At 45.7% G+C, this 71,326-nt stretch overlaps 3 protein-coding genes across 3 annotated transcripts; 1 reads left to right on the plus strand and 2 right to left on the minus strand.

Moving 5' to 3' along the window:
* The first annotated feature begins 24,636 nt into the window (after positions 1–24,636).
* On the plus strand, positions 24,637–25,911 carry SSTR4 (somatostatin receptor 4). Its single transcript, XM_010226441.2, has one exon. The coding sequence runs from the start codon at positions 24,688–24,690 to the stop codon at positions 25,909–25,911; it is 1,224 nt and encodes a 407-aa protein (XP_010224743.2). The 5' UTR covers positions 24,637–24,687.
* A 4,645-nt stretch (positions 25,912–30,556) lies between these two features.
* On the minus strand, positions 30,557–32,379 carry THBD (thrombomodulin). Its single transcript, XM_088535391.1, has one exon. It carries the CDS (start codon positions 32,377–32,379, stop codon positions 30,730–30,732), a length of 1,650 nt encoding a protein of 549 aa, XP_088391517.1. The 3' UTR covers positions 30,557–30,729.
* Positions 32,380–44,984: 12,605 nt separating this feature from the next.
* On the minus strand, positions 44,985–46,735 carry CD93 (CD93 molecule). Its single transcript, XM_088535404.1, has 2 exons — positions 45,542–46,735; positions 44,985–45,484 (listed from the first exon to the last, which is right to left on the minus strand). Exons 1-2 carry the CDS (start codon positions 46,730–46,732, stop codon positions 45,107–45,109), a joined length of 1,569 nt encoding a protein of 522 aa, XP_088391530.1. The 5' UTR covers positions 46,733–46,735; the 3' UTR covers positions 44,985–45,106.
* Between the last annotated feature and the right edge of the window lie 24,591 nt (positions 46,736–71,326).

The raw sequence follows: 71,326 nt of genomic DNA on the forward strand, positions 1-71,326 counted from the left end.
TAGCTGCTGCCCAGGCAAAATCAGGAGAGCACGCTGTGAAATGTAAGCAAACAGTCAGACCTGCTCTTGAAGGAAACCTTAAATTACCGGCAGAAGCTGCCCTTTGCAAGATCAAATTTCCCTCCTTTGTGGCTGGATTTTAGCATGGATTATATATATATATACACCCAGATACCACCGCTCTCCCTAGGAAACCTTTAGCATTGAAAATAAAAGCTGCCTTTGTTGTTTCAGGAAAGGGGTAGAGTGAAATAACAATTCCCTCCCAAGCTCACGCAGCCCTGGAAAGTGCAGATGAGAGGGGCTTGGCAATAGGAATATACTGAGCACCCTTGTTTTTTCCTTTAGTCTTTGGTCATACTAGCAGTCTCCAAAAGGTAAAAATGGTGAATTTAGTCATGGACAGCTGATTTGTTTTTCATTTCCCTACCATCACCTTTGGTCGTCCTTCATCTGACATGTGCTTATTCTTTTTTATACTCCTGTGCATATGAATAGCTTGGAGCATTTGCTAAAGAACCAAAACTCCTGTTTCACAGCAATTTGTGTGAACACCTAACTTTCTTCTCACCTATATAATCTCTGTGCAACTGAAAAGGTCTGCACAGGAGTAGTTAAGCATGAATCTATGTTAAGCATGGAACTAAGAAGTTCAGTATGGGTGAGCTTTGGCCACCAAGGTAACAGGCCAGCATTTTGGCATGTCCCTACCTTTACCCGTGGCTTATGCCATGCTGTCAGTCTTTCTAGAAGAAAGGCATCCCACCTATTGGACCACTGAAAAGGTGAAGGCACTGATAGATACCCTCAAAATTTCCAAAGCCACTTTCAAGTAGGTGATGTTGCAGAAACCTGGTTTCCTTCTAGGAAAAAACAAGCTGACTGGCTGGGGCCAGCCCATCTCTGCCTTTCTACCAGCCTTACTGAGCCCATTTCATTGTTTCACTTAAGCTTCCCAGTCCTGGAATTTCCTTTAAAGGTGCAGAACAATATCAGGAAAATCAGTTTTTCTTTTCTTTTTTTTTTTTTTTTTCCTAAAAAGCGAATGGGCCCCCACTTCTAATATGTGGAATAACATCCTCTGTGAAACAAGCCACATGTCCCTTTCTGTTTGCTCATGTTACAGTGTCAAATTACTCATTATAAAAATGACATTGGTTTCCTTTCTGCTCCCCATGCCAGGTATTCAACCTTTTTTACTGCCTGTCCTCACAAAAATCCACCCTCTGAGCTGAGTTGAGTTTCCTCATGGAGGGCAGTGGCAGGTAGACATAGAGCAGGGGACGTCACTGGCAGGTCACTTGATGGACTGTTTGGTCACATTGAATAATCAGGGTCACATCTTTGAACCCCTTCCTCCCACTTTACCGTCCTTCTCTCCATAGACAGACCCCATCTGCATCAACTGGCTTCTTTGCTGCTGCACGGAGTAGATGTGATGGTCCAAAACCAGCCATCACGGTGTCCTGTCTGTCATTCCCTTGCTCCTGTCCAAAACTGGATAGTATCTGGTGGTGAAGCTGAAAAGTCATCATTTCAATTAAAGTGCCCCTGAAACTTCCATGTTTCTCCTCCACAAACTGAACAGCAGCTTTTCCAGAGTTTCCTAGCTCCTCAGTGCCAGCACATTCCCATCTGTGAACAACTGCACAATTCCCAAGCTTGCATTTGCTTTGTGAGGACCTCTTTGAGTAGACACCTTTATCCCCACTCTTCCCAAGGTGGATTTTCCCTTCAGGTCCTCGCACAGCTCTGATTTCTCTCCACAAAGTCAAACCATGTTGGCTTTCCTGGAGAAGGCCAGAGCCTTCACCTTCACTGCAAAAAACACGTTGCAAGCAGGAGGCTTCAGTGTGACCCTTGAAGTCTACAGTGCAAATCTCCATTCTTAACCATACTACTCACGGAGCTCCTCACCGTTCTCCTCCCCAGTCAGGCAACTAATCAGCACGACACGAATAAAAGACGTTTTGCTTCTCAGATCATCCCCAGATTAAAGCCTAGATTTCCTCTCGCAAGGAAAAAGGCAGGCTTGTTAGGGAGAATATGAGGTCTGTGGTAGAACTTAGATTTCAGCTGAACTGTATCTGCTCCATCATATTTCAAGAGTCTTGGGTTTCTCCTAAGCAGCCAGCCTTGGGGCTTTTAGTACTGATGTTTGGGCACTGATATACCCGACAGACCAAAAGATGGAGTAACACTGAAGAAACTTCATCCTTTGTCTCTCAAACCAGGATCTAATTAAAACTGATGTTTTAATGGGTCAAAAGCATGTTAAGAGAAGCTTTATTGTTGCATCTGAGCTCACGCAGAAGCTCCTCGTGCTGTGTGAAGTCCAGAGCACTAGGGTGGTGGGAGAGGGGTCCCAGGTAGACACCATGGTGCCTCTTGCACCTCCTGTGAGATATCAGCCTCAGGAAGGGAGAGGAAGAGTCATTTTCCCTTCCCCTCACCGGGAAATAAAGCAAAGGGAGGTCTCCAGTGAGGCTGTGGTGGAGCCCATGGGCCTTCACATTCACTCTCACATCACACTGAGGGTCCCATCCTCACCCAAACATAACCCCACAAAACCAGTAAAGAGATTTAATATTCACAGTTTAAATGACACAGCAGGGCACTGCCATAAGAGAATGTCACAGATTCCTTTCACTCTTCTTCCTGGCCCAATTTTTTCCTGAGCTAAGAGAAAGCTGCTGATACCACAGAAGACCTCAGTTCGGGATCTCAGCCATGTTGCAAATGGTCATTGCATGAAGTCTGTGCAACCATGGAGGAGAATGGTTACAAAATACTTTGCTTAGTATATATAAATATATATTTTTTTCTTTTGGGGGGTCTGAATAAATAGTTGGTCTAAAATCTAAAATTCTAGAATAAATTCTAAAATATAAATACAGACAATTTATGTTAGATTTTGTTATGGTGGGTTTAGTATTTCTAAACCAAGGTGCTCAAAATTCTCATTTCATAACAATATAGGAATATTGCTTTCTCCTTCCGACTTGAGAAGAAAACAAGTTTTGGAATGTAGACATTTCCCAAAAGACTTAAACTTCACATCTGACCATCTTTGCAAAATACTCTAATCAGTGCCACCTCCATCCATTTACGCTAAAGTAAATATATATAAAAGGAAGTCATAAATGCTGACAAGGATGTAGGGGAATGGGGATTTTCTTTGAGATAGCATAGGAAAGTTTGACAGTAATGATGTTTTGAAATCCAAAATCCCCATAAGCATTGCAAGTTTTGTTGTGCATTAGCACATCGATTTCTTGGTACTCTTGGTACGTTTAGTTCTTAGCAACCTGGTCCAGGGTAGCCTGTCTGGGCAAAAGGGATGGCTCAGGCACAGATGGCCAGTCAGTGGACATATCTTCTCTTTGTTATATTTCTTGATTTCATTTACTGACTTATCCCTGTTTTTTTTTTACTTTATTTTGAGTAACTTTCATCCTGGCTACCCACAACGACATTTCGTTCTTCCAGGGCTGGCACTGCTGCATCAATGTAAGCCCAGAATTTCAGGAAATAGTATTGCTGCAAAAACTGATAGCAGTGGCAAAGAAAATAGGAGATGAAGAAAAAACAGAAAAATTTCCTCCAGATATACCATTCTGAGTAAACCTCACAAAGCAATTATCCTTCTAGACCCTTCCAAAACTGAAGTGTCAATTTATAAATGAAAAATATTTTGAAGTGGTGCATTAAAAAACCCTCTGATGCTTTAGTTAAACTCAAGAATGACTCTAATGCGTAGCTAGACTAAAGTATCTAGGAGTTCCAGGGCTGTAATAGGCAAAAGTGTTTTCAGAGAGTTTTATTTCCACTTGCTAAAACATTCCCTGACAGGAGGTCAGGGTCTTACTGTCCTGTGGGACGCAGTCTCTTGCATGTGGCTCTCTTTCCAGAGCAGCAGGAACTAAACTGATAGCATTCATCATTATAAAGCCCTAGATTCCCTTTTCATCCCTACTTCATCAAAGTAATTCTTCAAATTAATAGCAGCACTGAAACAAGATTCGACCTATCCAATCAACAAAATCCAATGTGTTATCAAAGACAACATCTTGGCAATGTTTTCGATAATGATGTTCAGGTAGTAAAACTCATGCAGGCAAAATTGTACTGGGGAAGAAAACAAGAGAAATGTGTGCAGCACAGCCAAAGTGAACATAACATTATTTTTTGCTAAGGCAAATTCTTTCAGTAAGTGGGCAGTTAATTGTTTCCAAACTTATGCACTCCTTCTATTCATTGCCACCATGGGCCTAAGGTAAAGCTGAAGAGAAGCCAGGCTTCACTTTCAGAAACCACCTTTAGCGTCAGCAAGAATAACCAAAAATAACTAAATAAGTCCTTCCTGTGGCATATTTTCTCTAGGACCCTTCTGGAGTTCCTTCTGTGCTTTTCAATGAGACTGTGAAGGCTCTTGGACAAACTGCCCATATTTACACTTATTTGAGCACAGCTGCTTTCGTGACTGTGTCTTTGGAGACAGGGCCTGGTTTCTATTTCCACCTTCACACAGACTCCCACCATGTCCTGAGATGGTCATTCATTCCCTGGCTACGTCAAATCCTCCTCCATGAAATTAGGAAAATTCTTTTCTTTGATGAACTATGTCCATGCCAGAAGAAGATGGTCCTGATTTCCGTGAAGCCTTCACATGCTCCTGCCAAATGGCGTGACATAGAACTGGCAGTGGTTGGAGCAGCCCTTATGTGGCTTAATAATTTGGCCTCTTACAGTCTAAATTATGACCACATGGCGAAGGAGTTTAATGTGAAATGGGGCAACGAGGCAGTGTGTGTATAGTGACACTGACAAAATAAACTTTTGCTCAAATGATGGTTACCTAATACTAGGAAAAATGATAAAACCTTTGTGCTAACCTTACACGCTGCTAGGAATACCTGGGTCATGTTTTATTCTGATGACATTTAGGATAAGAGTAATCACTCCTGACTTCATGCATGACCCAGTCACGAACGTTAGGGAATGTTTGTCCAGCAAGTGTGCTGAAAGGGGCATCCTCATGCATCCAGGTCCTGGGAGAATGTGGGTCTCCCATTCTCTAGGTCCTGAGCCCAGACCATGAAGACCTCTCCCTCTCCTGCGAACCTGATCCAACCAAGGATGACATTTGCCTTTTGTAAAGCACATTTCATCAGGGCCTTATGGTCAACCTGTTTATGACCTTGTAATATCCTCACATCTTCTGCCTCAGTTTTTCCCTAGCCTCTGACTTCCCACTCAGATCACAAATTAATCTCTTTGGGGCAAGATTTCACAGCTTGTGCTATTGAATTTCAGTCCATTTCTATTATCTCGGGCCCTAGGATTATTTGGCTTGTATATTGCAATGCTCCAGACTTTCTCTGCTCGATTGGGCCCCCAGTTTCGTGTCTTTGCTTTATACATGCTCATACAGAGTTTGATTTTTGATGTGCATATCTGAGTCATGTTCATTCTGCTATATGCTGCATGCCCCTAGGACTTCCCTATGGCCTTCCCTGCCCTTGCCTGACAACTCATGTTCCTGCTTGCTACGCTGAGTGTCCTGGTTGTATTTGGTTGAATTTTGAATTTGTTGAATTTTGAATTTGTCCTCACAGGCTTGTGCTATGCATCCAGATACGTGCATTTTCTGAAAGCTCACTCCCTTTTCCTAAGGAAACACTCCCTAAAACACACCAGCTTCCCTGCCTAGACAAAACCTCAGAGCTACACTGGCTGCATATGAAAATGGTTGAGGAGAGATTCTTCATCGCATTCTTCATCGGTTTCTTCATTGCATGAGAAATGGGAGCTGGGGAGCTGGCAGATGAAGCACAGCTCCTGCTGCTGCTTGCAATTTGAACCCTGAAAGATGCAAATCCCGAGGTAGCCCCCACTATGGACACAGCCCCTCCGACCTGCCTGCAGAGAGGCCTTTGCAGGCTTGCAGCAGGAGTAGAAAGTGCCAGAGGTGGCACTTGGGGACAGGAGAAGCCAGCACAGTTCCTGCTGCCAGAGGGGCCACCACACTCCTCAAACCCCTTCTCTGTAAGAAGGGGTGTAAAACCCCTCTGGATTTATTCATGCTGCAAGTGCAATAGCTTTCTCTGTTTTAAACCCAGCATGTTTTTTGGAAAAGAAATCCACCTACTTTTAGTTATAAAGGCATCAAAAAAAAAAAGAAAGAAAAAAGCCAGGAAAATCGCTGGTATATTCTCGTATTGGTCAACTGCCATTCCAGCTGGAAAAACACGCTGTGCTTTTAAGCAAACTTTGTCCAAATTCGGGTTTGAGCCCATCCAAACTGTGAGATTTCTGCTTGAAAAGAGCTGGGGTCCTGGCTGTTATCAGATATTTTCTCTGAGTTTTGAGATGTATGCACTCTGCACACCTGGGTTTTCTCTTGGATAAGCTGTAATGGAGATGCTCTTGCCCATCTTGTCCTTGCCACCTGGGAAGGGTGACACAGGGGCAAAGCAGAGAAGCCCTTGTGTCTTTAAGATGAAGAGCAAGTGCTGTTTTGCAGACTGTGACATGCAGGAGGAGAGATGTTGCTGAGCAGCTGAATATGCTGCTCCTTCCCCCTTCTCTGCAGGGATGCTGCTGTTCCGCACAAGCCAATGCAAACATTCAGGCACCCAACAGGTCCCTGGGAGGACTCCTGCCCACTCTGAACCTTCTGGCACCTGGGGCAACCCCCAGGTCGGGGAGTCCCCAGCATCACCCCACGGTCACATCCCGCAGTGCAGAGGGTCACCAGGCACCTGACAGTGCAGGAATGGAGACTGGGACTTCGCTCTCAGCTATCTGACAGAACAAAATGCTTTCTTTAAAGCTTTGGTGCTCAAGATAACGCCCAGGCACGTGTCCGCAGACTTATTTCCTGAGATGACCCAGAAAAAAATTCTTGCTGTGGAGAGGCAGTCTCTTAAAAAATATCAAAAGAGCTCAGCACGATGGTATCACAGCATCCCCCAGCCCTCCACCCACCAGAAACAAAGGCAGGATATGCCGTCTGTCATCTCAACTACTTCCAGATTGGGGAGTCCTATCGGGGGGAAACTGTCAGTATAGGTCCTGCGTGTTTATGAACAACTCTTCTGCATTTCTCTTGACTGTCCTGGCTCCAAGCATGCAATGCCCTGCAGCTCACATGTCCTCTCCCAGCCATGGATTCCTACGGAGCTCTGCACGGTGATCCGTTTGCAGCAAGCAGCCATCAGGAAGGGGAAAGCTTTATTGTATTAAAAGGATGAAAGCCACTTGAACAACTAGACATGGGCTGGTTGGGGCTTTCAGACACCAAGAAATTGCACCACGGCCTCCTGAGGATGCTGTGTCTCCAGGAGACACCCTGGAGCTCAGCTTCTCCACAGTTATCTCCCTCTCCCATCTTTCCTCATCTCCATTCCTTTGGTCCACAGGTTTGAGCCAGCCAGCTTTCTAGGAAGGGTAAAGCTAAACCACTGTCTGTTTTCATGCATCTGTCTCTTGTCTCAACCCTCCTCTCTATCCCTCTGGCCAGTCTTCTGCCCTATAGAGCAAAGACTCTGGGGTCCATCCATAAAGGCACGAGGCAGATGTCTTACATTGGCTCCTAAGCTCTTCCTGAAGCCATCTTCTCTTGGATATCTTGTAGCACCTAAGTCACTTCTGGAGTACCTACGTTATTTCTGGAAATGTCTAAATGATGAGGTTGGAAAGGCAGAGCAGAGCTGTGTTGAAATGACCTCTCATCTTGCTGTGCAGGTCACTTCTTGTCAGGCCAGCTTCTGCTGCAGCCAGTACAGCATCACATTTGGGTTTTCTTGAGGAAGGACACAGCAGCTGGAAAATCAGGGTCAGCAAAAGGGAACCTCTGCATGACACCAGCAGCAGCGTGAAGGGTAACTGCGTGAGGACACCGCAACAGGTAGTTTCATTTGATTCCTCAGAACGAGAAGTGCAAGGGTCACCCGTACCGTGTGGAAAGCACATCCCTGTGGCGACTAAAATAGTTCAGCGAACGGCAGAGCAGACACTCCCAGTGCCTTGGGCAGGAAGCGCACGGAGTGCTCAGAAATGGCACGCTGGAGCCTTGGTCGGGAGGAGCATCATTTCCTGACACGGCTCAATGCTAGAAGGAAAAGGGTGTGGGTGACATCCTCTCGAAAGGGTGGGAAGAGCCATAACTCACGCTGTGCACACCACGCGGTGACAGCTTCTCTCAGCCGCCAAAAGTCATCTCAAGTGGAAGAGAGGACTTGCACGTGTGTACACTCTTTGCAGGGCTAGTGCCTCCTGTTAAGAACATCAAAGCTACAGTAAGCTTGGCTTTTCCACCAGCCATGAGTGTCCGTTTTGCTTGTGGCATTTGTTGTCCTTCCCCAGCCATAGCTTCGCTTCTCATACACCCATCGTGCCACCTCTGTGACTCACAAGGACATCAAAAAGCCCTGGTTTATTTTTGCACCGCATTGCTCACACTTTCCCCTCAGCCTTGTGCCTGATGCGGTCATGTTGTCTCGTGGCCCTGCAGCAAGTCCATGGCAGGGAGAAGGAGTGGGAACCCGGTGTCCCTGGGAGGTGGTGCCAAGACCCACAATGTGGCAAAACAGGAGGAGAAAGCCAAGATGTGCACGTGGTCAGGCTTTCCTTACAGACATGAAATCAGTGGCAGAGATCCTCAATATATCTTTAATCTGACATGCACTATTTATGATATACATACCCAGAGACAGGTGAACCCATTACCGAGTCCTCCCTTCTTCACAGGTCTGGTGTGAACGCCACGTCTGTGTCAGGAGCAGCAACTGTAACATCACTGGCAGGACCAGAGAAGGGCGAACAGAGGTGATGGGATATGAGAGGACAGACTTTGTCCTCCTAGCAGAGCTGCCCATATTTCTAGAATAACAATATGCCTGCAGGGCCCCATTTTGAAACGGGGACACTTTGTCTCTTTGAAGGCATCTATCACAGCACAAGAGCGATGAATTAGCTCATGAAACCTCATTAAGCATTCACTAATAGTTCCCTTTTACACTGTCTACACTATGGACGAGGCCATCTGAAATCTAATTGCTGTGGTGGGGAGCTCAGGCAGACGCCAGGCCACAGGCCAAACCCACATACTCCTGGCTGCAAAACCCCACAGTGCTGGTACATTGGCTGAGGTGAGTCCTTCTGGAGAGCATCTACTTTTGGGGGCCTCTTCCTGACACGATGAACAACACGCATTGACTAACACATCTGGAGATACTTATTTAGACTGCGTGCTAGTATTTGGAGTCACTGCATGCTAATTGCTCATTGTTAAACATCAGTCCATATCTTGATCTATATATACCTTAGTGTATATATATTTGGCTGGGATGAATTACCATCTACCAGTCTCTTTCAGCTCCAACGCCCTGGGATGGCTGAAGCCGGCTTGATATAGCAGCTCCTGCATTTGTGCCGTCCAGATAGGACCAGCTCCAAAGGTACTTATGGTGGTGGCGTGTCACAAGGCAGCCCCCGCGGGGGACATGGCACTGCTGGGAATCACCTTGGCCTGTGGCTTCCTGCCCTCAATCAGATTGCAGCTGTGCTATGGTCGGCCTTGCTCTGGACATCTGCCCTTTCCTGGTGGGAGTGCAGACATCCCTAGCGCTACCTCCGCAATGAAGTGCTCTGCTGGATGGGAGCCCTGGCAAGGTCCTCTTTGCAGTAAATTTTGACATTAATTGTCCGGATAGTTCTGCTTTGTTTCATTTATTCTCTCTTTGGACAGCAAAGGGGAGTCAACCTCATTTAGACACCAATCTGCTAGGCTTCTGTGAACACATATGTCCACAGGACTCTTGACTATTATAATAATCTTCAAGAGGTCTGATCTTCCTATACTTGAGGGGCCTGGATGTTGCCCAAGGTCCTGAGACTGGGTGGAAAGGGTGGAGAAGGAATCACTGTGCTTTGCCTAAGGCACTCAAGTAGGCAAGTCTCCAGCACTACGGAAGACATAATGTCAAGAGACAGTTTTACTCCCCACACTTGGGAAATTAAACACACTTTTCAGGACTGGCTTTGACCTGAGCCGTGCTTCCTCGGCCATTTCTTACTTAAGGCATGAATGTTTTTGCTCACTTTGAAAAATCTGATCACTTTGATGAAGGCACAAAAACCGAACTGCTCTGAACATGCAAAATGATAGCTTTTCTTAGAGTTCTTAAGAAGTAGGCAGTAGATAGGCACTATCCAGACAACCTTCTATCTGCTCAGATTTGTCCTCAGTGGAAATGTAACTCCTTAATTTTATTATCTCTTCTTCCTATTGTTTAAGTTCATTGAACCATAGTGAAGGTGTGGTGTTCTCTGCCAAGATTTGTTTTCAATAACAAAACATATGGGAGCTCTGCCAGGAACTCCTAAGCCTCAGAGAGATAGCTTATATCTCCATGAACTCTATTGTCATTTATTTCAAACACATTTTTTATAAAGGCAGTTTGTAGAAACAGAGTTGTACTGCAGAAGAATATAAAGACCCTCGACACCAAAACATGAAATTCCTCTCTTAAAAGAGTGCAATGTGCCAAACAGCACTTTTTTTTTTCATTAAAGCAGCTTGAGTAAACAGCATTTTCGAAAGCAGAGACTGTTCATGTATTTTAACTCTTCATTGCATTCCTAAATGATTTGCCCCTGTTTCCAAAAGAAAGTTTTAGGAACATCCATTCAAAAGCAACCATGGTTTTTTCTGCATTTGAGAAGGAAGAGAGAGATCAGTATGAGCTTTTTGTAGTCTGTGATCTTCCTGCTCACTCCTGTGACCCTTAAACCAGGCAGCAAAGCCACGTTCTTCAGTTTATTCATGGATCTCACCTAGCACATTCTGTTGTAGGTTGGTCCTATGCTCACACACTGCTCCCTTCAAGCTAAGGGCTAGTGTGTTAAGGGACCTCAGATGCTTAGGAGAGATATTTGGGCCTCATTTTTCCCCTTTCTTACCTGTTGAGATGCAGACACCATATATAAGCAATATATGCATATATAATCAGATTAGAATCCTGGCTCTTGCCTCAAGCCTTGTATGGAATAGGTGCCTCAATCAAATCCTGCACTTGATGATGTTTTCCACACAGAAAATCATAGGGAAGCTCCTATCTCACTGCTCTGAAATCATATCATGGGCAAAGATAACAGTGAAATGGAATTCCTTTTTGTTTGTTTGTTTGGAAAAGTCTTTTTTTTCCATCAAAAAAAGTAAGATTTAGGGTTCCTGGTGTGTTTCAACTGTTCAGAATTTGAAATATGAAAATCTGTTTATTGCTCCACTGAGTGCTTCTCTTCTATTACCTTCAATAAATTTTCTGATGTCCTGTCTTCTGTCAATGATACCTGAGACTGGGAAGAATTTCTTAGTGAAAAGTTTTTGTGTGCAAAAAAAAATGATGGGGCCTTCAGAACAGAGTCTGTGATACAAATCCCCAGTCTTTTCATCATTTTTTTTTTTTACTTAGAGAAAAGCATGAACAAAAAAAATCCCCCCAAAATAATGTGTCATTGTGAAATTTCCATAAAAAAATATTTTGGTATATGTATTTTCAAGACCCTTTGGTTCAGAAATCCTGCAGCTGGAATCCGAATGCCTATTATTCCTCTGAAATTGCCTGTTTTTTGATTAAAATGTAAGAAATAATAACATGCTTCAGTTGCAGTGTGCACTGCACGGTGTTCAAACCCACATGAGCTCCCATCACTTCTCTGCTGCAACCTGACATGTTCAAGGAGCTGCTTATGGCCGTGTCATGTTTTTCTCTGCAACGGGTCATAGGCAACATCTGGAATTGACTCATCTAATGATCACAGCCATCACCTCTCCCCTTCTTCTCTTTCTTCAGGCACCAGGGAGGGCAGGAAAGCTGCAGTCATGAGCTGGCTCCCATTTGCTATTCCCTGCCACTGTGCTGTTCCTCTTCTGTCCCCATGCCAGCACTGCAAAGATGATGTCACTCATTGAATTTATTCATTTATTCCCACTTAAAAACACCCATGATGATCCCTCGCTGGGGCTCTGCATGCTGTCCCACATTTCAACAGCACAATTCAGAGCCCAGCAGCACTAAAGCCATTGGTCCTGCAAGGCATGAGATCTAATTTCACATGAAAAGAGCAGTTTTCCTATGGGAGACTCACCTTTTCGTACTCTTCTCCTCCAAGGAGGTTGCCCTGGGAGAGAAGTGGTGAAAACCCTCTTCACTGCAGTTCTGCGTGGCAGAAATGGCCTTTGTGGTCATCATTGTCCATGACTGGTGGTCAGCAATTCTGCAAGAGAGCCCCATCTTTCCAGGTGCCTCTACAGGCCAATATCCACCAGTCTAGAAAGTTTACTCAAGGGATTTTTCCAGGAAAGTTCCTGACTGCATGAGCAACCGCTTTGCCAATTCAAAACAAGGCCTGTGATAGCTTTGTTTGCTTGTTTGTTTTCACATGAGAAAGTAAATAATGTTCTCGAATCCTGCCTCCTGTCCTGCCTGCGGTATTTGTTCTTTAAGACCACCTACCCTTAATTCTAGAAAATGTCATGTGGCTTATGAAGGGTTTTGGTTCAGACCTCAACTACATCAAATCTCTCTTCACTGCTGCTGTCATCACTTAAAGCAAACTGCCCCAGAACCTGGAGACCAAGAGACACTCAAAGAGGAGGAGTCATAAAGACATAGCTCATTTTCTGGAGTGCTTCTGCCCCAAATTACCACTTACTTTTCATTTAGGAAGTTGGGAAAGAGAACTTTCAGAGGCAAATGTAAAAAATAATACCATGATAATGCCAAATTTCCAAAGGTGATGAAGTCTTTCCCTTGACTTCAAAGAGCTAAGGATGGTTCTCCTAATATCCATACTTGAAGTGAAGAACAACTTATTTTTCTTACCTATTTCTCCTCTATGCTTTGATCTGAGATGCTGATCTTAATATCTTAATATGTCCACAAAGAATCTCAAATCTTTTCTGTAATAATCATCAAACATTAATGAAAATTTTCAGTAGTAGTCATGGACTGCACTATACCATTTTGCAGCCAGAATCCCAGAATATATTTTAATTTTATTGGCTTCAAGCTCCTTTAAAAATGATAATTGAAGAAAATGTGTATTTGGCAGGGGGAGGTGAGGGGAAAAGGGGGAAAGTAGTCAAAATAGTGGCTGCTTCTGCATCAATGAGTCTGTAGTGGAAAATTTATTCATAATACTGTAGGAATATACTCCGGTTTTGGCCTGACCCATAGTCTACCATAATCTACCCATGACTTCAGGCACTTTTGATCAAAGTCCTGATGAATAAACCTGAAGAATGAGGATGTTCATGTCACCATGTGACAGTAGGAAATAAGTGAAACAGTCACATCTATACAAGAACTGATCTACCACCGCTGACCTTCATTCCTGGGGCACCTCTGTTTTAATAAAGCGATGTGCTTAAACAGAGGAGCATTTTAGGCACATTTTTCTTTCTCATCAGAAAGTGGCACAAGCCAAAGTTTGACAATGTCTGTGTAACACTCCTTGTCCAAGCTTTCTTGGACCTTATTCAGCAGCAGGTGCAGGTTCTCAAACCTGATCTGAAGTTATCCCATTGTGCCACAGCACTGTTATTCCATTATAATGTAACAGGCCCTATAATGTAGGAGGCCCAGGCTCTTTGCTTAAAAATAATTGCTGCTCTTGAAGACGGCATTTGCCTTCTGCTAAGCAATGATTTTAGAAGATCGCTCTTGCTTAATGAAGCAATGCAGCTGTTACTTTTATAACATTAAAATTAAATTTGGGCAGACAATTTCAGACAATTGGCCTGGAATTTAATCTAATTTTCTTTTCATTTTGGACAGAAGGGAGATGTAAAAAAATCCAGGCAGCTTTTGGCATGCCTATGTAGACAGATCTCTTCTAGGTCTCATGGCTCTGTAGATGGAATATTGGTACACTATGGTCCCAGACAGCTTAGACATGAGTATGGGACTGTGTTCATGCTGGGAAGCACTGGTACAGAGTTCCTCCAAAAGCACAAATTCAAACTGGTCTACTCATGTGGACAATTCTAGGAATGAAGATCCACAACCCACCAAGGGCACAGAAAGCATTTTCACTGGCTTTTGAGGGTTTTAGATAAAATTCCCAGCTTCAGAGATCTGCCTCTTCCAAGCTCCATATTCCTGTGCAAAATTTGAGACTCACCTCCCTCACTTCTGTGACTGTAGTCCACATTTTTCACTTTATAAATACTTGGTGATGAGACCAAGGAGGCCCTTGGCTGGTGCTCAATCCCCTTGACTTTGACAGACTCACACTAATTTGTCCCAGTGCTAAATGTCCCTGTAGCATCCAAGAGGAGACAGTGATTGACATTTCTTGGCATTTTCATTCTCGTGTCAAGCTAAAAGAAAGCTGGGTGTGTTAATCATCTAATGTGAGGAAGGTGAAAACAAGAAAGTGATACAAGGAAAAAAAGCACTTGAACTTTGAGACAGTGATGTATGAACCAATTATTTGAAAAGGAGCCCCAGTGAGGACCTTGCAAAGACAACATCAAATGGAAGGGAGCCCGGGCTAATGGAGGCTCTTCCCTGTGGAGTCATATAGAGTTCAGATGCTGTTGAGATCAAAAGGCAAGTCAATCACATGCCATTCCAGTCCCGAGGGATCTGAACGTGAGCACTGGGCTGCAAAGGATCACGGTGGGTCACTGAGTCCCTACGTAACACAACCCCATTCACCAACGAAGCAAGCAACAAATCAGGATTTTGCTCCTTTCCTCCTGCTGTGCAGCTCTTCCAACCTGGCTGCTCTGGCAGGGAAACGAATTCCAGCCAAACCTTAGTCAGGGCCAATTGCAACATCTCATACCCAAATTCACCTCTCCAGCCTGACCAGATGTTTTCTCTTCTTAAAGTTTTCCCTAGATTTATGGTGAGCAACTGTTAGCCTTTGTTTTGCTTGAGTAAGCCAACTCTTCTGCTTCTGGAAGATCAATCCCACCACATCCCTGCAGCCCCTTCCTCCAGCTCCAACTGGAACTTTTCTTTCCTGACTACGTAGGATCAGAGCTGCACAGTATTACAGTGGTATGAAAAAAATTTGGCTTCTGTATAGCTAAAACTAGAGGGGAAAGTATTCAAAGGTTACAAAGCCAAGAAGTTCAGATGTTATATTCAAGCTTGAAAGTCTAAGAATGGAGAAAATATGTATTTGGCAGTCTCATTTCTATATTAATTCGATCTTATTTCAGGGATTATCCTATTTTTAGCTTAAGAAGCAGCTACTGGCAAAAAAAAAAAAAAAAAAAAAAAGATTAGTTGCTGACAAAGTGATTGTGTTTCACCATAGCAAAACAGCATGAGAGATCTTAAAAGTGAAGTCCTTAAGGCACAACAGCCCTGAGGTTTTTGCATTAGTAGGGAAGAACAGAACTTTTGCTTCTGGTGATTTATCGTCACAAAGCTTTCAAAGTGAAATGATCTTGAAGAATTTCATGCGGCTCCAAAGCACTTGGAGGACAGTTCTACAGCATCTTCAATCACAGCAAGCCAGCTCACTTTGAACACTTAAATATTTACAAATATAACCAGTCACAACCACATCTGTCCACAGGCTTCACAGATTCTCATTCATTATTCTCCTTTACATGATTGTCAAGATGGAATGGTTGTGTTTGAATAAATTGATATTTTTCCACTTGTATTTGGGAAATAATGGCACAAATTGGAAACTGGTGGCAAACCTTTATCATCTTCAGCTGTGCATTATTTTGATTGTAACTTCATCAACATACATATATATCTACACTTAACTCCACTGCAATTGTCCTGAGAGGTCAGTTATGTGTCCCACACTATATTCCTATGGATCTGAGTAACTGTGAACACTGGTGCCCACCAAAGCCTCACGGCAGCATGAGATGAGCAGAACTCTGAAGCTGTGATCGTGTTTGGCTGCAACATGCTAGCAGGGGCAGAAGAGGAAAGGCAAAAGCCAACGAATAATTCAGATAGCCAGCAAACTTTTTCACGGCAACTTCTCCTCTGCAGTCTCCTGAAAACAGGGATCAGAACACCACAAATCATTTGCCTCCTGTGAATAATCAGTGGCAAGTAAAGTAATGGCAACTAAAGTAGTGACAACTGCACTTCAAAGATCAGAGATTCATTCAAAGCTGAGCGAGGTAACATGAGCGACAGGTAAAGCCTCAGCCTGCAAAAGGGTTGACACACGGAGCTGCCACCAACTGAGCATCAGATTCATCTTCCTAACAGAGCAGGAAAGTGGCCTAGCAAATGAATTAAGGAGACTGGAATAAAATGCAAACTAAATGAACCAATTGGTCAAATCCAAGTCTGCCAGACTACATAAATGTGGTCTGGATGCCTTTGCTTCTGTGGAAGGAAAAGGCTCTGCTTGTTCAAGCAGCCAATTCTTCATCCACGCTGCATTAAGATGAAGGGGATTTTGTTTTTAATCTATGCTGAAGTTATACATTCCCTCAAGGAGCAGTGCATTTCTGGAATGTTTGCAGTACTATATTTTACTTCAGAAACTGGAGCCTGCTATCAATTACTAATAGCTTCTTGTTCCAGTTCAAACATCTTGACTGGAAAGTTTGCCTTAGAAAAAGAGACGTAAGAAGACTGGTAGCGATGAGAAGAGGGATCATGAATGTCTTTCATAAGTGTCTACATGCAAAAAAAAAAAGGATGTCTGCTTCTAGAGGTAGCTTTAGGTCTTCAGACTAAAACATAACATTACCCAAAGGCTGGAAATGAAGCTGGAAAAAAAGTCAGATTAGAAACGAGATGAAATGTATTAATAATGAGGTAATCAACCATGGGAACAGTTTATGAAAGGAAATGATACATTTCTCATCACGAGGAGTATTTACATCAACCCTGAGGCATGAAAATCACACTAATTCTGATACAATTGAATGTGATTGCCCATGCCTCTGTTCAGTCTGGGTAAGGTTTAGACGTAAACAAGGAGAATCACGAGAGAGAAAGTTTCTATCCAAAAATGTGCCCTGGTATTCAACATGAGCAGAAACCCTAAGATATTTCTGAGGTATTGCTGTAAACATCAGCATTGATTGGATCAAAGAAAATTTAAAATATCTTCTCCCCTTTCCCAGTAAGTGGTATCTTCTAGTCTCCAAAACATCAGAAAGCTTTGCTTCACGATGCCAGGAACAGAAGTCACCACCTTGGGGTTGATAGGCTTAAGCATTTCTACTCCTGCTGAAAATCCAGCATCCTGGTACCACACTGGACTCCAGGACTCAGGCATGGTTGTTGTCTAAAAGCCCAAAGCCTCTGAGAAGACATCTTGGAGATTCTCCATGTCAAATATCCTCATAACTTCAAGTCATTTGTGTCCATCAGGTCTTTTCTTAGCTGTTGCCCTTTGAAATGGCTAAATGAAACCTGCTCAAATCACCAATGGCAAATGCCTTGTCTTGGTCTTCCACTGAGGCTAGATAAAGACCAAGCCTTGAGATGTGCAAATGCACACTGTTCCTCCACAAAGCTATATGGAATAAAAGAGTCATAAACTCATTCTTTACAACAGATCAACAATGCTGACTCAGAATTTGAGATCAGCAGTTTTTCACACATATTATTCACACATGACTTTGAATAGAAAACAAAAAGTGAGATTTTTCTATGTGTATATGTGTGCAAAGCATTTTAAAATATATCATTAAGGCATTTTCAAATTGAAATATGTCCCCTGGTCCACTTTGAAACCACATTTACCATTTTTAGGGAAAAGTTAAAAACAAACACCCCGAAAGAAAATGACATGATCTGTTTGCCTAGAGCTATATTTCTTTGTATTTCCATTTTGATCAGAGGAGGACAAGACATTTTCATTTTGGCTCAGCCCAAAAGGATTTTTTTATTTTGTTTTATTTGTTTGGCTTGGCTGCTCATCCAATAGATTAGCAGCCAAATTCACGTAGGCAGCCAAAAACTTGAATTATTAGTTGCAATTTTTGTGGTGACTTTGGAGAACAGAGATACGCTTGAATTATGGAATGGTTTCCTGTGAATAATACGGAAGACTAAAGCTCATGCTCATTTAATGCACAGACAGAAGAGGTCAGACAGAGGAATCTCTTCTCTTAAGATATTTAGCGAGGGGTAATTGCAGGTTGAGGTTGCATACCATCCACATTGCACTGCTACACTGAACTCATGGCGTCATGTGCATCTGGAGAACTGGATGCTGCAATACCTGAGTTTGCAAGGCTGGAAGTTAATAGATGGGTGGACATTCAGTGTTCAGTGCTACTGAGGAAGGATTTTAAGCCTGGTGGCCTGAAAGCCACTGCACGGTGCACCGACAGGTCCCCATGGTGGATAACCAAGGGACCAGAGCAACACTGGAGCATGCACCCCTTCTCTGGTGAGAAAAATCAAGGATATACCGGTTATACAGCTGCTGCATAGGTTGTGTTTTGAAAACATTTCACATTTCCAGTAAAGTCTATCCATCCATAAACTGGAAAATGTGGGGCACTGCAGCTCTAAGTCAGGGCAATACCTACAGTAAGTGAGAAGACATGTAGAGCCTGTGGAGAGAGGGATCATACCCAAAAGGGGCTAAACAAAAACTTGTCTGTCAGCTCCATGTGGTGACAGGGGGTTTTTTTGTGTATAAGTTCCAATTTGTTTTTACGTTTTTTGAGCACAGATGAATTACAGTCATGAAAGACTGAAATAACACAATTGTGCCTTAGGGCTGTAAAGAGAAAAAGAACCATCTACTATATTAGACCTGGGATCCATAAATCTATGGATTTATACTCCCAGCTTGGAAAGCTTCAGGCAAATCCCTTTATGTCTGGTGGAGCTGTGCCTCATTTTGTGCTTTCACCCCACCCTGTCCTACACCTGCTGCCACAACAGCAGTAAGGGAGGTCTGCTGCCTTGGAAAGGTTTCAGGGGAAAGGAACTGGGATGCTTTTCCTTGTAGTAACTTCCCAAATGCTCCCAGCTGGTTCTTATGCCCTGCTGAGGCAATTGGAGCCGTTTACAACATGTTTTTTCCATGGAGCTCAGCCAGCGGAGACTGGCCTGCTGCATGCTTACTTGGATGACCATGATGATACCAACCTACCCAAAAGCACCACGAAAATTCACACAGGTGAATGCAGCTTCCTCAACAGAAGCAATAAATGAGGTCTTGCCCTTCTGTAGAACACATCTAAAATCATCTTCTGTACCCCTCTTCTTGCTGAGCATCCATTGCATCACCTAGGAAAGCAGGAAAACTGATCCAAACCTTCTCACAAATCACTACAAAACTGTCAAGCCATCTGACTTTTCAATTGACATTTCATAAAAAATGACTTTGTGCTTAAACAGATTTTTGTGAAATTGCAATGTCTATTATCTATAATATCTCTGTCCAATGTCACTTAAGGATGCCAGTGGAAGAAGATTTTCTGTTTATGTTTTATAGCAAAATTGCACATTTTTTCTTTCAAATGTTGATGTTGAATCAAGGTTCTCCTGCTAGCTACCCACTCCCTCCCCTCCTCAGGGGTGGGTGGATTTGTTCAAAATGAACAATACTTGAGAGAGGAATATTTTAAAATGTTGCTCTTAAGTTCCTCATCTCATGCAAGGTGTTTCTTTTATAAGCTGAAGAAATGCGGCTGCTCAGATACCTCTCCATTGTCATATGCTTCAAATAACCCCAAAACGGAAGGATTCATATTTCAGCTAGTAAAGTCAATTTTTATTTTTATTATTGCAGGCTATGGGTTTGGGGGTTTTGAAACCTGTTTTTTTCTTCTTCTTCCTTTTTTTTTTTTGACATATTAAATACCACTTGATTCTATATCTCAGGGGAAATGGCCTGCATTTTATTTTAAAATTAACCATCTGGAGAGCTTTCCTTGAGGGAACGGGGATTGATTTTTTTCTTATTAGGAGTTTCAGTTAAAATAACACAGCAAGGGTCTCTTGTCTCAAATCTCTCCGCTCTGTGAGTTTTGGAAGAAAGGAGGGAGGCTGAATGTTGGTCTAACGCTGCTCCCACTGAGGCCTGTTAGCACCAATATAGTATTTAAGGTCATTATGGCTTATCATTATGGTTTGTGATATTTCATGTCCATATGAGCACTTTGGCTTGGTAAGACTCATCTCCTGCAGCTGCTGGAGGGCAGAGGGAGGTCGGATCCCCCATAAAGGGAAACAAAGTGGGAGCCTAGCTTAGCTTGAGAAACCTTTCCAACAGCCAGAGAGGGGACACAGGGACATTTGTTTCACTGAGTACAAGTTGCACATCTTGAATGTATCTCTATGTAGATGTAAGTATATAGAGACACCATGACTAGCCTGTTTGTGGCCAAAATTCATGCAGTCAAAAGGCATAAAAGAGGGGAATCTTTCCAAGCAGATCTGTTTGCCACGATTTCTGAAGTTTTTGGAGTATAGAAAAAAATAATGCAAGTTACTCATGGAAGACTCGTAGAAGAGGTATAAGGTGAAAAATGCTTCAAGGGCTTCCAGTCACCTCCTCACAGTGCTCATCCCCATCAGGCCATCAGAAGAAGGAGGGTAATGAAATGAAAAGGTTACATGATTGTGCCAGTTATACTGGGAGAAAAATAAGTTCCTATTTAGGCAGTGAATCGGTGCTTGAGGAGATGGAGTTCCTCCATGCTCTGCAACAAGTCACATCATCCAGGTTTCCCTTTCATCCTACATCTTTTGCCACAGTTCTCTGCCTCAAGAAATAAAAATAATAGAGGAGGGACTTTTTGTCAGTCTTTTGTCCCGTGTCCGTCAAGGCTGTCAGCTCTTTTCAGAACCATTCGTGTTGGTTGTACCCGTGCACCTTGCAGAGAGTAGAAGAAAACTGAAGCAGGCGATCTGCAGCACTAATATTTTACCTAATCTGAAGTGATGTTAATGAGTTCCTGAAGAGAGCAGAAGAGTTAATAACTAGACAGACAATGAATGCAGAAAGCAAGATTCACGAAACAACAAAAAAAGAACCTTGTGTTTGAAGATAAAATGCCAGCATGATTGTGCGAGGCGAGGCTGGAGATGAAGGCATATTTTTATTAGCCAGCTGTCAAAATAGTCAAAATATACAAAGTGTCGGGCGTTGATTTCTTAGCAGATAAACAACTGCTGTGCAGCGAATGGCCTTCCCAAATCCAAGTGGAGCAAACACAGCCTTTTATCCGTGGATCAGGACACATGCTGGGATGGAGTCAGCAGAAGATAAGGACGTTTTCTTCACTGGGGAAGGGGAAGGCCCTGACTCCCACCTCTACAGGTCACGAAGGAAGGCGAGTCTCACGCTGGGAGGGTATTGGAGGAGAAGGGGATGCCAAATATCCCATGCAGAAAGCACCCGGTGTACCCACCTCTCAACTGACACTTTGCAACGGCACAGAGCCCATCCTGAGCAGCTTGCACCCCTACCAGAGAGTGCGAGCCATGAGGTCCCCTTCTCTGTGACCTCTCCTGCCAAGCTTCAGGACAGACAGCTCCAAAAGGCCAAGCTTGTAGTTGCTCTTCTTGGCCTTGAAGGAGGATCTCCTCCTCTCCCTTCCCCTCATGGGACTTCTCTGCAATCCCCTGGTTGCTATGAGATGGATTTTCTCCTCACGGGAGGAAAGCAGGAGATATAAACCTGTCGCATCTCTTTTTAGGGCACATGGCTCTGCCTCTCCAATGTCTAGCACGGCACAGGTTACATCCAGAGTTGGGAGAGGGCATTTGGGGGAGGTAGAGCATTTCACAGAGGTAGGAAAGATGGAGGGAAGGATAGGAGATGCGTCTAGACTTCAGTCTTTGTATTGATGAGAGTTGCCCTCATAGCTTCTTGAATCTATGCTTTTCCCAAAGACTCTTGGCACTTTGGGGCAGAGATAATGCATTTGTAGGGCACCTGGTCCAACAGGATGCTGGTGTGCAATTCCCACACCTCAGCATGAAACTTGGGGCTCTAGGGGACACTCCAAGACCACCAGTCCATCTCTAGGTGACAGGCACAGAAAGTCACCCTGTAAGAAAGTAGGATAGGATATGAAGCAGCAATCAAACTACTGTAGTGGAATGGCATTGGGATTGGTCTACTGTTTATGTGTGAAGATGCACACTTCTCACATTTTGATTTTGCAATGAAAACTAGTGAACAGTGTTCAAATTGCAGGTGGCAAGTGTCACTGGGTGAATCTTGCTGGGATGCTCAAAGGCATTCCTGCCTTAAGGTACCCACCTCATCCCTGTTATACCCTTCACCAGAAGGAGTGCATCTCATTTTGTCCACCCCAATCACAGTTCTTCATTGCATGATGCTTAAATATGAGCTTAGGCCATAAGTGAAGGCAGGTTTCTCCTAAGACAGCGGTGTCTGAAACGGGCAGCTGAAATGTCAGCTTCTATTTTCTGCCAGTTCTTACTCCAGGGCTAGTAGAGTGATAGTTCTAATAATAGTTAAATAAGTAAATAAAAATAAAAGAGCAATAAATGGCTCAGTGTTGGGGACGCCTCACATTGCCCCAGTTTGTTGCTCAGGGAGAGCATTTGCATTTCCACATTTTTGGCCCCAAAATAGCCAGGTGACTGCCGTGGATCCAGAAATCCTGTCACCAAAGCCACAGCAAAATGCTCTTCTGTAGCAAAAGCAGCTCCACCTGACACATGATCCCTTGCTTTAGCCCGATTGTGCTATTTCTGCTACCCAAGAGAATGTTGTGGGAGTGGGAAGGCAGGTTGCTTTGGGAAAATCCTAATGGAAAGAATGAAAGGTTTTTTGAAGGAATGACCATGAAGGACAAACATCAAAGCCAAGAAAAGAGTGAAGTGATGCTAGGACCTCGTAGGCTTGGGGAATGGCTACCAGCTGTGCAGAGCAGGTCTCCTGGAAGAGCCTGGAAGTGACTGCTGAATGTCGTGACCTACGAATGTGACACCCTGATGGCTCAGCTCCTTTGCTCCATAATTCAATAGCCTGGACCAGAAAGGATCCGCTGGGTATAGGACTTGGTTGCTAATTGTTCTCTAGTCCATAATTTACCTCCATCCTGGCTGCATCATCCGGACAACAGAAACCAAATCCTTTCCCTGAATGCTGCTGATTTATTGCCAGATCCTGCTGGGAAAACCTCACGTTGGGAAAACCACCCCCCTCCAGCCCGGCTGCAAGCTTGGGATACTCCGGGATCTACACAGCCTTTTTGGCCCTTTCCCTGCTTCCCTCCTCGCCTCTGCTCCGATGCAGATGGGAAAGGCACGTGCTGCGGTGGGAAGGCAGCTCAAGGCAGGTCGGAGCCGCGTTGCCGGCTCGGAGGGCGGGCTGTCGTCAGTTGTCAGGGCAACCTTCCTCCATCTCCATCCCGGTCCATGCGGTGACACCTCGCGCCGCGGGTACCGCGCCAGCGCCGGCTCCGGAGGTGGCTGCTGCATCACCGTACGTACGGATTGCCCTGTCCCCGGGAGCAGCGGAGCCGGAGGGGCGTAAGCACCGCGCGGGGCCGGGATATGCACCGGGAGCCCCCTCTCCTGCACCAGGATGCCGGCATTGCAGCGCGGGAGCCGCCGCAGTGCCGGCACCCGCTGCGTTCCGCGGGGATGCCGGGAACGGCTGCTCCATCGGTGACCGCCAGCCCTGCTCCTGGCTCCAGCAGCCTCCAGGACTGATGGTGTCCGTGCCTGCAGGAAAACACGGAGAGAGCCCCCTGCTCCGGCCAGGGCAAGGAGACTGCCAGACGCCTACAGCAGGAGGGGGAAGGGTTGGGTACGTCTAGTGCTTTGTTTTGAATTGCAAAGTGGAGAGCGGAAATCAGAAACTCTTTTTTATTATTATTATTTTCTTTTTTCTTTTCTTTTTAACGTAGAAGGAGATTTCCCTGGTCCATCCGTAGGTGATGTAGGTGAATTGGAATAGCCGCTGTTCGCATTGAAAAAGCCTGTCTTTCACTTTAAAAGGATCAGATCCGTCTGGTCATCTGACCCTGGTCAGGTTGGACTTTACGTTGCAAACAGCCCGTGCCTCTGGTTGCACAGAGTGTGGAGTGCGGTGCTGCCTGCCGGAGCGAAGCCGACAGACCTTGTGGTCCTTGGAAGACTGGGAGGCAAAATATCTCCAGCCTGACCTTGTCTCTTTTCTTCTCTGGGGCTTAAGGAGACTGTTAGGACTTGTGAAGGTGCAAGGAGGTGAGGAGCGGTGTCCATTGATGGGCGATGCTGCCGGGCGCCAAGGTGCCCTGGGGACCTCTTGGCTGATGCACACCCCAAGTCCTGTCTCTCTCATGGGCCACAAGACCCCAGAAAGGGCTCCGGTCCAGGCAGCAAGGCTGCTGCTATGAGAGTGGGTCGCAGGTGCCCATCTGGGAAGGGGGCTGCTGTGACCAGGGCCATCGAAAGGCTGTGACAGCGATTCGGCAGATTCACCCGGAGCACGTCCTGCTGCTGCTCCGGGCGCTGCAGATCCCCGGGTGCCCCTCTGTGCCCGGTCTGCAGGCTGAGGAGCACTGCTGGGCACAGCAGCTCGCCCCACCAGGCGCCCCACGGCTGCTGTTTGCCCCTGGCCCAAACCGCCTCCTGGGAGAGCTCCTTGGACCACCACCACTTGCCCCTGGCAGTGCCCAGCCCTTCTACCCCAGCTGCTCCCCGCTCCAGCATCACCCTCCTATGGGTTGTGCTTGCCAACATGAGCGCAGATGCTGAGCACCTCCCTGCAGGCGCCCTGGCAGTGAGCGTCCCCATATGGACGGCGTCCGAGGTGCCCCCCAACACCAGCGCCTCGCTGGTGGACGTGGGCTGGCAAGGGGAGGCGGAGTGGGGCGGCAAGGCGGGAGAGATTGCGGGCATGGTGGTCATACAGTGCATCTATGCCCTGGTGTGCCTGCTGGGGCTGCTGGGCAACTCCCTGGTGATCTTTGTCATCCTGCGCTACGCAAAGATGAAGACGGCCACCAACATCTACTTGCTCAACTTGGCCATTGCTGATGAACTCTTCATGCTCAGCATCCCCTTCGTGGCCACATCAGCTGCCCTGCACCACTGGCCCTTTGGCCGGGCCCTGTGCCGTACCGTGCTGGGTGTAGATGGCCTCAACATGTTCACCAGCGTCTTCTGCTTGACCGTGCTCAGCCTGGACCGCTACATTGCCGTGGTGCACCCGCTCCGAGCAGCCACCTACCGCCGTCCTCGGGTGGCCAAGATGGTCAACGGGGGCGTGTGGCTGCTCTCCTTGCTGGTAGCCTCACCGATCCCCATCTTTGCTGGCACCGCCACCACCCACGACGGCCAGGCAGTGGCCTGCAACCTGTTGTGGCCAAGCCCCGCCTGGTCAGCTGCTTTCGTGGTCTACACCACCCTGCTGGGCTTCCTGCTGCCGGTGCTAGCCATGGGCCTGTGCTACCTGCTCATCGTGGGCAAGATGCGGGCGGTGGCGCAGCGGGTGGGCTGGCAGCAGCGCCGGCGCTCGGAGGGCAAGCTCACGCGGCTGGTGCTCATGGTGGTGGCCATGTTCGTGGTGTGCTGGATGCCCTTCTACGTGGTGCAGCTGGTGAACCTCCTGCTGCCGGGCCGCCTGGACGCCACCGTGAACAACGCCTCGCTCATCCTCAGCTACTCCAACAGCTGCGCCAATCCCATCCTCTACGGCTTCCTCTCGGAGAACTTCCGGCACTCCTTCCACGGCGTGCTGCGGCGCTGCGTCGACGCCAGCCTCTGCTGCTGCCACGCCGACTCGGACACGGCGGAGGAGGAGGAGGAGGAAGAGGAGCCTCTCGACTACTGCGCCGTCCCGCGGGGTGATGACAAGAGCAAGGGCTGCATGTGCCCGGCGCTGCCCTGCCAGCAGGAGCCTGTGCACCCCGAGCCCTGCTGCAAGCCCGGCACCCTCCTCACTAAGACCACCACCTTCTGAGGACCTCTATGTGGGCATCCGCATCAGGCACCCTGCCTCATCATGGCCAAGGGAAGGACGAGCAAGCGCCTTGAGAAATCCCCGTGCCTGCTGCAAGGAGCGACTCCAGCCTGCACGGTACCCCCAGCACAAAAGGACCTTGCTGCTCCCTTCCTTCCTTGCCTCCTGCTTTGCACCCATGGTGGCATTGCTGGACTCCAGGAATTACTTCTCCTGCAAGGACCTGTGGGAAGTCCCCCTGGAGATGTCTGCTTTCCCTTTGTCCCTTCTGCTGTGCTGGACTCTCTGTGGGGTTCCCTCTGTCCTCACGTTTCTTGGGAATCTACCAGGCCAGAGCAGCTGGACACACTGGGTCCAAACCCTGCAACAGGTAATCTCATCGTGACTTTTCCAGCTGCTTTCTCTGGGAATAAGACCCAACTCCAGGCTGGGGTGTCAAATACGAAGGACAGAGCCTCTCAGCACCTCCTGGCCCTTGAGGAAGGCAGTCAGAGGGGACAGCTGCAGGGACAGCATGGGGACAGCCATCTGCAGAGCGCACGGGGGCTGCATTGACCCAGCTGCGCTGGGTTATGTCCCCCTGGCTCAGGGTGACACGATGGGAGCTCTGCCCTGGACACGGGGTCGAGAGGTGCCGGGTTTGGGTGGGCGGCCGCGCGCGTGCGAGTGAGGAGAACTGAGCAGAGCAGAGTCACACAGAACTGATCTGCCACCGGGCAGGGAGCACTGGAGCTCTTCGGGTGTGCTGTGCAGCTCAGCTAAATAAAAAGCCATAACCCTGGCCCCCAAGGTGGTTCATAGCATCTACCGGGTAGTTATCGCCGTCGCCCTCACTGCCTGGGGAGGCGGCCAAGCTCCTGCACCCGTGTGAAGGACCCATTGCTCTGCATGGCCCAGGCGTGCCAGGGAAAGGAGCCCCGGGGGCCTCCCAGGGTCCTGGTTTTTAGAGCGTGAGCATGGAGCAAGCTCGGGCAGCGTCCCTGCAGAGCGCTGGCATGGGACACGTGGCTCACTAGTGCCTAAGGCTCGGGAGTTTCTTAAAAATATATATATATATGTGCATATAGACATATACACACACAAACATATATCTATATATATGTGGAATGCACAGGGTGGTGCTTAATAAAGCTGCAAATATCATCCCTGGAGTGGGGGCCAGGGCTCCTCCATCCAGGCTCTGTGGTCCGTGGGGACCCCCGTGCTGGGCCCTCGGCTTTGCAAACGTGGCAGTGCACCCAGAACCACCGAAACAAGCGCACGCCGTGGGGCTGGGTCCCTCTGCAGGCTGCATTTGGAGGGGGGAAAAAGAAGGGAAAAGAGGAGCATCCTCTGGGTAAACTCTGCTCCTTGCCACTGTGTTAGAGGTGGGTTGAGAAGTGGTTGTTAATCCCTTTAACTCACTGCCCCTTCCACCAAGTCCAAGTGCTGACCTGGGGGTTTGTTGTGACCTCCCTCCGGTTAGTGTCCCCCTCAGCAACTTACTGGCATTTTCACCTTTTTCTGCTTTGCAAGTAAGACTTTGCTCCAGGGCAAAAGAGTGAAAATCAGTGTTTTAAGGGGCACCCCGTGGACCGCACTGCTGCTGACACCAGCACGGACCAGGACCCAGTGGCCTCTGGGCTATGGCCATGGTGGGGGTGACTGCTGATAGGGGACAGGAGGGTCCCCAGGAGGGTCCCCACTCTCATATTAAACCAAGAGCTGGTGCTGCAGGAACACCAGGAGGGAGCTCCTGCAAACTGAGGGAAAGGGTGACTTCAAAGTGGACTAGTGAGTCTGAGCAACATCATGGGGCTGACACTCATCAGAATTAAAAAATGAAGTAAAATAAAATGAAGTAAAATAAAATGAAGTAAAATAAAATAAAATAAAATAAAATAAAATAAAATAAAATAAAATAAAATAAAATAAAATAAAATAAAATAAAAGCATGCTCGTGCTCCTCAGAGCAGTGGAGGCCCTAACGTTACGACAGCCAAATGTTCTCTGCCCTCAAGGAGATGAAAAACAAGACATGGGGGAGAGCAAATGAGATTAAGGCCACTTGAGTTCTGAGAGTTGTGCATTGGGGTTTATTGCTTTTTAGCTACTCCAGAACCTGCCTGCTGTTCCCATATACCTCCTAACAGACAGACAGAAAGACAGACCTTTCCCTGTAAGAAATGCTGTCCCTTGCCCTGAAAACCGTGCAGCTCCAGAGGAATTCCAGCTCCTTTTGTGTTTTGTTCGCCCTACTGCACCCTTCATTACTAATATGCTAGAGTCGATTAAATTATTGATGCTGACTCTGCTGCGTGCATGTAGGGCTGTATCCCACACTCCATATTCCCAAATATACTTTCAAATAACTGAGTGATCAGAGTTGGAGGCTACGTAAGAGACGTAGCCCCAAATCTCTGCATGGAGCCTATTTATTTATTTATTTATTTGGTGGTTTAAACCCAGACTGGCAGGTCCTTAGGCTGCTTTGCAGGTAACCACTGGTTCAAGAGCCTTGCTTTGAAGGAGGGCAAGAACGTTCTTCACTTCGCAGGCAGAAAATACTGAAGCATGGAGCATTTGGAGGGATGTGACAAAATCCCACAGCCAAAACAACAAGGGGGTCCTCAGGGCTACAAGGCCTGAGCCCACTGGTGCTGCCTGGAGCTTACAGGGCGGAACAGTGCTCCTTGTATCGCACTAAGGAACCCTGAAAAATTCTGCTGTTTTCCACTGGAAAAAAAAAAAAAAAAGCAGACTCATCTCTAGATCAGAAACAGGCCTGAGAAAAGCAGGTCAGAGGAAAAAAAAAAAAAGCTGAATGCCAAAATTCGAAGCAGTTGGAGAAGAGGAATTTCAGCAGAGTTGTGTTTCAGTGCAGCTTCAGTAAGGGCTGAGGAGCCCAGCACCTCTCTCTGTCTTCCAGGAAAAAACTTTCAATTGCCACAAATAAAATCCATCCTCCTCTCTCCTCCTCCCCCCAAAAAATCCATCTCCTGGACCTCCTCGGCAAAGCAGGCATCAGACCAAGCCTGCATTTTCTATGAGAAAACTGAAGGGCACCAAGTCTTGTTTGCTCCATTTCCCACAGCTCCTTTTCTATTTCCAATGGGTTTGTGATTTCCGACATTAGGGGGGAAAAAAAGGAACATTTCATTACCAGATTTTTATAAACCAGATAGCAAAAGCTTTATTGGTCTACACACAAAATCACAGGGTGTTTGTGCATCGCGTAGGGTATACTTCCAATAAATAAATAAGTATTTACAAATGTGCTGGGTGTACGAAAACAGTGGATTGAGCCTTTTCCATCAACAAAACTACAGCTTGCAAAAACATTATTTATTTTCCTTGCCCGGTCATTCTGGCACATCAGAGGGAAAAAGGAAGAGGAAGAAACACAGAATCCTCGGAGCGCGGCGTTCCGGACGCACAACCCGCCGGCGCCGCGCGTGCCCCGTTCTCAGCTGCTTTGCAAGCAGCAGTCCCGTCGAACAGACTTTTCCCAAACTCCAAACCCAGCTTTCTGCCGGGAAACCCAGCAAGGACTGCGTGCAGCTCCCTCGTGGCCATAAACCTGCTGGTAAAAGCCGGGTGGCTGCCTGTGGGGGCTGGCACGCAAGCAGGCATCGCCTGCACCCGAGATAAGGCCGAGCGTGTTTTCTTGCACGATGCGTTTGCTGGCACCGCGCTGCGTTTGCGGCACTTCCCAAGCCCATTGCCTCGTGGTTTTATAAAAGACCCGGAAAAATATACAGAGCAGCTTCCCAGGTTTTCCCTCCGTCTGTGGCTGGAAGGACAACACGGGGCTGGGTCCGGCTCCTGCTGGAGCCACTGGAAGTCCTGCCACCGGCTCCAGTTTCGCCTCAGCCCTGATCCTGGCAGGACTGGAGGAAAAATGGGAAAAAAAACCCTTTGCCAGCAGGAGCAGGCTGGTCAGCAGGCTCAACAGCCACATTTTAATGCAGCAGCGGGAGAAAGTCCCAGCAGAAAATTGCATGGAGGCACAAGGCACAGTCGGCTCTGGAAAGCCCTTTCCTGAAAACTGACTCCTGCTATCCCCCTTTAACCCTTGCGCCCCCACCCAAAGCTGTAAGAAGGAATAAAAAATCAGATGTATTAGCCCTCAAACAGCAGGGTCCCTGCTCCTGCTTTTGGCTTTATGCAAAAAGCGCCCAGCTGCTAGAGGTGACACAGATGGAAAGGAAAGCACAGGGAATTTCTGCCAGAGATGCAGACTGGCACAGGCAAGCCAGGAGAAGTGCTGGGCCAAAGGATCTTTGCTACTGCTTTCACAATTAACCAGTTTAAAAAAATTAAACTGAACCTAAACAAACGCAGGAGCATCCCCCGCTCCTCGCTGTCCCTGGAAACCCTTTACCTCTGGGCAGGTGGCTCATTTCAGCTGAGGAGAAGCTCAGGTCCATCGCCACGGATTAAATAAGTCTATATCGCGTGTGTGCTCTTGCCTCCCCATCAATGCCAACTCGAAGGACAGGTCCCAGCGGAAACATTCCTTCCCAAACACACGCACATGTGGAGGGTCCTTCCTCGAAGCTCCGCGCTGGCCGCTGAGCCGGGCAAAGGGAAAAGCCGAGGAAAGTCTGGCACTTCATGCCGAGGGAACGGGGACAGAGCAGCTCCGCACAGCACCATGTGCTTCTCATCCTCCCCAGCCTTCGCAGCAGGTATTGCCGATGCTAGCAGAAACACGGCCATTTTGGAAGGGTGGGGGCCATCACAGCTTTTCCTAAAAACCCTTTTTCTTCATTAAAAAGGTCAAAAAGATTTAAACCAGTCCCCTTCACCTCCCTCTCTCCGCTCTGCCCAGCTCCACTACAGTTTCCGGCTGGAAGAGGCACACGCTGGCGTCACCTGATGAAGTCCCATCTCCTTTTCCGTGCTGCCGCTGCACTTGTAATCCATGCTGGAAGGGGACCCGCAGCGCTTCTTCACCAGGTGGCACACCAGGGCCAGCAGGACCAAAACCATGGAGAGGATGCCCACCGTGATGCCCACCAGCACGCCGGGGTGCAGGTGACCTGCCTTCGGTGGTGTCCTGGTGGGGACGGGCGCCTCGGTGCCGGGCTCCATGTCGCCCGAGTACGTGTCCCCCTCGTCATCCACCTTTTTGCACCAGTGCTGGTTGAAGAGCACGTAGCCGGCACGGCAGTGGCAGGTGTAGCCGCCGGGGTGGTTCGTACAGTTCTGCTCGCAGTGGTTCATGTCACACTCGTCGATGTCCACGCAGAATTTGAGGCCGTCCTCGCGGTTGTCTAAGATGAAGCCTTCGGGGCACTCGCAGGACTCCTCGGTAAGCGGGTCGCACTGCGCCAGGCACTCGCTGCGGTTGCAGTGCAGCACGCACTGCGTGGCGTGCTGCGGGTGGACGGTGTAGCCGCTATAGCAGTGGCAGCGGTAGCCGCCGGGCACGTCCTCGCACACGTGCACGCAGCGAGCCTTGCGGCAGTGCGGCACCGCGCGGCAGTGCCCCTCCACCATCTCGTAGCCGCTGTGGCAGCGGCACTCGAAGCCCCCCTCCGTGTTGACGCACTCCTGGTCGCAGATGCCCGGCTTGGTGGCGCAGTCGTCCACGTCCTGGCAGCTGCTGCCGTCGGCGGCCAGCTCGTAGCCCGCGTCGCACATGCAGTGGAAGCCGGTGCCGTCGGGCACGCAGTGGTGCTGGCAGGGCGCCCCGGCGCAGGACGACACGCAGGAGCGCCCGTCGGCGCCCAGCCGCGTGCCGGCCGGGCAGGAGCAGCGCGGCTGCCCGTCCTTGTCCCGGCACTCCTCATCGCAGCCGCCGTTGCCCAGCTCGCAGGCCCAGGCGCCGGGGGCGTCGCGGCCCCAGCGCAGCCCCACGTCGCTGCCCGTCTCGGTGCAGCGCAGCTCCAGCCCCAGCGCCTCAACACGCGCCACGCTGCCCGGGGGCAGCGCCAAGAAGTCGCTCCCGTGGGCACCGAAGGGGGTAGCGTAGGCGACGTCGAGCGCGGCCGGCGCGCGCAGTTTGGGGCAGCTGTCGCCGTAGTTGAACTCGCAGAGGAAGCCGTCGGCGGGCACCTCGCAGCGCCGCTCCTCCCAGCGCAGGTCCTGCGCCACGGCCACGCAGCGCGGCCCGCAGCGGCCTGGCGCCCGCCGCCAGTTGACGTAGCTGGTGCGGCGGTCGCCCGTGACCCACTGGAAGCCGCGCAGCCGCTGCGCCGGCTCCGGGCAGCCGTGCGGCAGCCGCAGGCCGAGCCACAGGGAGCCGCTGCGGTTCTGCAGCAGCAGCGCCAGCGCGTCCTCGGCCACGGTGGAGCGCACGGTCATGAGGTGCCCGCCGCGCCGCTCGCACGCCGCGCTCGCCGCCCCGAAGGCGGCCGGCTGCCAGAAGACGCTGAAGCAGTCGTGCTCCAGGCACTGCGTGCCCGACGGCTCCCCCGGCGGCTCCGACGGCAGCCCGAGCCCGGCGGCGGCGGCCAGAAGCAGCAGCGGGAGCCGCCGCATGTCGGGGGGCGGCGGCGGCGGCGGCGCCGGGAAATCTCTGTCATGCCTGGGCGCCGGGGCCGCGTCTTTATAAGAGCCGCGGCCCTCCCTGCCGCCGCAGGAAGGAAGCGCCGCCGGGGCGGGCTGGAGCTGCTCGGAGTGATTGCGGCGGCGGGGCGGCCCCTCGGGCGGCGCAGGGCGAGGCCCCGGGACGGCGGCGGCACCGGGATCCCGGTACCACCCCCCGCCTTTCCGCCGCCCCCGCGTCTGCCCGAGCAGCCGCCGCCCCCGCGGGGCTTTCGGCCCCAGGCGCCTTCGTCTGCGCGGGGCCGCCCTCGGGGTTCCCCCCCGGCCCGGCTCCCACCGCCCCCCGAGGGGTCCTGGGCAGCACACGGAGAAGCCAGAGGTGATGGGGGCTTCCCTGTGTTCCCCCCTGCCATCAGTGATGGAGCAGGGAATGCCCCGGGCAGGAGTGATGCCCCCCAAACACAGAGTGGACCCCCCAGGCATGTGTGTGTTGGGGCGGGGGGGACACTTGGAGCTTCTGGTGGTCCTTCCGTGTAGGGTGTGCTTGGAGCAGCAGCACCCGAAGGAGCCGGGAAAGAGCAGGGACCCCAGGCTCAGGGTGAGGGCTCTGCCCGCTCACCAGCTGCCTCTGCCTCTGTACCCTCACTGGGTATAAGATGATGCTGTTGCCCCTTTGAGGAGCTCAGAGAAGTACAGGTAAAATACAGCCAGAAAGGTGGAGAGCTAAAGTCAATAGCTGTGCAGGGCACTGTATGGAGTGGAGGAAAAAAAAGAAAAAGAAAAAGAAAGAAACTCCTCCAAAAGTTGCTGTATGTCCAGCTTTCCAGTGCTTCAAGGTTTGAGATGCTGGGTACTTGTGACCATGGCAGCTTTGAGGATGCTGACTTTGGTGGAGGAATCACTGGTGTCCTCCTAAAAAGGAGGACCAAAAACCAGAGGGAGAGTGACTTGCTGTAGGTCACCCAGGGAGCACAGTGAGGCCATCCAGGGCCCAGCCTGGTTTCTTCCCAGGTGGTGAGATCAGACCTAGGTCTGTTTGTCTCCTCCAGCCTGAACCACTGTTCACGCTGCCTTTCTTGAAACTTCATTTTGCAGTGCCTTGATTTCCTGTTAGCTATTTTCGCGTCCTCCAAGGGAGGCTGCTTTGCCATTTCAAGGAAAGCTTTTCAATCCCATGGACAATTCCAGGGAACCCGTGGAAAAGCTAAGAGCAAGCCTTCCTTGAACATAACCTGTGCCTAGTTTTCTGCTTCCCCGCCAAGGCCTCAGGCCAGCTGTCTTGCAGCTGCCTGTGCAAGGAAAGCAGAGCCAGCTCCGTTCCCATCGGAGCGTGCCATGTGCGGCTGGACTCTGAGCCTTTCCCAGGGCTGATTCGCCACATCGCGTTTCACGCAGCACGGTGCCAGCACAGGGCTTTCCTGTAGCTGTCTCAGAGGGGCTACAGTCAACAAACAGGGAAACTGAGGCACTGAGGGGCTACATGCTCAGCTTAGGACCAGGCAAGGAACGAAGCAAGCAAGGAAACTGGGACAGAACCAGGGAGGGAGGCAGGTTTTTCAGCCAATGCTCAGTTTTGATGTCCCTCAATGTCCTCCCCTTTCTCCAGGGGAAGAAGCAACACTGGGTATTCCAGGGAAGGACAACTCTTTTGACCATGCAATAGCCGAAGCATTAAGACAAGCCCCTTAGTTTTGCACCTTGGATGCAGCAAAGATGAGGACACGAAGAGCAGATGACCCCGCCTGTGCTTCCATTGGCTTCTTCCCGCTCTCCTCCTGGATACAGGGCAGTCCCCAAGGTCCAAACTTCCTCGAATCCACCCAAGCTCAGAAATGCCTCCTTCCCCACCCCGCCTCTCACAGCCGGGAACATTTGCTGAAAATATTAAGCCGTGGCCTAGCCAGGATGGCAGTAATTCCCAGTCATTCCTGCGTGCCCAGCGGAGGGAGCCCCACTCAGGAAATGCTGCTTTGGGCACAAAACGTGCAGACCCTCCAAACCACCGCTGCGGAGTTTCCAACCCTGAAGTCTTCCATGGGTCTTCCAGGAGCAATGCCAGTCCTGGGATGGAGATGCTAGGTCTATATGTGACCTCTCAACTGCAGGGCCATCAGTGCCCCAAGAGAGGAAGACGTCCCCTGCTCCTGCTGAGCCGGAGTGTCTGGAGTGTGAGGGGCCTTCCTGGGAAAACACAGCGTGTTCACTAATGAGATGGACAGGCACAATCCATGGCGATTCCCATCTCCGACAGCAGATGGCATTTGATAGGGAATGTTAAGGGGAGGCCGGACTGGAGGCTGCGATGGCCCTGCACCATCAGGAAGAAGCATCTGCTCTGCTTTCTGCTGGGTTCTGCTTCTGTAAACAATCTTTACCGGTATCCCTGCTTTTTTGTTTGTTTTGTTTTGCTGGAGTAGGGAGGGACTTTAAAAAGCAGTCCCTTTTACTGGAAAGATTTGGTGTTAATGGGTGTCATCACCACAACTGGCAGAGGAGGTGAGGGAAGATGGGATGCCCCAGGCTCTACCTCCAAGCTCCCGGTTGTGGGCCACCAAGAGTGACCCAGGTCACATTTTTGAGGAAATGTCTGAAATATTCATAAACCTTACAGTATATAACGGTGCTGTGATCCACGCAGAACGTCTGGGGATGGCACACACAGTAAACCAGAATCTGCCCCTGCTCTCTCCTTGCCGCGGAACAATTTCACTTATATTCTTATAACAGCTTTTTCCTTTCCATGTTTTTACATTTGCAGGATCCACCTGCATGATCCGAACATACCCAAGAGCAAAAGAAAAATGAAAAACAAACATCTGGGGCTTAGTCATTCAAAGAAAAGGGTATTTGATCCCTTCTTCAATTTAGAAAGCGTCTCTTTTACCGTAAAGCTTAATCACAGCGTTGGCCCTCAAGATCCCCTACAGAGCAACAAATGATATTATTATGTTTTTTATTTCATTCATTCCGATAAAATTACTTGCTTAAATGCTCAGTTTTTTAACATCTTGCCCTTTTCCAGCCCTGTCTGGTTCACACAGCTCACTGGAGGCTATTGGTGTTGACTCCTACATGGGAAAAGAGAGCTGGGGAAAAGAGTAATTAATACTTACTTTTAATAATGCATTAATAATAGTAATTAATAATGGCCCCAAACTCTGCCCTTACGTCATCTGCAAAGTGAAGCTGATGGGAACAGGCTATCCTCTATCCTCCATCCTGTTCTCTGTCAGATGTCTCTCCTGGTCCCTGTCTTGGACCTCTTTCCACACCCTTGTCCATCATCCTGCCTCTGGCTAGAGAAATTACAACGAAATGCCATTTGCTGCCTACGACTACATAGGAGGGATGGACAGGTCCTAACTTGGTGCCCGTTAGACTGTCCTGAGGATACAGTGCATGTAGTACCTGTTGCGTGAGACCCAAACATTCATTAAATGAGAAAGCTTTCCTGGGAACTGTCCCTCATGTTTACATATTTTTTTCTTTGAAAAAAAAACCTGAGAATGTTATTGACAAATAAAAGGATTTTACACTTCATCAGCAGGTCACAACCATTATTTTGAATTTAAATTTTCCACTGGTAGAAAATGTTTTTTTTTTTTTCACCCACACTCCACAAACTTTCAAAGCAATTTACACCCACTTTAAAAATTCAGATCTAATGAGAGACGTGTTTGTGCATTTTAATTTTGTCAGCACAGACTCACTCAAGTTAGAAAAAAAGAGTTTAGATTAAGATAGGGTTTATAGGATTTTTACCCCTGAACTAGCTATGGCCTTCTGATGTAGGTCAACCTCATTTTCTCCAGTCAAAGTCAATGCTAGGACAAAAGCTGTGACTAGGTCAGGATTAACAAGCTTGACCTAGAGTTATCATCTCTTGTGTCTTGGCACATATCTTGGAGGTCTTGGTCCTCCATTGGTGACTTATCACCATTTATTCCTTTGCAAAGAAAGGACAAATCAGACAGTGCATTGACTCCTTGGTGAAAACAAATGCCAATCACTCACTCACTCAACATATTCATTCAGCAATTGACATTCCTTCTGTTTTCCAGTTTTTATTTTGTTTTGTTTCTTTTCACTTCTCAGAATTTCTTTTTCTCTTCCTTTTTTTTTATGTGTGTGCGTGCACGTGTTTTCAGAAGAAAATCATCAAAATAAAGGGGGAAAGGTCGAGGAAAACAAGAAATGAAAAAAAAAATACAGAATAAAATCACTGGGAAAAAAACAGTAGATTTGGACTCACTTTTTTAAAGCAATTATAAAACAGATATGAACTTCCTTTTCAAGACCGTATGATGAAAAATATTTCAAAAAACAGTCAAAAAATATAGTATTATCAAAAGAACAATTTCCCTCAAATTGTGAGGTGTGAGATTCTTTCACAAAAGTCTTTATTTTGCAGACAATTTGCAGTCTTGATCTTGCCAGTAGCAAGAATCAGGACAAAAAAATCAACTTAATCATGTTTTACATTTTTTTTGTGTATATTTTAATGATTTTTACCTTCCACTGCTTCAAGCCACTGTCACCATTTGTTCACGTGGCTCTGCGACCAAGTCAGATACAGAAATGCCTTTCCTGCTGACATACTCTTTTCCTTTATAAAAGTTGATTAATCATGTAGCTGTGCAATTTAGAAAGTTATTGCAAGACATTACAAGCTGTCCATTGTGATAAGAGAAGCAAGAACTTTCGTTTTATTTCAGTCTGAGTCATCTAAAATGTCACTGTCACCCTTACACCGAAGGAATGCTAACAGTGGATATTTAAAATCGCTTCCTTTGACCTTTGATTGTGGGGGGCATTTGTCAAGGATTTTGTCTGCCTGTCTGCTTGATTTTGAAAGCTAGCTTGATAATATTAGGATGCTAATAATTATATATGACATTTTAAAAAATGTTAAATTATGTTATAAATAAAAGGCAGCTTTATCTAATGGCATTTATTCTGTGTGTGTGTAATAGGGCCTAAACACTTGGTTCACATTGGGCTTAACACACACACATATATATGCTTCTGCACAGGAAAACCCCAGGAAAAAAATAAGCCAAATTTCACTGTGCTATCTCAGTTTTTCTTGATAAGAGCCATGTGAATCCCCATATTTTTCTAGCCCAAGAGCCTGCTATTACAAAATAAGTCATCTTCAGCGTATTCGCAGCCACCCAAGGGCCTGCTATTTCTGTGAGACGAAGCCAAAATGGTGAGTTTACTGCAGTTGCAAGGGAAAAGAAAACAGAAGTAAAACAAGGCCAGGAAGAGCAGGACGAAGAAGGTCACTATGCCATAAACTGAAGTGTCTTCAGACTTTGTTTTGCCAGCCAGGGGCCTACAAATGGTCAGAGTGGGGCTGTAGACCGAAATGAGAAGCACACCCATAGATACATATCCAAAAATAAGACTTAACTGTCGTCTGTGTGGTGTCTCTTTCATCCTGTTTCACTTTTCTAGCCTTTTCACACTGATACAGCTTTGGCAAACAGATTTTAGCATCTCACAGTGAGGGGTGGAGTGCATTGCTAGGACTCATAAGTACTCTGCAGGATGCAAAGCATTCTCCAAAACTGACATAAACACAACTGCAAAAATGATATCACTTATTATGATGATCTTTGGGTCCTGTCACAAATAAACATTTGGTCTCCTGAGGATTTCCTATTTTGGAAATCAGGGCAGCCAGGGAGCCTTTGAACCAGGCATTTTTAGGTCCTCTGGCTGCAACTACGGCCAAACCCATATTCCAAAACAATTTTTGGTGTTTTTGTTTGCTTGCTTGCTTGAAACATCTCTAGAGAGATGTTTCATTTTAATGAAGTTCATTTTAATCATCTCAATAGAACAGGCTTCACCCAAAACCGTCCCCACCCCGGGGCAAATAACGGGGATAATCAAAGCTTAGGCAGCTTTCATAAAGCTCAATATTCCCATTCGAAGCAAAACCACTACCAAAAAGGCCTGCCTACGAAGCAATAAGCTGTTTATTGTTATATAAAACAACAGCACAGTGTGCCTGGCCTTGCAGATTGCAGCTAAATTTTGGTAGGACTGAACTGGTTCCTGCAAGCAAGCGTGTCTGATACATTTCCTCTAGTTCATAGTCATGTGTTAATTGCTGGGGTAATAACAGGAAAAATGCAAGTGCTGTTTCCCACAAGGATTAAGACCTCAGAAAGCTGGATCTTTGAACGGATCTGGCTTTGGCAAATGCATGAATTATTCCCCCCAGCATCTTCTTTACCTTATGGTATCTTTCCTTCTGTTTGACATCACCCCATAACTGAACCATTTAGCAAAATAGACAAGGTCTAGGAGGTCCTGAAGTTTCCCCATTATTTGTCACTTTGATACAAGAATCTGTAAGTGCTATATGGGACATCCTTGGGTCAGGCTGAAAATCTACTTTATTCATTTTGAGCATCTTGGCAGTCAAAACACTTGTCAGAAATGAACAGCTTTTTGTTGGTGGTGGTTTTTTTGGGGTTTTTTTGTGCCACTATGCCATTAGGCCACTGTGCCGATGTCCTAAGCTGTTTTAGGTGAATCATTGGTATATTCCATATCATGTAAATGAAGGTTCCCGTGAAGCTCAGTTTGCAAAGGAGGGAGAAGCTTTTGGATTCACCGTATCCTTTTGGTGCAGCCCTAATCTTTTCAGGCCTCGAGCGGAGGTTTGTGAGGTTTGTTTTGGGAAGGGGAGTGGGAAGGACATAACACTAGTCCCCTTTTTCATGAGCTTACTGTTGAACCCTGCATCATCTCCAACACATCCCTTTGCACAGCAGCATAGTCACCTGGGAGATTTTCTGGATTTTTCATTACAAAAGCTTGAGCTTTGCTCCAAATGTGGCTTTTTCCTCTGTCGCATTGTCACCAGCAGTGCTGAAATCTACTTGGCGAGACATTAGCTTCATTTACCAGCCTTGGAAGGACTTGAGAGAAACAAATGCCAAGAAATATTTAGAAGATAAAAATAAGAAAATGAGGAAATGAGTCGATATTTAAAGCATTTGCTTTTGCAGTGTCTGACTTTTTGTGGGATTTGAAATGAGGAGCATAGGAGATTATATTTTAACATTACTCGATCCGTTTCTCTAAATTCTTTTCTTTCCCTGCAGCACCTTTCCCACACTGCGCCGTGGCCCTTGCAGGGCCACAGATGTCATCGAGCAAAGACGCGATGTCTCAGTGTGGGGAGAAGACAGAGACAAAACAATCTGCGGGGGCCGAGACGCTACTAACTTCAAAGGACTTGGTGTGAGGCCTGCATGGTCTGGAGCCACCCCGTAGGATGCTTCCATGACACCTGCAGCGTTTGCTTTGGAGAAGGTGGAGAAAAGCTGAACAAGCGGAGCTCAAGCTGTTGAGTCCTTCCTCCTGCCTGCTCTGGAGACCCATCTTGCCACTGCTGTGCCACCACCGAGGAGATTGGGGGTAGGACTGGATCACCATATTGTTCTCCTTTGTTTTGGTTTATTGAGTTAGATTTGAAGATCTTCTCAGGAGGAACTTCCTCTGTGCGCATGCAATATGTACCAACCTCTGCTGGTCCCTCAGCAACACAAAATAAATAGGATTAATGACAGTAGGGAATTGATGGGTCTCTCACCACACACATGCTGTTGAGTTTAGCATGGATGGTGAAATCTGCATGTGGCAGTTCCCACTGGTAGCCAGACAAATCTGAAAATGCTCCTTGTATTTTGATGTGTGCAGACACTGAACTAGATGTAATGTGAAGTGGATAACCCTCGCTCATAGAATCATAGAATCATTACGGTTGGAAAAGACCTTCAAGATCAAGTCCAATTGCAAACCCAACACCTCCATGCCTACTAAACTGTGTCCCTAAGTGCCTCATCTACACATTTCTTGAACACTGCCAGGGACAGTCACTCCACCACTACTCTGGGCAGCCTGTTCTAATGCTTGACCACTTTTTCTATGTAGATTTTTTCCTAATACGTAACCTGAACCTCCCTTAGCACAACTTGAGGTCATTTGATCTTATCCTATTGGCATCTGTTTTGGAGAAGAGACTGACTCCCACCTCACTACAACCTCCACTCAGGTGGTTATAGAGAGCAATAAGGTCAACTCAGGTCAACTGCACCTTCATACCACCCGAAGACCACCTCTGTCAATGCAAAGACATTCATGAAAGGTGACCAGTGGCACCTCTGTGGGCTGAGATCCTCTTGACTGCATTGCACATATGTAAGTAGTGATAGCATAAGCTGAAGTACGATCACTGTCCAGACTAAGGGCCTTTATTCTGCCTTGCAAAAGGTGTATTGCAAGAGGGCTGCTCAGAAGTCTCAACTTACCAGTTCCTAGCAGTTATCTGCATGCATGAGAAATGTTTTCTTTCTTCAAGAACGAATTTTTCTTGGTTGTTGTTTAAAAATATTTTGGAGGAGAGTTTAGGAGTTATAAGCCAATGTATATGTTAAAATGCAGTAGGAGGGCCTGCCATGGGCTCCACAGGGAAACTACAGCTTCAAGAAAGAAGCAAAAATTAATGGTGTGACCCCATACAATCAGACATATCTGTCTTCTATGTGTTGTGCCCTGCAGTATCCAGTCATCTAGTGCATTGTTTACCAAAGCAACAGTGAAGGAATGTATTAACTTAAAAATAATTTGCTCTTAAGTCACACCACGAAGCAGATTTTAAACAAATTCAGAGACTAGTGCTTTAGAAAGCATTTCTACTTGCCTCTTCTTTCTTAAACTGAGACTTGTCATGATTAAAATCATCAGAAAATCTGCAGAGCATCTTCTTGATTAGAGAGAGAAGAGACTGTAAGAAATACAAAATTTACTTATTCCGAATCAATAGATACTGACATGTATATATTAAAAATCACCAATGACATATTTTCTTTAGATTTTATTAGTTTCATCAGAAAAGCAACATGCAGTGTTATTCAAAGTTTGAGATAACCCTATTCTTTTAATTTAAGGCAGTGGTAAGGTGATTGTGTTACACCATTGCTATTTGGCACAGTATCAGTCAGCACTGACAGAGGCAACTCCCATGAAAGATGAAGAAAGTTCTAACTCTGGCCCGTAAAAATATAATGCTTTATGCTTACAAACTGATGGATACATCCAAGGCATTTCAGATGTGTCAGCTCGCCTATCCTGGCAAAGACAATTATATGTCTTACTTATAATTACATCTCTCCCACGGGATGGGATCTAAGGGATGGGAAGCAAAGGGGTAGCGGCCCAGGGCAACACGGTAAATCCACCGGGGCCAGGATGAAAATCCCATTTCTCCTGACTTGAAGTCAGGTGTACCAAAATATCCAATGTTGTTCCTTCTTGCTTTCCCCTATTGTGTCCACAGAGTCCCAAATAACGCTCAAGTGACAACGGGTATTGTAGGACCCTGTGCAAAGCGAGGCCATGTAAGGGGTTAATAAGATTGCGGTGACTGGGTACCTAATCTCACCTTTTGCTTCTGAGAAAATAGCTTGAAAACATGAACTTCTCCCCAGGCGGTCATGGATCTCGGGTGAACTGTAAGAGATCCACCACTGGTTGGCTAATATAAACTTGCTTTTCAACCCACCAGGTTGAGTATGTGGGTGATTATTGAGATTACGGATCAACAGGTTCAAAACATTCCCACTGCGTTGGCAGCTGGGAGGCAGTGAGCTTATTTTGGTGCAATTCCACCAGGGTGAGAGAAGCTACCACAGGAAATAATTCCGTATGATCAAACCTAACTAAGCCTAGGTCGAAATTAATGTATTCTCTAGCCTTAACAGACTACAGTACTTCATTTGTAATACTATACAGCACACAGAGCAGAATGCACAAAGGCCGCAAGAGAAAATACACTTACAGGTTTTACTGATACATTTCCATAATAAATAACAGATTTTGGACTTTTACCAGATTTGAGTCTGTACTTATGCTTCCTTTTCCCTTCTCCAGAGTGGAATAGAAGAGTTAATATGGAAAACAATCGATTTCTTAACTGAAAAATATGTCAGAATAAAACTCAGAGACCAGAAACATTTTGGAAATGCCTTAGCTTTAGCTAAAGCAAATTGAGTAGTGTGAGGCACATTGGCACGCTGGTTTTTCCCTCCATACAGACCCTGTGGCATCGTAGCCTTTCCGAACAAGCAGCATTTTACATATACAGGTTGTCCCACTGATTTTAGTCAGATTGCCAATCGGCTTAACCCAACCTTATGTTCCAAATGCTCGGTTGGCTGGTCGTCGTAACACAGAAATGCTGCAAATTTTCTGTGGGAATACCAAGAACAGAACTGTTAAACTCATGCCTTCTCCAAGCTACTGTGCAGAGAAAAGGAAGCATGAACAGAAGAACATTTATATCAGCTAGAAGCTACATTTTCCTGTTTCTTTTTTGTTATTATTATTTTACAATGGAGAAATGAAAAAGAAAAAAAAAGCAGGAAAGGGTTTTCCTCCATATACTGAAGAACAGGATGTAGGCTGCTGCCCACAGCAAACCTTTGTGTTCAGTTCCCATTTCTGTCATAATTTAAGCCTCAAGTACACATTAAAAGCAGGAGAGATTTAAGGAACTCATGTACCCTTCAAATAACATGCCTGTTCTCTTCTAGCACCGTTTTGCTTTGTACAGCATCGCTTCACTGCAGCAAAGACTGCAAGTGGCACCGTGTGACTGGAAGCAGGGAAGGCCCCAACACTCCGTCCTGATTTTGGGGTGGTTCTCACTGTGTTTAACGAGATTTCCTTTTCAGAAGCAGCTGAATAAACAGCTCTGAATATGGAGTGCCTGTAAGCTGTGCTATCACCTACCGGGTTTAGCTTTTTTAGCTTTTTTTTTTTTTTTTTTTTTGGTGATCTCTGGGATTTTAAAATTGCAGTAACGTTACCAAAATCAGGAGCTTCTGTATACAACATGCTACTGTTTCACAAACCTCCCCGGGTCCGCTCCAGCTTCCAGCGCACATAGAGCACATTAACAACAGCTTTCCCAACCCTTAGTGCGTTCAAATGCACAAATGCACATACAGGTTGCATGGCACAGCACTTTTTTTTTTTTCCTCAGCATATCCATAATATCTATAAATAGATCGAGGTTGCCAACTTGTGTGATGTTTCTAAGCAAACAAAGCCCTCTTGCTGGACATTTTAACCTCGTAACCTCAAGATATGGTCTTCCATGTGCCACATGCAAAGACACTTATCTCCCTCTGCTCTGTAGCACCCAAACCGAGATGGGGGACCCACTTCACCCTGAGAAAGCCTATTGCTCTGAAGGAAGGTTTCACATCTCAGTAGTCAGCAAACATGCTACATCCAGTGTACTCTTTGCAAGGGGAAATGGATGAAAAACACACTCAAGCTTGACCCAAGCAATTGGGAGGGGAGCCTACAAAAAACGTGATGCAATAGGAAGAGTTTGGCCTTCATTTGGCTGTATTTGAAGAGCAGAATTGTTTTCTGTATTTTTTTAAGTGGCTTTGATCTGAATACATGGGAAATAGATGGGTGATTCTTTCTGAACATGCTTTCTCATACCATTTTATCTCATATTCTCTGTCTTGGCTATTTATACAAAAGGCTTAATTCAACAATTTGCATGCACAGTACATATATGTGAGCTTAATATGATGCGTTAGGATCTCATTCTGATGGGTATTAATGCCTTCACAAAGCTGAACCTGTGGGTTCCTTGCTGTTTAATCAGGAGGGTTATTTCCGAGACTCACCGTTATCTGACTTTCCAGAATTAAATAGGATCGCATGGGCTACAGCCTTGCACATGAATGGATCACAGGAATTTTGCAAGGGTGATTAGCTCTACTAATCTTATTTTTGCTCATGTACAAAAGTGTTCTCTTGCTGTAGTCTACAGCTGCTTAGTTAATTATTTAATTAGCTCGGTAGTGTAACAACTTAAAAGAAAAAAGCATGCTCAGGACTGTAGATGATCAGATCTTGCCCTAGTCAGCCAAGTAAGGCTTTGAAAACAAATTGAAGGAAAGCAAGGTGAAAATGAAGGCTGATCATCTGGTTCTGTGCATGCAAAGGGGAAACACTAACAATTTGGTTGAGCTGCCAAAGGATTGAACGGCGGGGAGGAGAGGGAGAATAGCTTCTTTTGCATGTTTGCGTTTTAAATGCAGGTCGGGGAGATCAAATGAAAAACAAAATGAATAGATTTGGAAACTAAGTCAATACTAGTGATTTTGTATTTTTAAGAAATGTGGAATTTTGCAGACTTTGTGGAGGAGCAGCCAGTGCAGATGACTTAAACCCCACCACTTTTAAATCTTGCAATTCCCAAACTGCTCAGGAAGCAGCTCCTTCCCCTGCAACTTTTCAATTCAAGCAGTGGCAGCAGGTTGCAAATCATGTCTAATCCCATCTATCCCCTCTGAGGTGAGCAGCGGCCTGGGCTGCTGCGTGGGCTGTGGGTCTGTGCGGGAAGGCTTGAGCGCCTGCCTTGGGAAACACCACGTCTCCCTTGCGAGAAGATCCAAGGCAGGTTCTCAAAGAAGGCACCCGAAACTGCATTAAAGAGACAGCACTGAATCTCTGCACACTCCCACCCCCCCTTTTTTTTTTTTCTTTTTGGATGGGGATGCACAAAAGGCTCTCTGCTGCTTGCAGCTTCGCGTTTTGCCCTGCGAGACCCTTCGGAGGTGCCATGGCGGGCACCGCTGGGAGCTCCACGGCCTTCCAGCAGCTCCAGCCATCACCTGAACCCGCCGCCGGCCCCACCGCCCTCTGCCTGCTCAGGCACCCAGCAGTAGTCATCAGCTGCGCTTTTGGCTTGCCGCTTCTCCTCCTTGGCCTTTCTCCTCCTGTACGCCAGCAAGGCCAGTGCAAAGGCCATGAGCAGCAGGATGGCCACCAGGCTGCCCAGGATATAGTAGAGGAGCAGTTTGGGCCCGTCGGCGGCGTGCTCAGCATCAAGGGCAGACCTGGGCCCCACGGAGGTGGTGGTGGAGGCGGTGGAGGTGCTGGTGGAGATGCTGGTGGTGCGGGTGGCACTGGTGCTGGAGGTGGTGGTGCTGGCAGTGGTAGTGGAGATGGTGGTGGAGGTGATGCTGGTGGAGATGGAGGTGGTGGTGGGCTGTGCTGAGGAGCCCAGGGGCTGCTCCGTCAGGGCATCTGGGGCTGGTCCCGCTGTCCCGTTGGTGGCAGGGTGCACGGGGACGCAGGCGGTGCCATCAGGCACAGCGGTGAAGCCAGGGGCACAGGCGCAGCGGAAGGAGCCGGGCACGTTGATGCAGAGCCAGGGGCAGGCAGCAGAGCTGGCAGCGCAATCGTCCGCCCCGCGGCAGCGTGGCGAGCCGGGCACCTCAGGACACTCCAGCTGGCAGGGCCGCCCCACACACTCGTCCACGTCGAGGCAGCGCCGGCCATCGGGCGCCAGCGCGAAGCCAGGTGAGCAGCCGCACTCGGCGCTGCCATCAGGACCGGGCCGGCAGGTCCCCTCACAGGGGTTGGGATCGCAGACGTCGTCCGGGACGCAGGAGACCATGTCGGGGGCCAAGGCGAAGCCGGGGCGGCAGGCGCAGCGCAGCGGTGCGCCCGCCCCGGCCTCCAGGCACCGCTGCGCGCAGCCGCCGTTGCGGTGGGCGCAGCTCACGGCGCAGAGGGGCCCGCGCTGGTGCCAGGCGAAGCCGCCCGCCGGGCGCCGCTCCTTGCACAGCACGAAGTGCGGCTGCTGCCCGCCCGCCCCGCACGCCACCTGCGCCAGCGTGCCGAAGGGCGCCGCCGACAGCGCCCGGCTCTCCACGCCGAACGGGGTGCTGTAGCTCACCGTGCCCGGCCCGGCCAGCGCCAGCGGCCCGCACATGCCCTGGAAGCTGAACTTGCACACGTAGCCCGGCAGCGGCGGCTTGCAGGGGCGGTCGGCCCAGCCGCCCGCCGAGGAGGGTCCCGCGGGCTGCAGGCTGCCGCAGCGGTGGCTCAGGCAGGTGGTGTGCGGCTCGGCCAGCCACGCCGAGTAGTTGCCCGGCTCGCCGCTGCCGCCGACCCAGGAGAAGCCCCGCAGCGGGTCGTGGGCCTGCACGCACTTGCCTTTCTCCAGGGAGAGCCCGATCCACACATTGCCCTGCCAGCTGGTGCCTGCCGGGCTCCTTCCCAGCAGCTCCTGGACGTGCCGGGCCTCCTCGTGGCTCCGGATGGCCGCCAGGTTGCCCCCGTTGTCCTGGCACTTCTTCTGGGCGTTGCTCCAGGCCAGCCTGTCGCGGTGCAGCGTGTAGCAGGCAGTGCCGGCGCAGAGCACCTCGGCGTGCTCCGATGCCCCGCGCAGCAGCGCCGGAGCCAGCAGCAACAGCAGCGGCAGCGGGGATGGCAGGACGGTGCCCATGCCTCCCGTCCCTGCCCCGGCGGCAGCGGCGGGGCCGCGCGGCGCCTCCGCTGCGGCCAGCACCGTGTGTGTGCCGCTCACATCCCCGCGGCCCCAGCAGCCTGCCCCGCGCGCATCCTGTGCTGCCGGGGCTCCTATTTATCACCGGAGACTTGCGCTTCCTGTAGCGTATTTTCGTTACTTGGAGCTTGTTGATCGCTGCTGAGATATTTGGCTCTTTTTCTTGCTTTCCCCCCTCAGTGAAAAAGGCTTCTAGTTCCCATTTTACCGTTCAGGGGTTTTCTTTATTTTGGCTCAGGTTGCTTTTCTGTATGAGAAACTAGATGGAATCCTGCTTTTTTTTTTACTTCTTTTTTATTTTTTCATATTTTTTCCTTTTTTTCTTCCTTTTAAACAGCACAGTGTACCAGCCACTAAGATAATTTTCTGATCCCTAATAGGGTGCTACAGTTTTCAAGCATCTATTGCTAAAAGGGGAAATGAGAGTCGTGGGATCCCTCGCTATCATGCTTTTAAAAGAAACTGAATATTTGGCGCAATGTCTCATGCGCACATTACGTTTCCAACGCATTTTTTTCCCCCCGTTCATGCCCTTTAAATAGATGGACAAGTCCTTAAATAGGAATTGGGTCGTGAGAATGTCCAGGCTGTGAAAACTAAGCCAAGTCCTTCAGCGGCGCTGAACCCATTCCTGCTCTAAAGGCAGTAGGGAATTTCCATCACCATGCAGTCAGCCAGTCCCTAACACGACCGAAACAACCCCTCCGAGTAGAAGAACACTGAGTGGCCACCAGTGTTGCGGTGTCACCCGTGAAGATGATTGCTGCGATACTCCAGCTCAATATCTTAGTAATCACTTGACCCCAGATCCGGTCTGCTGCAGAAGAGCTGCCCCTGCTGATGTCATGAGACCATTAAAGAAGAGAGAAAGAGATTAATACAGTACATTTTGACGTTAAAACATGTGGATTAACGTTTCAAAAGCTCTTAAATGGGCTTGAAACTACTTTCTCATGACAGTATTTTAGATACAAAAGCATTTGAGGAATGCGATTTAAATTACATATTTACACATTTCGAAGAAGAATTTACTAGTTTTCCTTTTTTTTTTCTTCAGATCAGAAGACATCTTAGACACAAAGCAAGAGTGTATTTTTTTCCAGCACAACACCATATGGGTTTGCTCAAAACTCCTGCTTTTGCTTGCTTTTGAGTGCGCATTCACTGCAGCTACCACATGTGTAATCTGGCTGTGCACATATGCAAACAAATATGTTACACATCCCAGCATCTCCTTGTGTGTTCTGGTTGGATGTGCTGTGCATTCAGAAGTAAATGTGCAGGCAGACATATAAGATCACCCAGCATTTGAGACAACTTTTCTTGTTTGTTTGTTTTTGTTTTTGTCTTTCTTAACTGTAAACTGCCTGTGCTTTAAAGCTGGTTCCTCCCTGGTGCTTGTTAGCCCAAGCAGAGCTCAAGATGGGACAGTATTAAGACCACAAAGATTAATGGAACCTCTTGAGGAAGAGAAAACTGTGAGAGCATCTCCAAACACAGTGCTCTTCCTTCTCTCCCCATCTGTTGCTTGGAGATATTTAGATGAAGATGAACTCATAGCTTGGTTTGATGGCAGCTGATAGGGGCTTTACACAAGTCAAATCACACTGGACAGTTTATTTGCACAATCCTCAGAATATATGGCAAAGTTAGAGGGTGAAATAACAAAAGAGCAAAAAGCTAATAGAGATGAGTGTCTTGGCACGAGAAGAAACCACAATCTGAGATGAGAAAAGCAATTTGATAGGCAGAAGCGAAATGAGCAACAGCTGTGATCCAGAGATGTCTTCACATCTGCTATGCCCTAAGTGGGAGTTTTGGTGCGTCCTCCTGGGCTTCAAAAGGGTCTCGATTACAGCCTGCAGGGTGTCAAGACAGAGCAGAACTCAAAAGTAAAGGCATGGGGTCTGAGCAATCACCGTTGCAGTCTTCACAGTAGTTTCCTCTCCAAGATTGTTTGACTGTCTTTGCACATCCCAAGGCTTTTCTCTTGAAGCCTTCTTGTAGCAGGCAGCTCAGATTTTAGCCCCTTGACTCATCAGTCTTCCTTGCCTTGTAATGGCCATTAGATCTTTCCGGTAATCTACTTATTTGATCATTTATCTGATATTGTGCGCTGTGTTTGCTAAGTAATGCAGTGTAAGCTGCAATCCAGCAGCTTCCAGATGCAATCCAGGAGTTCTGTTTCCAACTGAGGAATCAGAACAGAAAGAAAACCCATTATTTATGTCCTTATTTTATCCACCGCATATAGAAGTAAGCACGTGTGTGCAACATCTAGACTTTGGGATGCCCTCTAACTAACAGATACTTATTCTAACGGGGACTAGGCTTTCGTTTTCTGTATATCTGAAGGCAGCAAAGACCTTTGATCCAAAGGAGGAGGGGACCAGAGCTGGATCCCCTTTACTAATGAAACCTGCAGTATGGCAAGCTACCAGACAACATGAACTGCTTTCACTGTGGCAGAGAGAAAAAAGAGAAATGTATAATCTATTAAAGAAAAAGTCTCACTTATGTCCGACTTGGCAGAATGAGACACAAAGGGAGGGAGCAAAGAAGAGCCAAGAAAGAAAAATGTAGTTTCTGTCTCTGGTGCTGATCTGATTTGCAGCTTCCACATGGAGAAACAGCATCAGGAAGCTGCCTCAGCCGATGCTGCAGGACCTGAAGCCCTTGTGTCAGCATTAGGTGCTGATAACATGGTTCTTGCTTGCTTTTTTATCTTTCACCCAGGATGGGGGTGATTTTTGGACAACCTAGGTCCTGGGGATGCCAAAAAGGCAGTAATACGGAGGAGGGGAAGCTTAATGGGGTGAACTGATTGCAGGAACCAACCTAGTGCTCCTCCAAACTCAGCCACTGCCCACCTTGACAGGCAATTGATATGAGACTTGGAGCTCCACATCTGTGTCTGATGGTTTATGACACAGCTTCCACTAATGTAAACTATTAAGAATAGCAGTAATGGAGGAAACAAGTGTTAAGACAGAACAGATGGACAGGAAGGGGATGTAGACCAAGAAGGGAGGAATTTAACATAAGTCTTTGTCAGTTTCTGCAGCTAACACTTGGGTATAACTGAGAGCTTGGGGTCAATAACCAACCAGAAAAGGAATTTAAAAAAATAAAGGATTAGGAGAAAAAAAATTGAAGCAACCCAGAATTGTTTTAAAACAAAATTCTCTACTCAAAGATATGGGGGATTTATTATTATTTTATATGAAATACAGTGCTCAACTAAAAAAGCATTTCCTCTCTGTTAGTTCAAAATATATCTTTGTTTTTATGAAAACATTGTGAGTCTTTTCTCTTTCCATACAGAATGACTAGGCAAATTTAATACTTAATTTATGGTTTTTTTAGTCGAATCCACACAGGCATTTTTTGATAAAAAAGTTCCACACACAAAAAAAATAGCCAGTTCTAACTAGAGCTTCTCTAACTACTTCAAAATCATAGTTAAGAGCAAAGTGAAAAAAAGAAAATACTTTCATTTGTGACAAAAAAAGAAATACTTTTAAAGCTTTATTTCACTATGCTAACTGATAGCTGACAATATTTTTCTTTATGATGTACAGAAGGTCTAATCCAGTGGAAGATTTTGTAAATTGAGGATTCCTACTCAGTGGAATGGAACTTCTCTTTCAGGACTGCAGTAGCAGATCCTTTCATTAAGTTTGGAAAAATACAGCTAATCAAATTTTCCACTGGTATTTTCTCTTTTAGTAACAATTTGAATGCTCCTGCTAGAGCTATTTACAGGCTAATTAAAGTTTCATAGATGGGAAATCTAGCCCAAGTACATGCACATTTTAATGAAATCTTCATTTATGAAGTTTATGAAAAATCAAAATTTTTACCCAAAGTGTTGGCAATAGAGTAGTATTGGGTGATTTAAAAATACATATTGCTTTCATAATTTTTACTGAATACACTGTGCACTATTAACTTTCTTCTCAGTTTGGCTGAGAGTCCCATCTGAAAATCAATAAAAGTCTCAGCTCTAAATTAAAAGGAGTTTTGATTCTTCCTATTACTCCTCAGTCTGGTCGATCAATCCTGTAATGCCAAGTTTTTGGCAATAATCGAAAGCAAATGATGTCTGCAAGATCAGAAACCCAGCTAAGCGGCACACGACGCATAAAAAAAAATCAGCTTATTAAGGACATTGATTAGAATATGTTTCTCAAAGGAGGAAATGTGTGTGGCTCGCTTAATAACAGCCAGTGTTTGCACAAGACCAAGGTTATAGCAGCAGACAATAGTGTGCAGGAGTCAACACCTGCACGAGGAGACCTCGCCGGAGAAGAATAGGAGGAACTGGTGCTTTCTCTGGGGACCTCTGCACTGACGTTGTTGCCGTATATAGCAAATCAAGCCAGGGCTTCGGCGGCAAAAATGTGTGTTTTTGTGCTCAGTGGTACAATGGTGCCTTGCCTGGCTTGGACAACCACGAGGAGCGGGGTCTGCAGAGAGGGTCCTCCTGCTGTTGCGGTCTGGAGGAAGGTCCTCTGAGGGCCTGATGGGTGCCAGAAAAGGGGCGTTGCAAGCACGTTGTGGTGGGATAAGACCTCGATGCTCTGAGTGTTTTAGAGTTTTCCATGTAATTGTTGTAAGTGAAGATGAACAGGATAGAACTTTATTTATTTGCACGACAAACTCATCTGCGGTGGGTTGCTAAAATCCACTAATTGTCAATGAAACAAGATGAATCCTGTGTAACATGCTCTAGATGCATGTGCAGGGGGGTTGGACTAGATGATCTCCAGAGGTCTCTTCCAACCTTAAGGATTCTATGATTCTATGCATTAAAAAGGATATTGAAACTGAAGGATGTTTTGCCTCAGAATTGAGGCCATTATGTGTTTTGCAAATGCACTTTAGTTTTGATGATTTATTGAAACTACTTTTAAGTAATAAGATCTTAATATTGTAAGAGTAGATTGGAATGTGTTCTGGTGAAATATTTTTAAAGAATGATGCTTAGGGTCCAGTGTTGGAGTCCCTTGCTAATAAGTATGAATTAGTAAGGCTATAATGAAAAGACGGTCAAAGATAAGTTCAGGAAAAATAATGTTTCTTTATTTAGTTTCTAGCTATGGCCTTTATTAAATTTCCTGCAACTGCAGTTAGGTAAAAGTAAAAATAACTATTGTTGAGAGTCTCATGTACTTCATGGTCTCCAAATACAGTGTCTGCCCATTATTTAAATGGTGTTTCAATTCGTCAGATGGGCGTCTATGACATATTCTTTCTGCAGGATTTTTAGCATCCCTGAGGGGGAAAATAGCAAAAGACAGAAGAGACAGCTCTCTCCCATTCTGTCTTGTGCGAGACTCAGTTGTTTGGCATTATTGACTGATTTCCAGTCTTTCTCCTCTTCTAGAATATGAGAGAGAGGGTCAGCTTTGCACCTCATCTAGAAGGTCATTTGTGAGTTATGTGGGGAAATCCCAGATTTTCAGAATTTGAATTCCTATGACTGTGCGTTATGAACCTGTGAAATTTTATGGTGTTGCTTGTTCAGCAAAGCCAGTGTACTCCAAACAAATATTTCTAATATAAGGTCACATATTTTTAGGATGAAATCTGGGTGATCTTTGGAAGGGAATCAGGAATTTCTCTTCTCTCGCTCTTCTCCTCTTTCCTTTGCTCAACTTTGTTACCCTCCTGCTCTGCAAGGTTAGCAGCACACACTGGCGCTCGTCTCAAGGTCCTCTGGTGAGACCGGCACCAGCAGCCACAAAGCAGAATCACGTGTGAGCCTTAATGCTCCAGCCAAGCTACTGGAGTTACTCAAAATGCCTGGAAGGAAGCAGAAAAGCAAACAACATTGAATATGTGAGGGGGAAAAAAAGTCTTCCAAAACTCAGAGCGTAATGGGATGGATCACTGACTCCATCAAGAAATACTCTGCAAACAGCCACAAGAGCCAAAGCTAATGGAAAACACCCACACAACTAGGATAGCAACAAGTGAAGTTTCACCCCCATCTGCAAGCTGCTGTTGTCTTGTCCTCATGTTCTTCTCACTCTACAGATGAAGTTACCAGTCTGGTTCATTGTGCTGCCCAAGAGTGGGCTAAGCTTGTGCAATCTGCTTTTCAGGACAACAAAGTACAATTGCAACAGCACTTGGTGCCCCATTTCATTGTCTGATCGAGCATATTTGTTCCTACAGGAAATCTACACCCTCTGAAGTTATTAACTACTTTTTATCTGTCCACACATTATATATTGCAGACACATATTTGTGCATCTTATACATAAGATGTATATATAAGCATGTTTATACTTATATTTAAGCGTACACTATAATTCACTTAGGGTTAGAGTAGGTTGTCCTTACTCAAGCTAAGGAATATCATATTCTACAAATCAGTCTAGGTCTCACGTGTGTGACTACACAGAGAAAGAAAACACTCCCTGTGAGTAAATGTTACGAAGCTTGGTTTATTAAAAAGAAAAAAAAATCAAAAGTTAAAAAAGGAAAAAAGAAGAAAAAAAGAACAAGTATTAAAAAAAAGAAAAGAAATGAAAATTTTTCATATTCTTTAGTGATAATTCCTCAGAATCACTTTATAAGTCCTTCAAGTCTTGTTGTTTTCCTTAAGTAGCTGTAACAAAGTAAGACAATAAATGGCCTCAGAGTGGGGGGAAAGGATGTGTTTCCTCCTTCCTTTCCATTGTTCAAGCATCTGGGAATACTCATAAAGTCTCTTCTGATCCCAGAAGCACAAGGTTGAGCAATCAGCCAGCACCAGCTTCCTATAAAGAGCAGACTAGACTGTAACTTGTTTTATAAAGCTGATTTCTTGGGGAACAAGGTAGGTGGCAGAGCCTAGAGACAAAGTGACTCCGAATATCAAAAAGTACAGGTTGGCCTCGTAGGATGCCTCTAAGGGCATGGGGTTAGCACAGCCTAAACGTGGCTACAACAAACGTTCCTGCATCAGACTATGCAAATACAGCAGTTACAAGAATCTGAAGGCTTTTGAAAAGATTTCAAGATAAAAAAAAAAAAGATTTTTATCAGTATCCCACATGAAAGGGAGCCCCATGAAGAGAGCCCTTTCCTCTCCCACTAATCTTCCCATGGCTTTGTCTACCCACACAACAGAGAAGAAATCATATATTTTATGAACAAAGGCTTGATCTGGGCGTTGTGTGGTGGCCTTTTATTTATTTGTTCTGTTTTCCTTTGTACAATGGACAGTACTTTTAATTGGAAGTTCAACACTGAAATAGGGAGGATAAAGAGGAGCAAAAAGTGTGTGTATTTTGATGGGAACTCTTGAAACCTAAACAGGCCTTTAAGCAGGAAAAAGGCTTGGCAGAACCGCAGCAGGTAATTAATGTAGGGCTAGTTCCTTTATTCTATAAAGCTGATGACTTTTTTTTCAACAGATTCTGCTGGTTTCTGGCTGAGTCCTTTGTGTGGAAACACAGTGATAAAGTAAAGCAAGCTCAGTGTTGGAAGTAAAATAGTGATGATGAGGAATAAGTTAGGTATGCAATCTAGGGTGGGGAGTATGGCAGGCAATAGTGTTACATTAAGGCCGTTCATTCTAAGTAGCATTCTTCTGGGAAGGTCTGTAGAACATATTACATTTCACTGGGTTGTTCCTTGGGATAGGTTCACAAAGGTCTTTTTCCCCTCATCCTGAGGAAGGGATTATCACGGACCAGCAGCAACCTGCTCTGATCTTCCTCCTCCCTGCAGAGAATACTGCAGAAAGTGTCCAACTCTATTTTCTTCGAAATTATACTGACTTTGGAAAGTTAACTATAAATTTGCTAATTTATAGCAAATATAAATATAGCAAATATAAATTTGCTAATACACACCAGTGTCACAACAGTGAAGACAGTCATTTCTCTTTCACAGATGAGAATTTCCATGTAGACACGAAATAGAAAGACATTTCCTAACTGCACAGTGTCCTCTTCTCCATTCTGATGTTGCAGCATGTTCACAGGAATGGTCTTACAAAGCCAAGGCACATAAAAGTCATAGCACATTGTTTGTATTCTCTTTTGGGCTCAAGCTGTAAGGGAAAATATTCTGAGTGGCAATCATTCCAACGCTTGAGGTTTTAAAGATCGTTCTCAGTTCTCATATCTTTCTAAAGAGCACGTGAGTTACTGATTTAAGCTCTGTTTTCTGGAAAACTGCGCAACAACATTAATCCCACACCCAAATAATGCTTATACCATAGGAGCATTTGGGCCAATATTATTATTCAGTTGATTTGTGGCACAAGGAAATCTTTGTGGCACAAAGAACTCTGAAAGTTTTCCTGATTTATTAGACTGATGAAGAAGAACGTGTTTGGATTATACCCTGCTCACTAACTCTCGTCTCTCGTTCGTTCTGATAGAGCAAATAACGCCACTTTTGTCAGCTGCTTGAGATATCCCCCCATACTTTTAAGCAGAAAATCATGAGGCTGCTGAGAGCTCCGCTTTGGTTATTATGTTTACGAATACCATTAGATGGAAATGATCTTATGCAGTGATGTCCCACAAAGAGGTCACTATATCCAGGAGTCACGAAAATCACAAGATTCCACAAGGCTGCACACTTTGTTATCAATTTTTTTCACATAAATTGAAAAGCTAGGAAATCTGTTTTGAGTTTTTGGAGACCAAGACCCTGTTTAGAGTTAGAAAGATAGAGTGAGGAATCTGGCAGTTCAGCATGTTTTTTTTAAAAAAAAAAAACTCTTGGCCTATGTATTCTCTGTTTCTGTAAATCTTTTGTATCAAAACAATTACTAATTTTAAAACACTGTGGAAAAGTGCCTTACTCTTTGAATTCCCACTTTACTAACTGTTCCCAGTGGCATACGCGGATTCCACATTACAGAATCACAATCTCTGACATGGTGGTAACAATATTTGTTATCTTGGATTCATATATTCAATATCTGCCACCACTTTGGCCTCTTCTGGACCTCAAAGCACCTGTGTGCTTGGCTTCGTCAGCTCCTCCTGGGTAGTATTCCAGGGCATATTTAGTATTATTCCAGGGAATATTTAGTATTCCAGGGAATATTCAGTATTCAGGGTAGATTCTCCCACACTTTCATTTTTTTTCATGCTATTCATTTGCAAAAATGTTGAGCCCATGATTGGTCTGAGTTCATGCTGGAGCGTCTAACACAGGGCATTTCAGTGGCTCTTCTTGGGTCATGTCAGGACAATATTTAACTGCGAACTTGAGCAGCCTGGAAGGCAGAGGGATTGCCCAGAGGACACACTGGAATGGAATTGAATCCTAAACGGGGTTAAGTTGTCTATATTTATACTCTTCCTTCGAATGGCATTTTTGATGACGAGATCACTTTGTTTAGTCTCCTTGGGAATAAAAATTCAATAAGGATGGGAGAAAAATTAAAACATATGTGGAGAGAGCAAGATGTGAAGGAAAAGCAGTGCAAATCCAAACTTATAAAACGTACCCTTTTCACTTATTATTTTGTTAATTTATTTTTCTCTGCATGACTTTCCCATGTAAATTGAGTTTCTGTCTTTATTGGTGATTTGGGAATTACTGTGAAATGTTACTTTTTACGAAGTTTGGTACCCAATTAAATGTTGGACTTGTTTTCTCATCACTCTGTCCTCTGTTTGTCAGGGATTGGGTGTGATCCTGATGCTCCATTGTAGATCCGCGCTGCTTTTTCTTGAATGAGAAGGAGGGTCTGTAGCTTTGTTGATGGGATGCACTATTAGAAAGTCACCTGGTGTCAGAGCTGCTTTTCTGACATGGGTCTGGTTTTTAAATCTCTCCCAGGGATTTGAACCCCAGCCTGTGGCTGAACAAAGAATGCATCATGGTGTGATCAGATCTATGTTTCTTTGCCTTTAAACCCATTAATTTTCCATTTCAAACAGTATTTGGGCCATGGATTGTTTGTTTTTTCTCCTGTGACTTTTTCTTTCATGTTTACAGGCGATGGGAATTACCAAATAGCAATATTTCTGTAACTGAAAAACTACCAGCAGCCAATTTGTGGCTATGCATTATGCAAAATATTAAATTCTCATAGGAATAAACATGCTGTGCAAATAGTCTCCTCAGAGATTTAAGCCAAGCCATGCAGCCATGAATTAACATTCACTGCAGTTTATGTGGTTCGTATCATTATTAGTATCCAATTATACCCTACTGGGGAAAACAATTCTACTTTGCTTGACTGCTTTTCATTCATGAGCTGTTGAAATGATCAAACCTGTAGATCTTTACTTGCTTGTCATTTATAAAAGACTCTGCTGTTGTTGTTTTTATGAGCTTGCAATGCAGCTGGACCAAGGTGCTCTACAAACCAATGATTCCTGGGATTCCAAGGATTCCTGGCAGGGAGTCAGATTTGGTGTCCTCCTGGGGACACATTATACTTCCATAGACCCACTGCATTGGGACTTGTGCTACATATAGAGCTAAAACTTATGTCTAAGCCTAAATGTGCCTGTCCAAAAGACTCAATGACAAAGGAAAAGTGTCTTCCTCTTTTGGGCATAGCTTTGAGTTAAGCACACTCACAGCTTGCAGGAAGAAGGGAAGAAATGGTCAAACTCCTCCATCTCAGTCATGGCACAAAGGCACGTCTATTATAGAAGAACAAAAAGATGCTTTTGCATGGAAAATGTCTTGTTGGAGGGCTCTTCTGAAAGTGCACAAAAAAGTCTGCTAATGCATGGGCGGAAAGTATTACTGACCAAACAAAATGAGCCACAGTGCCCAAATGAGAAGATCAACAAAGCTAAGGAGTTGTCTGTATATGAGAATTACCAGATTTTTAAGTCTCATTGCATTCTATTACTTACCAGGATTTGTGTTCACGTATTTACATGTCTGTTCCTAGAATGTATATGCTGTGAGCAATAACTAAAATAGCATCTTGTTGAACTAAGAAAGGTCAGCATTTTTGACCTGACATATTTTTATTTCCCACCTGTAAGAATGCAATAAAACTATGAAACTTTCACAAAATTATTGTAAAGCAGTCCTTAACTGTATCCCAAACTTTGCAGCCTTTCATTTCTCTTCTGTGGGATTCCCTGGACATCAGTAGAGAATTTATTACTCAATATTTAAGGAAAGAAGCAAAATGTTCGTGGGATGTTTTGATGCTAACTCGAAGTGAAATATTGGTTCTCTGTGTCTGTTTGTAATACTTACTTAATAGTCATATACTTTCCTCCATGTGTTTGGAATTAAAGAAAAAGAAAACATCTCCCTTTTCCAAGCGAGCACCACAGAGGAAGGAAATTTGGCCTCTTGACAGATTTTTTGCACTAGGGCATATGCTTGCATCAGAGCAGCGCAGTGTAAAACGTAAGCAGCAGGGAGATCATCACAGTCCATTACTGGGGGTCATTTTTAGCCCACTGGAACTGCTCACACAGCAACTGTCCAGAAAAACAGAGCAAATGAAAGGGGTAACTGCCACAGAGCTGCGGAAGAGGAACGATTTGGGTTTTTTTAAAACATCCATCATGATGTAGCAGGCTGGAATTATTTGCCTTTGTCATTTTAGTTCCGCAAAACGGGATCCTGTTGTGGAAACACTGACCGTGTATCATAACTCTTCCAGCTCCCCAAGCCATCTGCTTCCCAGTAGTTTTGTGTCATGTGGGGTGATCACAAATCTAGCATTGCTCAATGGTGAATCAGTTCAGCATCATATGTCGGGCTACCCTGAGGTTTTAGAGCAATGGGAACTGGACTTTCTCCTAGCTGCTTCCATGAGACACCAGGGAACATAGGCACTACAGTGTGGAATTGGCTAGATGAAAACACAAATTGCCAGGGGACCCCTGTTTCTATACAGCATATGGCTATATTGTTAGCAAAGGTAAAATATACCCATCTGTACCACTGGCTTGCGTATGCCTCTTTAATCCCCAGGGAGTTTTGCCATTCTACCACAAATTCAAAACACACCGTCCCAATCGCTTCTGAAGGAGCAGAGTCTAAAAATTAGGTAACCGTGGAAAATGAACCTAAATGAACCCTGGAAAATGGGGCATATCTTTGTATGAATAAATTATGTGAATGCTTTTCTGATGATCTTCTGGTGGTCTGACTTTGCAGAAATAAAAGGGAAGGCCATGACTTCTGATTTGATGAACATATGGGTGTCATATTTGGAAATTCCTTGGAGGTGTTGAACTATTCAAATCTTCCATTGAGAAGAAGCTGGAGGTGCTGGAGCAAAACTCCTCTCCCTCCTCCTCCTTTTCCTCTTGGCCTCTTCAAGCAGCATCAGTGAAATGGAGCCTGCAAAGCCTGGTTAAATAAGACTCTACACCTCAAGGAGCACCTTCAAGCACCTGAGGAAGAAGGAGCCATTGTGCAGGTGCCAACACAAAGGAGAACATCACTGCCCAAAACTCTAGCTGTGCTGTGTCCCCTTGTGAAGTGTGACCCAGTCCCTGCTCATTTTCTTCTGACTTATTTCCACCCTATCTCACCTAAGGACTGAATTGAAGAGCTACTTCCTATGGCACACTTGGTTCATTTGTGGGAAAACCACTTCTACCAGTTCAACCCATCCTCGATGGGGCCGGACATGAAACCATAGCCACAGGGAGACCGTTCCCTGAAATGACTGCTTAAGCACAGAGTGATATTCGTATTCAAAAATAGGATATTTGCAAACTAAATGGAGTGGCTGGTGTGCAGTAATTTAACTCTTCCTGCCTGTCCAGTCTCCAGGAAGGAACCACGTATACAATATAGACAGGACAGAGTTAAAAACAGTATGGCAACTAGTACTGATCCTGACCGCTTTGCATCTGCAGCATGGTGAGAAATAGTCTCAGCGGTAAAGTTCTGCTCACTAGTGTTTTATAAAAAGTTAATGAGTATTTGCTGGATGTTTTAATAAATGGCTAATGCATTTTCTATAATGACAAATGTGTGGTTACAATCACATTTTCAGTAACTCATGAAACCTATAATCTGCTGGAAAAGTGGGCATAATCAGAGTAAATCAATTCAATTTATCTCTTTGGATTAACATTTGCTGCTTCTGGTTTCCTTCTAAAGACTTCTTTCTATTGATTTTCCAATCAACTTAGCTAGGGGAGGACAATGAAAAGAAAGCCCTAGAAGTTTAGCTGCTCTGCTGGCATCCTACTCTGCAGGGCAATTAAGCTACCTTATCTACATCTCCTCAGGCTCTGTACCCCAACCATTAAGACTTTTTTAATACCAATTTAGTGAATTGACTATCAGAGCTCACCATCTCTCTCTCTTCCTCCATTTCACGCATCCCTCCAGCACATTGCTATTTGCTTTCTACGACAAAACTCTCCCCAGTGGCTGATTGCTGTTATCAAGTCGCATCCTTCTCCTCCCCATTTTGCTCCCAACAGCTGCTCTCTTTACCACATAACTAGAAAGCAGCGGTACAACCAAGAGCTGGTAAAATACATGCCTGCATGTACCGACCTGCTTCAAACTACATGACCTTGCATGCGTGTAAGCAACTGGGAGGAGCTGCCTCCTCCTTCTGGCATGCAATACTTTGGCAATGGTTAAATAACATTTATTTTGATATTCTTCCATGACAGCCTGTTTGGATTAAGTCATTGTTTTCACACTGAAGGAGCGTATTTTCATCTCACAGTATGTGTGACTTTGTGGCACCTAGCCTGTACGTGTGGTCCCTGAGCTTGTGAAACCACAGACTGCAAACACAGCTCTGCAGCCCTCAGGAGGCCACCATGTCAATGAAGAGCAAGGAGAAGGTACTCAGTGGCCAGGATCCTCAGCTGATTTCAATCTCTGGCACTACCCCAATTCTGATCAGCTAGCCTGACTTAAAATGCAGTTGCCCACTAGTCCCTTTCCCTTTGAGGTCACTGCTAATGCCTTTTCTAACACTTAAACATCTGACCAGCTACAACAGGTAGGTGATTTTTGATATTTCTTTTCTCACTAATAAGAGCTTTGTAGAAAAGCTTTTGTATTTTGATTCAAAAAAAATCTATAACTTGAGATAATCTCTGAATATCCTCACTTTGCAGAGATAAACTGGGGTTAGTGAAGCTGCTTCTGTTTTGTGCCTACAGGAGACTGTGACCAATTTTGAACCAGGTAGTGTGTGCAAGAGCTGGTCAGGAGGTTTGCAAAGTTACCTCATAAAAGAGGAGTCAAGTCCTTGACAGACTTTCCCACTGTTCCTCTTTCTAGTCTAAATAATGAAATGAGAGCTCGCTGCAAACATTGAGCAAATGTCCCATGATGAAGAGTTTGTGTTGCCCAAACCACCTATCACATTACCAAAACACAGGTATGAAGAGCAGCAACAATTTCTTTGATCATCTGGAGTTGCTCCATGGTGCTGGAGCACCTTTCCTCAGCGTCTAGGAATCATGCAACCCAGCAAGGCTGTGCTGAATAAGGCTCGATGAGCATAAATCTTGTCAAGCTGCAGCTGTTTTGCTAGGTTGCTTCTCAGACATGCATCCTCTGAGTGCTTGTGATGCAAGTTCCTAGATAGTTCTTTATGGTGTGCATCAACTATTGCTGCCAGTTAGGTGCCTATGGGCCTGCTGGCTACAATATGGGCTTTGCTCCCCAGATGAGGAATGAAATGGATATACCACGCATTGGTGTTTTTTGGAAGTGCTTCTGGTCCAGTGTTGCTTTAGCTAGTATTGCCATTTAGTAATTTGCAAAAAGCTGTTTTGGTAGACAGAGATACGAGGCTTGGTTGTGATCTGTCCTGGACCATCTGCTCCCAGGCTATTGCTGAGATTTTAGATTCTTCTTCTTGGTTATAAGACTGGCTGCTGTTTTAAGGTAGCTTTAAGCTATCCTTGTTGTACAGCTGTGCTGAAAGAGATTTAGATTATCTGGTCCATAGACTTTGCTTTTTTAATTCCAGGAAGGGATGATATTTTATCCAAGGCCATACTAGATTGTTACTAGCTAAATTTCATGGGGTGGTTTGTTCCTTCTCATTTAGGTAAAGAATGTTCCTGTCTGAAATGTGGCCACACAATTTTGAATAATTAAGCTTGAGCATTTCTTAATCTTGATTCACTCACTTTCTGTGCTGCTTGCTCATAAGGAACTTGTGTCCGATACAAGTCACAGGCAGTCAGAAGACGTGGGGACTTTCTGGGGAGGAAGTATGCTCTCTTGAGGCAGGTTAGAAGGTTAATTTTCGTGTCCTCTTAAGCCACAAGGGCATTATTAGTAGTGGTGTTAGGCTTTTTCGTCATCAAAGCAGCATTCAAAGAAACATTTATTATCTCAGCCCTGTGAGCAAAGCAAGAAGAAAGGTGTAGTGCTCATCATAGGCTTTTCCCATAACAAGTGTGACCATGTGTGATGAGTTGCATCCTTAAAACAAAGCGATCCTACCAGCTCCATCCTCAGTCCTGGCTCCCTTGGGTTGCTGCGTGTTTCTCTCACACATGGTTAATCCCTTTGCTGCTGAGGGTTACTTAGAGTTTCCAGGAACTGAGCAGTCATGACCAAGCGGTAGCTAAGGTCACTTCTATGAGATCACTGACTTCCCTCAAGAATTTTATATGCCAAATATGATAAAACAGTCTCTTCTTTTTTCAGTTTTTAACCCAGTGCAGATATAAAGCTGATGTAAAACTCCAAAGGTGTCCTATTTTGACCATTTTCTTGTAAAAGCTTGCGCCATGCTATGTACACACAACATGCAGTACATGCCCTGTGCAATTTATAGGACAACAACAAGCATTTGTCATTGAGAATACTGAGTATGCTAATGTCTTACTGACACGTGTAGGAAATCATGCATTTTACAGAATGGCTGAGGTTGGAAAGGACCTCTGGAGATCATCCTGTTCCAGCAGGGACACCCAGAGCACAGGGTGGCATCCAGGCGGGTTTGAAGATCTCCAGAGAAGGAGCCTCCACAGCCTCTCTGGGCAGCCTGTTCCAGGGCTCTGGCACCCTCACAGCAAAGAAGTTCTTCCTCACATGGAGATGGAACTGCCTGGGTTTCAATTTGCTCCCATTACCCCTTGTCCTGTTGCTGGCCACCACCGAGAAGAGTTTGGCCTCATCCTCCCTACATTGTCCCCTCCAGTATTTGTAGACATTTATCAGACCCCTTCCCTCAATCTTCTCTTGTTTGCTTTAAATACTTTTTCTCTGCTGTATGCCATCTTCAGGCTCTAGTGAGACTGAATGTATTAATGAATTAAGCAATGGAGTTATCTCAGTGTTACTCGGTGGGGAAGCTGAGGCATGGGTAGAGTAAGTGGATGTCCGAGGCAGGAAGCTAAAAAGCTCCCAGGTTTAAGTGATATTCCTGTGTACTGGATCATCCTTTTGCTTGATGTTGACTTATGCTAGTTTTACAAGGGCAGCAAGATTCATACCTCCATTTTGTTCCATTAAACTTGTCTATTCAATACTGTTAAAATATTTTTACTGTGTTTTTTAGAGGCTCTTAAAAGGGAGGGGATGGGGGATTGTTTTATATAAATACAAAAGAGCTATAAGTGCACATGGCCTTAAACTTCCTAGTTAAGGATACAAGTATCATGAGTGATGCACGATCTGGACCAAATGTGACATCCGAAGTTGTTTCCTGTCACTATATTACCCAAGTCAAACTCCTGATTTCCAAGATGAGACTGTATTTCTATGCAGCAGTGCTGGCTAGGATGGACTTCAGTTGAGATAGTCACGCTTTCTAAGTATGTTTCTTCCATCCTCTATTTCCTAGCACTAGCTGTCTCAAAAACTCTTTCTTACTATTTGGGAAACACTTTATTGTCACCAAGGAAACCCTTGCTAGATAGCAGAGTAGTTGTATGAAAGCAGTATTTTTTTTTTTCCTAATGATATAGCAATCTAATATCAACCTGGATGAAAGGTATGCTATTTGCCTACCTCCACCTCCCACCCTTTAAATCCTGGAAACACCCAATTTAAGTTTATGCCTCAAACTTTATCAGCTTTTGCAGTTTCTCACTATGTCTATTGAAATGGCTTTCAGGCTGCAGCTTTTGGGGATTTTTTTTTTTCTCTGAAAGTCTGATATAATCAGGACATGGGATTGCTGATCTCATGGTTGCATCCAGGCCAGCTTCACATGTGACTTTTCTTTGCCCACAGAGATGGGCTTTCTCCCAAGAGATGCTTTATTCCTGGTCAGCTGGATTGTTTGAGCACTCCCCTGGCCAACACCAGTGATAGATTTGGACTCGGAACCTGCCTGGGTTTAAAACACCTCCTGTTTTTCAGCAATCAGCCACCCTAAGGGGATCTTTCACCTATTTCACAACCTGGACAGCCTCCAGGAGGAGCTTCTCCCCCTTGTTCAGATATGTAATGTTCAAAACAACATCTTCTCCATCAGGACTTTTCATAGCTGTTGCAGATAACGCTGAGGTTATCTTGGCCTGCCCTTGAGTGTGGGCAGAGCTGGGTAGGCAGCCCTGCATGAGCATCTTCTGGCCTAGCCCTCTGGGATGTTGGGATGGCTCCCGGAGCAGCAGCATTCCCTGGCTGCTCCGCAACTCTTCTCCCTGATCTGCCCTGCAGGGTGGCAGGGAGGGACAGGTTTCCACTGAGAACCAAGAGTGGGATGAGATGGTGCCATCCCACAAAGCCTCTCCCTGATCTGCTTCTTTCCCAACTCCTCTGCACCATAAATCCATCAAGAGTCCTTCCTCCCCTGCTGGGTGCCCTTCCTCCCTGGCCAGTTCTGATCATTGAAACAGACACAGACTTGGCAGCACATGAGAGAGAAAAGTGAGAAGATTACAGCTTAAAAGGTGGCAGATTTGTGACCCTCTCTCAGCAGGATGTCTTGTGGCCAAACAGTGGTGTGGTCATCTGCCGAGGTGGTAGCTCTATATCACCAGCTTGCCAATGGCACCGTTGCCCTGATGCTTGTTGCTGGTGTGAGATATGGCAAGAAATTTCTGCCTTTAGCTGCACCTATCCATAGCATTCTGCTGAGTTATTTAGCTAAGATATTTGCAGATGCTACACCCATTCTCTGTATTTTTCCAGGCCTGAATGAGTGCACAAGGAAGCTCACGCAGAGTGTTTTATTAGCAGCTCTAATAATAATGAGTAACATATGCTGTTGGAGGTCTCATAGGGATGCGCTTCCCTGGATTTGCACTGAAATGCTTAGTAATCAGGGTCTTTTTGTGTGTATGTGTGTGTCAAAGCAGGCTCTGCTGAAGAAGGGTGTGTGTAGATTTCCTAGAGGGGGGAGATCTCCTGTGCCCTCCCCAGAGCAGGCTGCTGCATAAATGCAGTATTAGGTGCACAACACCCAGCATTGCCAGGACTCAAAAATCAGCACCGCTTCCCTGGTGCATGAAGGTTCCCAAGTCTGCAGGAGCCTTTGGGACCAGCCCTCCTCCCTCACATGGTGTGGAAGGTGTTGGAGACATTAAACCTTCCACGGCCTGATGAACTTTCTTGGCTGCTCTAAGTGATGTCGGAGCATGTCCCTGAATGACAAGTCTTTTGTGTTGTGCAATTCCAGCACTCCCACTTGCTTTCAGGACTGTGTAGGGTTCATCCAAGGGCCTGACTCTGGCCCCTTTGAGTTATGCTAGCTGTCCAGAGCCAGGTTTGGGCCTCTCTGAACTTACTGAAGGGTTTTTCATATTCTGTCTTGGCAAAGACCGCTTAACCCCAAACACAGAGATGCACCTAGTAACTGAGCACGCTTCAAAATGGCACTGCCTTAGTTTATCACTGCGTATTTGCAGCATGTTGTGCAGCAGCTGTGGTGCACCTGGATGGCAGCGCTGTGCTCGTTTGGGGTTGGAGCTTGGTGGGAGGACAGAGGAATTATCTGTTGAGCAAAACCTTATTTTGCATAGCAGTTATTTTTGAGCCATTACGAAATAGTCTGCAAATGAATAGCTTTTTTTTTTTTTTTTTTTTGTCCTGCACCTACTCTGTGTGTATTTTTATTTATTGATTTATGCAGGCTTTCAGAGTGGAAATGAAGTCACACTGAGGCTGGTCGGTTTGGAGCTATCCCTGGGATTTTGAAACTGTGGGCTGATATGTATTCCTCTGTGTTGCCCATTCTTTCCCTTACAAGCTTCATCTCACAATGGTTCCACATCTATTTTGTTGCATCAGTGCTTTTTCCAGCACCTGCTTGTGCCCAAAATACTCATGACGCAGTGAGTCAGACCTCAGCTGGGCCAGTCAGCACAGCCAGGGCTGAGTCGGGGACTGGGTTTTTAAATACAGATATTCTAAATGTCTTCAGGAATTTTCTTTCATTTTCTTTTTCATTTTCTTATCTTCTTTTATTTTCTCCATACACAAACACCCTCCCGCCCTTGCTTTGGTTGTAGCATGCCCATCAGTATTCTCTGGCTGACTAATAAATCACATCATGCAACAATAACAATAGTTTAAAAAAAATAGTTAAGAGTTCCCTGTCTCCAAAAGCAACTTTTGCTACTAACTCAGGAAGGGCCTGAGTAAACAGACAAGTCTTGCTGTTGTCTCCGATGGGCCATCAACCCAGTTCTGCTGGAATAACAGGGGAAGCGCATGCCATCCCATTAAGAACACCCTGAACAATGGGACAGAGGGCAAACAGCAAGATTAACACGGGCAGGGGCCTTGGGGAGATCAGAAAATAAGGCTATTTCTGTAGGCATCTAAGTAGTTACTTTAGTGGCCTCAAGGTAATCTTTTGTTTTTGCAGACTTTGGAGAGTCTTTTCTGTTTGTTTGGAGGCCGTTCAAATGCAGTGCTCTTGGCTGCACATTCCAGGAGTTGAAATCATGCTAAATATCAGGAGGTTGATGTAAAAATTTTGAGATCTTAAAAAAAAAAAAAAAAAAAAAAAAAAAAAAAATCAAGAGTGCAGAAAATGCCATGCATATAACCTAAGATTCCTTTTTCTTGAAGGAAAAGGAATAAGCAGAGCTTGAATTCTCAGACTTCCACAAAATGGAATGACCCGGTAGCGGAAGCAGGGGCATTAAGTCATTTCAAAACTGGCAGCATTGGCAGGGCAGTTGACTGGCACAGATTTGCTTACACTGAGGTTTGTGGAAAAGTGTTGCAAATCCTTACAGGAATAGGATAGTAGCAGGCATTTGTCTCAGAAGCGTTCATCTGCCTGCCAAGCCTCTTGGGAATTTGGGAATCTTCCAGTAAGAAGAGAAGCGATATCAGCAACAAGCTCATGCTGTTTACGGTTTAGTTGTGGGTCAGAATTCAATTCCTCCACCCATATTAAGTAGTTCACACAACACCTAACATGAAATGTGTTAGCACAGGCACAGCATGAAGCAATTTCAGGACACAAAGAAATATCTTGCTAATTATCTTGCAAGGATAGAGTAACACCAAGAGATGTTTCACCTATAAATACCCATGAAGTTAGGGTTTCTTGCCAAATTGTCCTCAGATTAAAATGCATTTGATCAACCGCCAATTAAAAGCCTCATAAAACCTTTACAGCACTGTAGCCAGTTATGATAGTGGAAGGACAACAGTACTCACGTGTGTCAAAAGAGCAAATGAGTCCAGGATGAGTCTGGCAGGAGTCCAGGTGAGTTATGATGACTGAAGAGTAGAGGTCCTGCTGAATTCCTGGAGGCTGAGCTCTATCACTGATTTTAGAAATCTGTGTCATGAGGTATGGAGCCTGTGCGCTGGGTGCAGGGAGGAGCCTGAGGAGACATTGCTGGAAATATCTAAGTGTATCCCAGATGGCCATGTGCCAGGCATGGAAAAGGCATAGTAGTGGCCTTCGGGGAACAGTCATCTCTCTTATTCCAAGGCCATCATTCCCTGCTGCAATGCATGCTTACATTCACTTTGCCTTAGATTAAAATTTGTCATCATAACTGACAAAGGAACAGGCCCAACGGTGTTGAGAGAGATGGCCATCTGTAGTAAAGGAGATACAATATCATTTAATGTGAGGCGAGTTATACATCCCATAAGAGCTGTTTAGGCAGATATCTGCCCTTAAATGTTCATGGTTATAGTGATTTTTTTTTTCCTTTGCATGTTCTTCATATTTAGAAATTCAGTGTGGTGCCTTCTCAGTGATGAAATTGCTGACTACTTTGTATTGGGTGGTCTGAGGTTGAGTGTATTAATGCGTTTATAAAATGCAGTGTCGTAATATGATATCACCACATCTTGCTTACACATGGAGTGAATTCTGAGAAAATAAGCACTAATTTCAATGCTGTTCCATAACATTTGTGTTTGGAGCAATCTTTCTTCCCACTGATGTGCTGCTACCACTACAACAAATTTTTTAGGGAGGGTTTTTTTGAAGTGTGGTGGTGGTGGAGATGAGGAAGAACACATTTACCCCCCTGTCCTAGAAGAGCCCCCCTTAATTTCAGAAGAAGATTTAATTCTATTGTCTATTGGAATCCCACCAGGACACCTGGTTTGTGCGCTCACCCTGTGCCCACAAAAATAAACCAAGGGATTTTTAAGGCTAAATGATCCAAATGCATACTGCTCCAAGCTATGCCTGGAATTTTGAGCTCAGAAGAGTTGAAATGAGGTAGAAATTTGCCTGATGATTGTTTGCGATCTGGATATCTGCTTTTTTTCCCCTCTCTCTCCTTGGAAGGCAAGGGGGGCCCCCTCCTAGTGTTCAAGAGTCTGAATGAACCAGAAGAGCCATTTTTGACTACAAGCATCTTCATAAATACTCTTGTTCTCCTGCCTCTCAAAGCGCTTTCAAATCTGGCCCTGAACACCACGTTATCTCTCAATATTATAAGGTGGCTTGTTCTTCACTTGTTTCAATGGACAATTTGCACTCAGTGACTATGGCACAGGTCTTTAACAGCAGCTTGAATTAAGACTTAATTAACTGAAGACACTCAACAGAGTAGGCCAAAATTATTTTTCAGTAATTTATTTCTCTATTCTGTGCTCCTAAAAATCTGGTGATAGATTAAAAAACTGAGCTCATCTTCCCTGTGAAGCCTCTGGCCCTTTTGCTCCCTGGTGATTGCACCTTTTGAAGCGGGGGCTGAAGCAACCCCTCTTGCAGGGATGTCTAGACCTTTTTCAGACCCAACTTTCTTTACCAATGAAGGTAGTGCACTACCTTCAGGAAAGAAAGGAAAGGAAGGAAGGAAAGACGTGGCATACCTTTTCTTCTATGCATAGCAGCAGTGATGACGAGATGGCTATGATGATGATGCACAAAATGACAGTAAGTGATTAGACAGTTTGGCCAACAATTATTCTTCCAGCTGCTCGGTCTCATAGAAGAATTTTATGAAGGAGTGGCTGGAGCAATAAGACTAGTGGGAATTGCAAAAAGTATTTCCAACTGGTGATTGCATAATTAAAGGACAATGGGGTCATTTCATCTGTTACTGTAATTACAGTAACTACTTGAAATACAAAATGGGAGAAAATAACTGAATATTGCTAAAGCACAGGGAATTTTTTGCATGATTTTTCCTAAAGTTTTTCTTTTTGTGTAGGTACAAGCTACAAGAAAGAAAAAAATAATGTGAGGAAAACAATTTAACATATTTGAATGCCTTCTCTTGCTTGACATAGTCAAGAGTAAATATTAGAAGGGATTTCCTTTTCAGTTTGACCTGTTCTATTTAATTGACAGCGATTGCTTTTTCCAATGTAAAGGAAGAGAGATTCTTAACTGTTCAAGGGAGGGATTGTAAAATGCAGAAAATGTATTGGTTATATATGGTTTCTCTGGGCTTAGCAGCTAATGCTGCAAGGACACAGCTGTGGGCTCATGTAATTTGTAGCTCAAGTGCAGGTAACTAAAGTAACTTGCTCCTCTCTTTGTAGTAGCCAAAAAACTGCCTTCCCATTCCTGCCTCTCTGCCTGCTTCCATTGGCAAGTGTTGCTTTTGCCATAGGTTGTAATTGGGAGGGGATTTCTGTCGGGATGGTGGTGGCCTGCTTGGGAAAATAGGAACGTATGTTGACAACCACACAGCAAGATTCTGCATTTCTTGAAACAGATTTTTTGACGTCTCACTCCTCATATCCAAAAACTAATTAGGATAATTCAGTTGGAATTAAGTTGCCCCAGTTTATTAACTTTGTTCTGTATAGACAGATATGTCACCAGCTTGAGAGGTTTTCAAGTCAGTGTTTTGCAGGTACTCTTGTCTCCAAATCACAGGACTACATTCGGATGGTTTTGATGTTCCATTTCAAATCTGTTAGAATTTTTGCACAGAAGAAATTAAATCTGTGATGCCCTTGCATCCTCCCCTCCACCATCCTATGCTTTCTGCAGCTGTTTTATTGTGTTTCAGATTCTCTGGTGCTGTTCCAGCCCAAGTACCAAGTGAATAATAACTCTGCTCTGCTTAATCCATCACGGAGCTATATGATGAAGTAGCTATATGAAGTGACGATATTACTAGAGAAGTTTTTCAGCAGTTTTATGGTAGACCTCAAATTGATGAGTTAAACCTTTGTTTTGGTTGGAAAACATTCCAAATCTGTACACTTTCCTTTGTTTCACCCTGCCTTACAACCACACATAGTAAGAAAGGGTTTCACTAGTGATTTTTCTGAAGTTATTCCAATATTTTTTTTAAAAAAAATAAACCTTCAACAAAACTTATGACTGTAATCTTAGTTGAGGCTTTCTTTGGTAAACTCTTTATAATTTTAAAGCATTTATCCCCAAGAACAGTGCTTATGCCCAAGTGCGGCAGAACAGAGATGTAGAGGAATATCTGGATTGCCTACAGAAGAGCAGGCACATGAGCCTCTAAAAACTGAAGGGATTAAACATTAGCGTAATTAGCTGCTGCACTTATTTGTTGCTATTGCTTTATAAGTGATACATCATTACAAAGGCATTAATTGAAGTAGTTTTTCCAGTGCAGGTTTTATCCTTTCTCCTGCTGTGCTGCACTAATCATCCTGAACAACACTCCTGGTATTTTCCCATGAATTCTTCCTCATTTCCCCAGCACTTCCTCCCTATTTAGCAGCTAACCTGATGGCACTAAACCATGTGCCAAAGCCTAAGCCCCGGAGGCCCTTTCTATTTGTGCATTGGATATGAAGCCCAGTCAACATCCCTGAGTATTGCAGTATATCTGCATGCATCATTGCAGGCTGGCACACGTGGCGAGCCCAGCTCAGCCCTTTGCCTCCATAAATCATTGCTGGGTCCCTCCTTACCTTGCAATACACAGTGTCTCCTTCGGGGTGGGTATGGTGTAGTTGGGCTCTAGGGTATGTCAGAACTAGACAGGAGAGGCAGCAGTTTGCCTAGGACATGTTTCATCTAAACATGCCCCTGTAGGCTGAAGTCCTTCTATACAGGGCTTTTAGCAATGTCATTGTGTCAATCAGTGCCATTATATATTTGAAATTGCTTCTTAATGTTTTTCTGCTCATAAATGTTTCTAGCATAGCCTTATTATGCATCTGGAGCTGCTCTTTAAGTGCAGCAGCCAGCAAATACCATTTTTCTTTACGCTGGGTCATGGACAGAGAGGTAGCAATTAGTCCTACGACCATCAAGGTGATTTTAGC

Source organism: Tinamus guttatus, unplaced genomic scaffold (assembly GCF_059628265.1).
Source record: "Tinamus guttatus ecotype Peru unplaced genomic scaffold, ASM5962826v1 Tinamus_guttatus_pri_ptg000040l, whole genome shotgun sequence".
Classification (NCBI taxonomy): Eukaryota; Metazoa; Chordata; class Aves; order Tinamiformes; family Tinamidae; genus Tinamus; species Tinamus guttatus.

Coding starts and splice junctions, on each gene's coding strand:
- SSTR4 (XM_010226441.2), top strand. CDS start 24,688: ATGAGCGCAGATGCTGAGCACCTCCCTGCAGGCGCCCTGGCAGTGAGC.
- THBD (XM_088535391.1), bottom strand. CDS start 32,379: ATGCGGCGGCTCCCGCTGCTGCTTCTGGCCGCCGCCGCCGGGCTCGGG.
- CD93 (XM_088535404.1), bottom strand. CDS start 46,732: ATGGGCACCGTCCTGCCATCCCCGCTGCCGCTGCTGTTGCTGCTGGCT. Junction 45,485..45,541: donor ACCCTGCCACCAACGGGACA/GCGGGACCAGCC, acceptor TCAGCACAGCCC/ACCACCACCTCCATCTCCAC.